Below are 72089 nucleotides of genomic sequence, written 5' to 3' on the forward strand. Positions count from 1 at the left end.
TGAACCTCTGTTGGGAGGGGTGAGTCATTACCCAGGAGTGTGGGAGAGTGGGGTGAGGGCTCCACTGTCACTTGGTATGCTAAGAGGCAGCTTCCATTGGTTACTCTGGTGGGTGGGGTGGTCACTCTGGAAGGTGGAGTTGGATAGGGGTTCAACACATAAAAGCTGACTTTTCCATAAAGTCCTTGTATCAGTTTTTCCTTGCTGTACCCAATATACTTGTATACTGTGATCTATATTCTGGACTCTGTAATACATCACATTGAGCCTGAATTGTCTTACCTCCAGTCACTTGTACGGGAGGTTACATTTTCCTACAGGTGTTTAAAATGTAATGACCTGATGCCATGTCACCTAGTTTACTTTTGATTTTGGCAGTCCTGTACTCTGCAAGTTCGAGGCTGTATCTGTTGTTCAAACAGAGCAATGTTTAATGTTGAAACTGACTGATAACTGGGATCAAATGCAATGTCAAACGGACAGATTCATATCCCATGTGAGTTTATTATATGTGAAAGCGTGAAAAATATGTGTGTGGTCCGATTTCTTTAGTGTTAAATACTGCACACTACATATTATGTCATGTTTTAGCTCTTAGTCCATGTCTGGTGGCAGGGTTTGCAGGTATTTTTGAACCAATCACGCCACAGAAGACATCGCTTGCATCGCCTTTCTTACTCAAAAGAAATACTCATAACAATGTCGTGACACATCCCAGGGGCTGCAGGCGTCTAGTGTCGGGCTGAGAGCTGAGGCCGAGCCCAGTCCGCGCAGCCGCAATGGAGTACGCCAGCGCCCTGTCGCCGCGCTCTCTGCTCAGGTAGGCTGCGGCTGCGGCTGCTTGAACCGCAACCAGGAGGAATAAAACACCGTGTGCGTCTGTGACACTGTGTTATTGTGATCAAATGACAAAACTACACAGATCCCCGGGACCCGTGACAAACCTGTTAGTCTGTTGTGTTGTGTGTGCATGACGCCGGTCAACAGAGCGAGAGAGGTGACGTATGTACACACAGTGTGCGGTGTAGAGACATGGATACTTTGTAAACATACATAACGTGGAAATGCTGTGTTTGGTGTATGTTAATGTATGATATGTCAGTACAGTTGTGTATATTGTAGGCTGCTTTATATTATTGCCCACCGCTGTGCTTTATTTGCACTGCATGCTTTGGCAAAACAGATCAAACCTTGTAATGTCAATATTAAAGCTCTTTTTGAATTTGAATTGAATTGAGAGTCTCAGTCACACGATTATCGCTGCGTTTAACATTTCTTATTATTTATAATCTTAAATATTGCACACATATTGTCTGCGAAATCAAAAACCTTTTGTTTTGATGGTTATGGTTCTAAACATATATATATATATATATGATGTGTGTATGTCTCTCTGTGTGTGTGTGTGTGTGTGTGTGTATATATATATATATATATAATGTATGTATGTGTGTGTGTGTGTATATATATAATGTATGTATGTATGTGTGTGTGTATTTATAATGTATCCACTTGTGATTTGACAAGACATTTTAGATATCGATGGATATCGTTATGATTTAAAAAGTTGCGTATTACAAATGCTCAGTAAAATAACACAATATTAGGTATAATAGTGTTTTACATAAAACACTATTTAAAGTACTTTACTTTCTGTACAAAGTAAGGTCTCTGTAAGGTCTCTAGCTATTAGAAAAAAATGTTTGCTTTAAATAACTTTTGGCTTTAATCTTATCAAATTGACACTTCATTTAATTTCATTTTCTGTGAATACCTGTATAACCTACTTGCTATTGTAGCAGTACAACCTACATGGATTTAAGAGGCTTTCTATTTTTGTAGGGTAAAGGGTAAAGGCAACTTGTAACAATGAAAAATTGGATTTACCAATGTTTATGGGTATCAGATCACATGCACGGTATCAACCATTTAATTAAATATGGTCTCCTTTAAAATTATAATAATTCAGGTTTTGTGGAAGATGCTGTTTGTGTAATCACAGTTGCTTGCACTGTCTGATTGAATACACAGAAAGACTCACCTACATGATTCACAAATTATGGTTTCCATTCTTGTATGATCTGGGGACAGTGCTTATCAGTTTGAATCCCTGTTTTCTCATTTTTCACTTTTGGCATTCCAATCACTGTATATACATTTGACAATCCATAATCTCAAAAAGTAAATCATCAAACAAATCAACAATACTGTGGTTGACAGCAGGGCCTGTCCTCTGTCCCCTGTGGTGAAGAATGGTCTGTGATTGAGTAGATCAACTGGTTTTCAGCCATGAGGTTCTTTGCAATGGAAATATACCACCACTGGAGTTAGGCTACATATTTTGCACGTCTCATTATAACACCCTTATCATGTACAGTGGGTGAGCACTAACAGCTGACAATCTGTTGTGTATCATGATAGATTAAATGTCAACTTTGAAATTCTATCTGTAGAGTTACTTTCTACATGTAGCCACCTTTCCAATGTCTCTAAATTTTCTAAATTAGATACTGATTATCTAGGAATGGTTCCTTTCTCTATGTCATATATTTATATGATGACTTATCAAGATTTGAAGGTCACAACATTTTTAAAGAGCTGATTTATCCTATTGATGTTTATCCTTTTTATACTTGCCATTAAAACGTCTGGTTCTGTGCGGAACAAGTCCTGAAAGTTCTAAAATACCCATAATGCTCCACAATGCACCCACTTGTTGCTTTTTTGCACCTAGTTCTTTCATGCTTGTAACCATAGATGATCAATTAGACACATAGAATCTTGTTTTTAAGGTCTTTAACAGTTGATCATTTTACGTACTTTTACATATTTAGGTCCATCATTTGTATTCTAGAGAGAAGTATTCAGTTCATCCAGTTAATCAGCTACTGCGACTAAATGAGTAGCCTAATTGGGAACTTGCTGAGATCCAGAAAAGCAAGACTAGGAATTCAGTTTCAGACCTGTCTGCCCTGTTGAGTCTGATGCAAAACATGTTATTGAAAGGATAGAAACACCTTGATGAATGTTGAAAGATGTGCAAATGAACTTGTATTGATCTATTTCCATGTTTATAAAGTGACAACCTTGGAATGAGTTCTGCGAGATCTTCCAAATCTTCAAATGAATGAATGAGATCGAAATGCATTGTAAGAGTGTCTACGATGTCATGGTGACAATTGGTTAGAGTGACTCTGCGGTTACTAAGGGGATGTTAATGAGGTTTATACTCGGCAGTTGAGTCACCTAGGGCAGTGGTTCTCAACCCTTGTCCTGGAGGACCCCTTACCCTGCTGGTTTTTGTTCCAAGCAAGCTCTCAATCCCTTAATTTAACCTTAATTGAATAAATAATTTGCTTATATTTTACTTTTTAAACTGTATACCTGATAAAATGTTGGTTCCTTAATAAGATACGTTCCTTATACAATTTTAAACTTAATTTAAAAGCCTTGCACAAATTTTTGTGGATGCCACATTTGCAATCCTTTCCAGAGTTCCTGAATCCTGTATAGAAAAATTAAAACAGAAGCCTGATGTGATGTTACAGATTACAGAAAGATATTAGGGCCACTAGATGCTACCCACTGAGATCCTTTGCAATCCGGTAAAGTGATAGTATGCAATGAAAAGTAAGATTAAAGTTAAATTAATATTATTGATTTAATTCCCACTTTAAAAACATGAACATTAATAGGCAGCTCGTACTTTTCATACTGAAGAACTTCTGATTACTTCAGTCCTGTAACAATGATAGTAAACAATTGCTGAACAGCCTGTACTATTACTACTGAAAAACCCGATTCCTTTGAAATTAGCTAATTAAACCATAATTGCTCAGCTTGTACTTTTAATGTAAAAATCTTCTGATTAGTGGTTAGTGTGACATGACCAAAGGACAGTGCAACTATAGTTTACTATCTTCAACGTTTTATACATTTCATGAACCCAATGAAAATGTAATACACATGTCTGATAAAATGTCTGATAAATGATGATTTCTGTCTGGACTGTCTCTGTCTGTCTGTGCCCACTTGTTTGTTGTTAACGGCTGCTTGTGTGGAATTGCAGGTCTGTGTCATCGGTCAGCTCCTCGCTCAGCAAACGTGTGCTCTTTCAGCATGAAGCCAGGCCCCGGCCATTCAGGGTCTGCTCCCACGACCGGCTCAGACGCACCGGAGTGGTGGCCACGACGCTGGATGATCTCCTCGCTAAGGTACCGTCCGTAGCAGTGCGACCAGCCCCTCAGCCCCTCCTGCGTCCACCTGGGGTCAAAAGCTAAGAGCAGAACAGCACCCATGCGAGGGCTCTGACCATATTCTCCCCTCTCTGGCCCAGCACTTCTCATTGACACTCTCCCTGTGCTCTCCCTAGGGACACCAGGGGTCCCACATTTAGGCACATTGTCATCCTATTTTTGTTCAAAGCACCCTATTAACACACGATGTCTCCAGTGAGAGCTGGGTTTGAGCACAAATCAGCAGGACTGGGTCGTAAAGCATGTAACGTGTTGAATAACCATTAAATACTGCAGCTTTTCCCTAAAGGAAACATTGATTTCAGAGTGTTATGGTACTGTATGCAACACCCTTTCACTCGAACACTTAAAGGAGAAGTTGTTTAATGTAACCGGCCATTGATCTTTAACTGCGCCTAGTTCATATATTTATATATCATTTATTTATTTTTAACCTCCGAAATTAATTGCAAATACCTAATCTTGTCTAGTAATGAGTGTGCTGGTGGCTTAGGGTGGGAAAAACGTGCTTCGGGGGATCATGGTCATTGCGTGTTGCCTTGTTTCCAGGCTGCCAACGCGCTCCGGTTGACGTCTGCCACGTTGTCTCTGGTTGTGGACGAAGATGGGACTATGGTTGAGAGTGAGGATTTCTTCCAGTCCCTGGAGACCAACATGCAGTTAATGCTGCTGGAGGATGGGCAAAGATGGACGCCAGTCAAGGTGACTAAGGATTTACCAGAGTCTCCTTTATTAATGTTAGGAAGCATATTAGAAAGCATTATTGTCCTTTTCTTTGTGTGTGTATTATTATTATTATTATTAGCAGTAGAATTATTAAGGTTGTATTCCTGTCAAAATAACTATAATGCCTAATAAAGCCAGCAGGGGGCAATACAATGCAACCTTTAGATTAGGGCTTCTATTGGTGCGCTGAGTTTCCATGGGAAGAATAAGGGAAGCCCAAGTGAAACAAATGTGCCGTTCTGCTTTCCAATTCAAATTGTGAAAAATATAAAACTTGCAGAATATAGTTTACTGAAGATTATGTGCAATTATGTAAAAAGCTTTTGCATCTTCTGCAAGGAATGTAAGATGTGTGCCAATAATCATGAATGCATAGCTGGTCTGTGTGCATAAAAGCAAAATTTATTTAATTGGCTGAGAAGTGTTGGTCATTGTTGTGGAAGGATGAAACAAAAATGTCACATATATAGTTTGTGCCGATAAAAGGAGCTTATGTCACGTCGTCCCCACAGCGAAACATGAAGGCAAATCTATTTTGCTTTGGGGGCTTTTTTTAAGCCCTTTCTAGAACTGGGGGACTGATGTATTCCCCAAAAATTCCAGGATGTTTTGGCCAGTAACCTGGTGCCCTCTGTGACAGAGCTCAAGCTTGGACACGAACAGAATTTCCAGCACAGTCCTGATCTGAAATACACATCAAGATCTCAGACACAGAGATACGAAAGCACAACATCAAGCGTTTGTGATGGAGCGTCATAATCTGTAGACATCGATTCCAGTAGATGTGATGAGATGTTGATGAACTTGTTTAAAGGCAACAGGAGGTGCCTCCAACATGTTTCAAAGAACTGATTAGCACTGATTGCTGTGGTCTGAACAAAGTTGAACATCATGTATTTGTGCATGTTTTTTTGACAGATATACTAATGATGCATACACTATTGACTGTCATATATTTTTTTATTATTTGTTTGTATTACAAATATTGTAAACACTTGCATTTACCTGCTAAATCAACTCTCAGTTCCACTTCATTCACAGCCTAAATTTGGAGACTTGTACATTTATACTGCATTCCATGCTGGTTTTCCTCACAGGACATATCTGACCGAAGATGGTCCAAGAAAAGTGGAATTGCCAAATTCACCTTTGACCTGTATAAGCTGAATCCTAAGGATTTCATTGGATGTCTTACCGTTAAAGCCACGTTTTATGAGATGTACTCCATGTCGTATGACTTTAAATGTACAGGAGCAAAGAGTGTGCTGAAGTAAGTATTTTACTCTGGTGTGTTATTATATCCATTGCAATGAGACCAATGGAAAAGTTAACTTTTGTCACTGTGTCTGTGCAGTGCAAAGTGATGTACACTACTTAAAATGTCTCTCTTTAAAAGTAAAGCATAGATTAGTTTGGATTTTTTTTGGAGCTACAATATTATTACTTTTATTTTTGAAGGGTTTTGCATCAATTTAATCTCTGTACTTCACTGAAATCATTTGCCACATTGTGAAATTGTGCATCTGAATCAGCTGGGGTTTGTGACCAACTTTAACCCCATATCCCCAAAGTGGAAAGATCTACTACCACTGCCTTGGTCTTGCATTCTACCCTGTTGTTTACAGCACCAAACTGTTCTAGATTTAAATTGGCCGGTTGCCGATCATGTCCGTAGTCTGTTTACTGTATAAGGTGTTATGCATCGAACTGTGTCCTTTATAATCAGATAGATTTGAAACCCTGTTCATCTCTGATTGTATGAACATTGTCATTCATTTACTTCCTCATAACCTGATTGGTAGCACGTGTGGATAGTACTGAATTGAATTACCATTTACTCTGCTTTGATTTTCAGAAAAGTGCTCCACTACTTCTCCTGTCTGGCCCAGGTGACGGGCCACTTCCTCCTGTACACCTCCTCCTATGTGCTGCAGTGTATCGGAGAAGAGGAGCAGACGGCCCCAGAGTAGCTTCCAGCTGTATTATCAATAGTTGTTCTCCGTGGACAGTTAGTTGCTCACAGAAGCAGTTGCTTGCAGTGACTCGCAGAAGTCCTGTTCAGTACTGGCTCAATGAATGTACTCACCCTGTTGCCTCTGTAGTGAAAAGCGGACTTCATCTAATTTGCTTTGTGAATAAATGTGCTTTCAGGTTGGCCACAATGTTAAAAAAAAAAAAAAAAGTTTGTAATGTGCCTCAGATTTAAATAATAATAATAATCATAAAATATGATCTGAAGACCACTGCATGCAGGCTAACACTTATTCTCCATAAGGAAAACTGCTCCTGCCCAGGAGAACTGTGATTATTCTTTGCTTGCTTTATGATGGCACAGACCGCACACACAAGTTGCACAAACGAATCAGAGCAGTGAACAGTTCTATAGGATAAGTGCTGCATATCTGAAACTTGGGAGTGCCGTGGATGTGATTTTTGCTCGTTCTTTGGGTGAAATTTGTTCCCCTCTTGAAGACTGACACATGTACATGTTCATATATCAGGAACCAACTGAGCTGCAGAATGTGGAATAAAACACACAAATGCACACTTCAACAATGGAAAACAGCTGCTGGTTTTAACCCACTGTCTGTCAGTGCAAGTTCATTTTCCCTAGCACTGAATCGGGATGGGGAAACAGCCTACGGGTTACATAATCAAAGTGAGAAATTGCTAATGGAGGTATGTGGCTTTGATCCACTGGATTCAGTATACACTCCTGACAAAATATGGCACCTCTCGAGTAAGCTAAGTGCAGTTCTCACTGAGTCACAGAGAAACCACCTCACTTAAAGGATCAAAGGGCCACTGCTCCCTTGATGGCTGGTTTAAAGAAACGGATTTAGAGATTAAGCACGTTTTTCCGAGTTAAGATTAAGCGTACACGCTGTCGTGCTCATTTGAGTTTCTCTAGCAGCAGGAGAATGTGTAGAAATGAGAGCCGGGACCACGGTCACTGTAGCGACTGCTCTCCGTACTGCAGCTTCAGTGGTTGTGAAGGGGGACCAACCAAGATGGAAGAAATTACACATCAAAGAAATGTGGTACAGTAGCACGCTGTAATAAGACAATGTGTGTTACGGTTGCCGCACTAGAGCAAATGATAGTTTTCTGCAACATACACAATATGGTACAGTATACTGTAGTAACGTATTTGTGCACTTAGTCCACTGTGTGTGAAAGCAGCAACATCTTGGAAATAGTCTCCCTGCCTCTGCAGATTTACCAGTAGATGACACTAAAGAGCACAAAACCCGACGAACAATTTCTCAGACATGAAGTCAGGGCTTCCAGAGGCCTCCTGTTGCTGCCCGCTATAGTTTTAGTTGTGCAATATTTATCATTAATCATCATCATCATGTTAAAGATAATTGAAATACTAGGTAAACATAACCTCTGCCTTTGTTACAGTCAGTGTTTAAGGGTGTATTCGTCTTGCCTTGCATTGTTGTGGGGTGATGATGAGGTGGAGCATTTTATTGCATTTTAAGTTTTCAATTTTTTTTTGAACTATTAATTCTGCTTCTTCAAATACTATGCGAGGTCTTTCCCCGAAATCACACGAAACAAACAAAATCATCCTTGCAGAGCAGAGCGTCTTCGTGGGGGTGCCGTACATACTAATCTCGCTGCTGCTGCTATTTGCAGCCCCTGCAGTCAGACAGTGGGGTTTGTCTGCGCTGTTACAGTCCTGACCCTCACATTCCCTGCATGTGTCGGGCAGTGTGTCACCATCGCAGACCATAGCCTTATCAGATCGGCCAAATGGAGAGCGAGAGAAACAAGATTAAAAGGAACAAAAAGTTGGCACCTCATTGTGATAAAAAAACAAAACATTGTAACATTGTATCGCCAAGTTAAACACAACCGTTTATTAAGGACCTCTGTTTTTGGGACATAAGTCAGACCCCCAATTTGTTTGTTTGCTTGATTTTGTTAAATCCCTATGAAAAGCACAGATTTCAGCTGAAATTATCATCAGGTGTGATGCTAAACTTAAAACGGTCATCATATGTTTCCTTAACAACCCTTAACATCTTTGTTTTCCTAACAAGTTCACAAGATGTGATGTGAGAGGGCTAATGCTAATTTAGAATCCTATATAACTTCTTAAGAAGCGGGAACTGGTTTTCTAAAGTCTGTATGAAGGAAACAATTCTCTTAAAGGGATCAATTAGCCTTAAGTGATTAGGAATTAATTGTGGAAGTGTTGTTGATTAAATACAGTTACATTTTCTTATAATCAGCCAAAACAACAGATTCATATTACTTTCTTTCACAAATTATATATTCAGGTGTATTCACTCTTCCCAGGAGCCCCCAATGGCCTATCAATGAGGATTTCTGGAAGTTAAAACTGATGGAAAGTAGCAGATTGTGAGGGGTGGGAGAGGTTATTTACTTTGTGTTGTTGCTGAGGAGGAAAAAGGCAGCTGTCAGAGCTGGTTGGAATGCCCTCCCCCCATCCCCCTCCTGCCAAAGGGTGTGCCGATTTTGAGTCTGATTTATTGTAACAAATAGAAATAAAGAACATTGATGCACTAAGTTTCATCGCGTTTCATCGCAGCCAAACCAGTGTACCACTGCAACAACAACAGTAAATATGAACACCATCCCCAGGCTTTGATGGAGCTGTTTTTCTGGACTGTATTATTGTTGCATAAGGCTCCTCCACTAAATTAAATCAACAAAACCACAATATTTTGATGACAGGTTCTCTTTATCTGCCCTCACATGTGCATATATTTTGCAGACAGGAAGCAGCACTAGTAGAAAAGGAAATTGATGTTATTCCACATCCCTTAGTTCAGAACTGTTTAACACAGTTTCCTCAGCAACTTTCCAAACAAAGAAACAGAGCCCTAGACTCAGTCTCAACATTTGCTTAAAGATTGTGATGAAACCTGCTCTTTTCTCATAGGGAGTTCCTTCACTGCAGTCACATCTCAAGGCGTCTTTTACTGTAAAAACTTGCTACAACTATTTAAGAACATAAGAAAGTTTACAAACAAGACCCATCTTGCTCGTTTGGTGTCCATTAATAACTAAGTGATCCAAGGATCCTATCCAATCTATTTTTGAATGTTCCCAAATTCCCAAACCACATCACTGGGGAGTTTGTTCCAGATTGTGATGCCTCTCTGTGTAAAGAAGTGTCTCCTGTTTTCTGTCTTGAATGCCTTGAAGCCCAATTTCCATTTGTGTCCCCGGGTGCGTGTGTCCCTGCTGATCTGGAAAAGCTCCTCTGGTTTGATGGGGTCGATGCTTTTCATGATTTTGAAGACTTGAATCAAGTCCCCATGTGTTAGATGTCAACAGTCAAAATCTGTATGAATTTGATATGGAAAAAAAGCAATTACACACACACACACACACACACACACAATTTTTAAGGTTCGGGAATATGAAAATACATATCTTTGTCTATTCAGTCCTCAAGCAAAAATATGTAATTTTTCTAGCCTTAAAATACATCTTTATTTTATTTTATTTATATGTTTTTTGGAAAGGGGAGACAGTTATATTCGCATCCGCCAAACAAAAGTATTGCTTCTCCTTTCGCAGCAGGATACAGTGACTTTTTCACACACACACACAATTACAGGGTTCATATGCAGACTCTAGAAGAATTGTATATATAACTTAATTGCACCCTTTGGATAACCTGCAGGAAACAGGGAAAATCAGGAAAGGAGGATCAAGTGGGAGTGCTGTGGGACACTTGTGATTGTCCAGCTGCCCGGTCACTCACACAGGGAGGGGAGGGAGGAGGGATGGGAAGGCTTTCCAGCAGCATTTCATACATTCAGAGCTTCACCGGGGTGCACTGAGCAGCTGGAGAGAGGCAGCACACAGCCAACCATGAGGGAAATAGTTCACATACAGGCTGGCCAGTGCGGCAACCAAATCGGAACAAAGGTACTTTTAATGAAAAAGTCTTTCATGGGCTTACAGCTTACATTTGTATTGTATTTGTTGTTTTCATTTTCTTTTTTGCCTGCGTACGTGAACGTTATATTGTTATATGTGTTCGTGTTATAGAGGATTTCTTGTGCGATGCGCAATTAGAATACCTTTTCTGTCTTTTTTGAAACTTTTTCTTTTTTCTGGTAAATCTACTGAATGCCTATATTTTCCCATCTTGTTTTGCTGGTCTCTGTCAACATTATTACTGGATAGTAATCGTGACTGAATTGTGTTAAGGTTGTTAATATGTGGGGCTCATAGGGAGGGGCAGGAACTGAGTCTGTTTGAAGCATTCAGAGAATCCTCCAGCTGCTCGGCGTTCTTGTGGCGCAGAGTCCCGCAGTTCTGCGCGGCTGCACCAATGGGATCGCTGGGTTTCTGTAGATCCGCGCAGCACTGCGGGAATCTGCGCCACAAGAACGCACCCAAAAAGTCCCGACTGAGTGTGGTTTTCTGGTTCTGCGCAGTTCTGGGAAGTGATCAGCGACGAGCACGGCATCGATCCGGCAGGAAACTATGTCGGTGATTCACAGCTGCAGCTGGAAAGAATAAACGTCTACTACAATGAGGCATCCTGTGAGTTTCATGAGTCAGTGTGAATCAAACCACCTTTCACTTCGATACCAATGTGTGTGTGTGTGTGTAGCTTGTGTTATTTCCTATTTTGATCTGGTCTCTTTAGAAAGGCACATCTATATACATATTTTTAAGATCTATGTGTTGAGGGTTTGTATGTCTGCAAAATTAATCTGAACAGTGGTATATTTCAGTATCCATCTCCATCTTCTTCAAAACTTTATAACCACCATTATAATTAGTAGTATTAGAAGACTTCCCCTTCCCTCACTGATGGAAAGCACCCTTTATCCATACTACATCTTCCACGTTTGTGCCCCCAGCCCAGAAGTATGTTCCCCGAGCCGTGCTGATTGACCTGGAGCCGGGGACGATGGACAGCGTCCGGTCTGGACCGTTCGGACAGCTCTTCAGACCCGACAACTTCATTTTCGGTGAGCTTGCTCGCAGACTGCGCAGAAGGAAACATTTCAGGGTGTTCATGTGGATGGGATTGGCGTTTTTCTGAAAACATCTGTTCCTACACTCACTCAGTCTGGACCGGTGCAGCCCTGCCAAACGCTCCAGTGTTTATACAACAAGCCTGTGAAATATCATCACCGTTCTTACGGTTGCCTAACAACAGGGTCCTAGTCATGTGAAAAGCCTGCAAGGGACTTAAAGATGATGTATTTCGTAGCTTGAAGTGTACGTGCTGTCTGTTTAGTTTGAGCTCAGTTTGCAAGATGAAAATAAATGGTGTTTTGGAAGAGCAATAGCGAAAATATTTAGTAAATGTGTTTTCTGGAACATGAGCTGAGGCCTACTGGGATAAAGTGGCGCAGACAGTGCAGAGTAGTTTGATGACTCCCTTGGTGGATAACAGATTAATCCAATATGAATAATGCTGGTGGGTTGAATTTGGTTTCACATGTTTTTGTGTGTGTGTGTGTGTGTGTGTGTGTGTGTGTGTGTGTGTTACAGGGCAAACAGGTGCGGGGAACAACTGGGCAAAAGGCCACTACACAGAGGGGGCGGAGCTTGTGGATTCAGTGCTGGATGTGGTGAGGAAAGAATGCGAACACTGCGACTGCCTGCAGGGCTTCCAGCTCACCCACTCGCTGGGCGGGGGCACGGGCTCGGGCATGGGCACGCTGCTCATCAGCAAGATCCGCGAGGAGTACCCCGACCGCATCATGAATACCTTCAGCGTCATGCCCTCGCCCAAGGTGTCAGACACGGTGGTGGAGCCCTACAATGCCACCCTGTCGGTGCACCAGCTGGTGGAGAACACGGACGAGACCTACTGCATCGACAATGAGGCGCTGTATGACATCTGCTTCCGCACACTGAAGCTCACCACCCCCACCTACGGTGACCTCAACCACCTGGTGTCCGCCACCATGAGTGGGGTCACCACCTCGCTGCGCTTCCCTGGCCAGCTCAACGCCGATCTCCGCAAGCTGGCTGTTAACATGGTCCCCTTCCCCCGGCTGCACTTCTTCATGCCAGGCTTTGCCCCCCTGACCGCCCGGGGCAGCCAGCAGTACCGCGCCCTCACGGTGCCTGAGCTCACCCAGCAGATGTTCGATGCCAAGAACATGATGGCCGCCTGCGACCCGCGCCACGGCCGCTACCTGACGGTGGCCACGGTCTTCCGCGGACCCATGTCCATGAAGGAGGTGGACGAGCAGATGCTGGCCATCCAGAACAAGAACAGCAGCTACTTTGTGGAGTGGATCCCCAACAACGTCAAGGTGGCGGTCTGCGACATCGCGCCCCGCGGCCTGAAGATGTCTTCCACCTTCATCGGCAACAGCACGGCCATCCAGGAGCTGTTCAAGCGCATCTCGGAGCAGTTCTCGGCCATGTTCCGGAGAAAGGCCTTCCTGCACTGGTTCACCGGAGAGGGTATGGATGAGATGGAGTTCACGGAGGCCGAGAGCAACATGAATGACCTGGTCTCTGAGTACCAGCAGTACCAGGAGGCCACCGCTAACGACGGGGAAGAGACATTCGAAGACGAGGAGGAGGAGCTCAATGAATAATTGCCAAAGACTCACATTTGTTTATTTTGTGGTTTCCACCCCCCCCCTTTAAAAAAATAACAATAAGGTGCAGTTGACATTCAGTCTACAATGTTTTCTCTTCTTGTTGTGTTTGTAGAGCATAAAGAGTTGAGAGTTGTAGCAGCACGGCGATTGTGCAGTGTTTGCCTGTCGCAATAACGAGACACAGCTAGAATAAACTTAAGCTGACGATTTACATCCTAAAGTCTCTGTGTGTTTATAAGGGCATTCACACTAGCAGGTTCTATACTTGAACTGGATCAATGGAGGCTGACACAAATTGTCCATATGATCTCTAAGATTTGTGTTGTATTTATTTCCCACTATAGATGTGAGATTTGGAATATGTCATACTAAAAATTAGCCAATGCACGGTCAGGAATACAAATGAGGTCAAATTGTTTGCTAGACTATGTAAGGCGTTTTCACATTGTCATTTTCAACCCGAGACGTTCATGTGAATTGTAACCCGTGTATTGTAGCGCCAGGCCAATGTGAATGCAAGAAGGGCTGAAATCGGTTATAGATGGTGTAGTGTGAAAACTGCTATAGTTTTGTAACAGTCTCTATGTTCTTAAGGTAACCCACACTATCCTCCCCTACAATGTCTTAATTGGTCAATTTAGGCTTTTTACACCACTGCGCTCAAAGCCTGCTGTTGAGATCTCTTTTAAAACGGGGATGTAGGATCAATGTTCTGCACATTCTGAACACACAGCTCTGGAATGAATCCATCCTTTCCTCTTCCTTTCTTTATTCTGCTTTCCCCCTTTTGGTTAAACCACAGCAATAATTCACACCCACATACATTGTAATGTGTAAGGTTTTGGTCTCCTCATGCAGTCACACCTCCTCCTTCCAACACTGAGTTTTGCTACAGCTGAGGAGTTAAATTCTGGACTTTCCAAGGACTTCAGAAACCCCCTTTATTTTGCGTATCCATTCAGCTGAGCTGCAGTGTTATCGTGGATCTAAGGCCTCAGGTTGAAGGCGAGTGGTCAGTGGGCTTGTCCTGGCCCTTACAGGCACATGGCTGCAGCCAAATTCACTGATTCAATGTACAAGTCGGCCATCCTTAGACCCCTTGAAGTCGGCCCACCCTGATTTAAAAATGTCTTTAGCTCTGATAAATAAACTGACTTGCGAACCTCTGTAGTTAGATTGTAGATTTGACCCATTATCATGACTAGGACCTGACAGATACATCGGAGCACCGATATTATCAGCTGATATAGGCCTTTTACAGAAATATCTGTATCACCACATATTCCACTGATAATACACCAATATATTTTCTCAAACTATTGGCTAAATTCTTTTTCAAATTACCATAAAATCCTTCATTTTTACTTAAAAGTTATTTAAATCGCTTTTCAAAATTCACAATAGGAATTAAAATAAAGAAAAACAGTAAATGTTTGCTGAAGATGCTGACTGGATATCCAAATGACAAGCATGCTCAGATCTCATAAAACATCTAAAGAAAATGAGTAAAAAACGCATCTATCTGACAATGTTGGATAAAAACGAAACTATACATAATATTTATAAAACTATTTCAAATCCTACATCGTGTTTTGGCTGCGATTCAAATTGCAATACATTTAACATATGTATTAAATAAGTTACACTTTCGAAGGCATTTTTAAATACATTTTTACATACAGGCAGTACTGAGCACTGAGGACTTCTTGTGAACCCGAGAGAACCTGATGCGTGTAAAATGCTAATATAATCTAGACCAGCATTGAACACGATCATAGTATTTGCTCTAATGTATAGAACATGCACATTTCTCTATTTATGTGTGAAATTGCTCATATACCTTGGTCTTTGTTCTAATGTATAGAACATGTATATTTTTCCTTTATTCTTCCTTATTCTAATTTATTTTTGAATGTTTGATTTGTGGTTATTTAATGTTAATTATGTAAAATGTAAAAATCCTGCCTTCGGTGCATGTGTGACAATTTCTCTCTGACAAGCAGGGGTTTGAGGGATCCTGTTTTGGTGGATATATTGGTGGATATAATCGGTAAATCAGGAAATTTAGCTTCCCAATTATTGGTATTGGACCCAAAAAACCTGTATCAGTCGGGCTCTAGTTGACTCCATATGAGGGTGAAATCCACTACGACCAAGCAGGGTCGATTTGTATGCGCTAAAACAGCAGTCAGTGTTACGCTTATGGAACCTTATTAGTTTTGCAGGAAGTACAATTATAAATCAGGGATGTCTGCAAGGACCAATGTAGGAGATCGTAACATTGTCCTGAGCTGTAAGGTTGAAAAGGCCGATACGGGGATTGCAGGTCACATATAAGTCCTCCGATTATATTTGAGTTTTTCTTCATTGCAAATGGCTTTGCACATTCCCTCTGCCCCCTGCCTGAAAAGCCCTGCATTCCACCATAAGGAACAAAATCCCCCTCGTCATTGACAACAGCTGCTAGGATTCAACTGCTATACACTGGCCCAGTGGTCCGAGTGCTCCTCACGTCAGAGCACATTATATATTGATTTTGTTGAAAAAGTCTGCTTGTAAAACATATACACATTCCAAGGCCCAGGAATACAAGAATCATGTATAATGACACAATGAGATGTCGCAGACCAATGTCCAAATGAAACCACCTCCAAACAAGTCCTTTTTAAATATATATTTGTCCTCTTTTACAGCGCTTTGAAAAAACATTGACACGGTGAACAGAAGTACATTTACAGTGTATTTTACATTACCCTTCGTGGACGTCCACTTGCAAAAAAACAGACAAACAGAAATAAAATGCAAACGAATTCCAATCCATATAGATTTGTTTGTTTTAGATCAATCACAAAAGAATAGAAAAAAAAAATAGATCACATCCCTAAAATCCCTAAAATGATTAACATCAAGTCACTCTGCCAATTCTGCCCAAATAGTGAGTTTGCTTTGCGTACCGTAAGAAAAGACAGGTGGGAGAAAGTTTTGTACAAATAAGACTGGTCTTCTTAGTTCAGTGCCAACATTTAGGCTGCAGCCGAGAGCCTGACAGCTGGTGCGTTAAGAGCCTGTGGTATGAGCAGTTGCTGTGGATTGGAAGCCGACTGTCAGCTGAAAATGGCCCACAGCGTGCTTGAGTATTTGGGACAGCCCCTGGGGGATACAGGGCTCTTTGTTGCAATAAAACAAACAAAATTAATACTGGGTGGCACCAGTGACACCAGTGTTGGGTGCTCTTGTAAAACCTCTTCTTCGCCCAGCACCTTTATAATTCCCAGCGTCCCACACCACCTCCGCTTAAGTGCGAAAAACTAAAGTTCCCTGAAGGAGGTGAGGGCCCCCTAGCCCCTGCAGTTTTCTGGGGTTCGCTTGAAGAAATCTATGATCACACTTTGCAATGGGGCAAAGGTTTACAAGCAAGGATACTGCCAGAGTATAATGCCAGATCAATACTGCGTGTTCAATGTGAGGTGCTATACATTTTTTTCCCCCTTTTCTTTTTCCACCCCCTACAGAACATGAAAACTATTTCCTTTGGGATGTAGCCCCTCCCACTCCTCAGAAGAGCTGGCACATAAAGCAACACACCATCAATAATTACCAATGTGAAAGCACACAAGACAGCTTGATGGCACACTATGTGATGCACTTTAAATTAATTAAAATCTTCCCGTTGCTTACATCCGCTTGTTTGTTAGATTTTGCTTTATTCTGTTGCGGTCGACATTCCTCTCCACTTCACAGAAGCAGAATCAAGTGTGAGATTGCAAAGATCTTCTCAAATGTTTTTTTTCCCCCTCTTTACGTTCCTTGTCTGGATAGATGAACAGTGATCAGACAGCAAGAAATGGTAGCCTATGTTTCCTGCTCCTTTTTCAAAAGCACCTTGCCACAAGTAAGAGCCAGAGTTCTGGACCTGGATTCTCTAGGTTGAACCCGGGAGAGAGAAGTAGCACCTCTCAGAAGGGCATTCCTCCCGTAATCTGCCTGGCAATCTGTTCGTCCGTGCTCTCTTCCTTGTCCTTCGCTCTGTCTCTGTTCCAGTCTTTCAGCCCCTCTGGGAGAGTGGTGTCCTCATCCAGACCGCCAGTCCCTTCCACAAACTCTTCGTATGTCGACTTCTCTGCAAAGGGTCTGGGGCCTAGCAGCTCCACCATGTCATGCTTGTCAATCACCTCTTTTTCCAACAGCTGTAGTGCAACCTGAAATTAAATTCTATGTGAGTATAGGTTTCTTTTTTTTTTTTTTAATAAAACATTTTTGGCTCCACAGTCCTGTTCCGAGAACTGTTTTTATCCCAAAAGTGTTTTCCAAACCGTTCATATTGATATAGCTACACAGATCTCCACTGCACCCTTCAGAAAGGTTTCACCAGTTCATCTCCAAGTCTCACCTTTTCAACCTCGGCTTTCTTCTCCGACAGGAGCTTATGCGTGCGCTCATAGGCCTCGTTGATGAGGCAGCGCACCTCGGAGTCAATGAGCCAGGCGGTGGCCTCGCTGTAGGGCTTCTCCAGCACCATCTCCCCTTGCCGGGGGATGTCGAAGGACACCTGGCCCACCTTCTCATTCATCCCAAACTGGACAATCTGCAGGAACAGGGGGGAGTGGGAGCCGTGAGATGGCTTCGAGAAAAACAAATGACCTTCCAGATTAAAGGCCTAAAATAAACCCCTGATCTAATTTTCAAAAACAAAAAACAGAATACATGAAACCCTGATGTCAGTGCTTATCCTCCATGTTCATCATTACAATGTGTGGTTATTGTGTCTTTAGCACACATAAAACAAACATCCCAACCTAAGACAGCCACTGGGAGCTCAGGACTGACAAGAAACTCTCATCCAAGGCACAAAAACAGAGAACAATCAGAGGAGAAACAGCACCATATTTACAAAGATGCAGTTTGGCCCTCCATGTTTTTATTTATTCATTAAAGGCCAACATTTCCCATGTCTCCATTTTCTGTATCGCTGTACACAGACTGAAGCACGCAGACAGAGAGGACATGACAGCCCTGCTGAGCAGGAGGGAGTGTGCAGACCTGTGCATAGGCACTCTGGGTGACCTTGCGCAGGTCGTCTTGGGCCCCCGTGGTGATCCGCCCAAAGAAGATCTCCTCCGCCACTCTCCCTCCCAGCATCATGCACATGCGGTCCAGCAGCTGCTCCTTGGTGTACAGGTACTGCTCTTTGGGCAGATACTGGGCGTAACCCAAGCCCTTCCCTCGGGGGATGATGGAAACCTGCCAATACAAATCAGACTCCTCAGCCTTCGGCCATGCACTGTGGGGTCGGCTTCTGCTTTAAGAAACGCAGAATGTTTAAAGACGGCTGATTATGACTTTATGACTTTAATTTAATTGTTTTATTTTATTTTAAAACAATATATCATAAGTGAGCAATAATTTGAATACTTTAAAATTGAATCACTAAATCAATAAATTCCAAATTCTAGTAAGGAAACATTTAGAATATCAGTCCATTGTTTCTCTTAATATCTGACAGCCATGCATCTCACGGGAGCCATTCCAGTACCTTTAACAGAGGGTCGGCGTGCTCCAAGAACCAGCCGGCGATGGCGTGTCCTGCCTCATGGTAGGCCACAGTCTTCTTCTCCTCAGGCTGCAGGACCTGGGTCTTCTTCTCCAGACCTGGCAACCCATAAAAAAATTACAATATTATAATATGTTATAAATAACAATAATCTCAGCAAAAAAACAGGGACAGGAACATCAAATGGTTCTTGTTCGTTCCTCACTCAAGTGCTTATTGGTGACTATAATAATACAAAACAAAACATTCAGAATGCTTTTGTTTATTTATTTTTTGGTTTAAGCTATTTTATTTCCTCAATTTAGATTGAAGGCCAGTTCAGTGTATGAGAGATGTGTCTGTACAACATATTTTGAAAAGATCACCCCAAGTCTTCTCAATTCTGCAACTGAGGTGCATAACAGCGAACACGAACACGAGATCTCGAGTGTAAAAGGTCAGTGGTGTAGACCAGGAACCGAAAGGCACGCACCTCCTATGACACGCTCGATGGCCTGCTCAAAGTGCTTCTGGTTGATTGCATCCGAGAGATGCCTTGCAGCGATGAGCGCCGCTTCGTTACAGATGTTAGCGATGTCTGCGCCTGTCAGAGAGGGGGAAAAACACACTGATTAGCACAAAGTACATATAAAGAAAACTTTCACAATGCTAGAAGAATATAAGCATTTCCTAACGCAATGTTGCACCAGAAATGGGTGTACTGTCATACTGATGCTTTCAACTCTGAGATTGCAGATGGTAATGATGGCGCAGGGGTCCCACAACCAAATGATTAAAGGCCACAGTATCTACTGGCTTTCATTCTAACTGGAGCTCACAGTAAGATAATCTATTGGTTTGGATCCAGCAGACAAAGGCAAAGGCTGGTGATGACACTGACACTGACACACATACACACAGAGGAGAAAATGCATGGCATAGACCTATACAATGGGACCAAACCCCCCAAGAATGATTCCAGATTTCTCCTCACCCTCACCTGAGAAACCTGGAGTTAAGGCTGCCATTTTCCGGGCGAGGCCTTCCTTGTCCAGGGTTGGTTCCAGCTTTAGGGGCCGGAGATGAACTTTGAAAATGGAAGCCCTGCCTTTGATATCAGGATGCCCTGATGGAAGGAAAAAAAAAATTGTGGCAACCTATAGCATTTATATCTGTAAGATTATTTATTTATCAGCTTTTACAATCCAGGATGTAAAACCTTATGTATTGTTTACCTATCTAGCTCATATACACTTGTGTAAATTTTTTATTTGTAAAATGGATTATGCCTTGAACTGCACTGTATTATTGCACTTTGGGCTTCTGCTAAGAAATAAATATTATTATTATTTAAAAAAAAATTAAGATGCATTTGTCCAAATGCACTATACTGTTAGCACATTGCTTATTTTCCATCTGGTTGTTGCTGTTAAGCAAAACCAAGCTCAATAAACTAAAGATAGAAATGAATACAAAGCTAAATGAACACTCCAAGGCATTTCTGAGCTCTCTGATAAAAAAACAAAAACAAAAACTGCTTGTGCTGTTTCTGTCTCTATACAGACATATTCAAAGGTAGACGTGCTAAAAAAATAAATGAATGCATCCAGCCTGTGTGTGGAGACACCTATTGTTAAATTGGGCACAACACGCAAGAACAGGAATGGAAAACCTGGGAGGATTATTCATAGGTGCATAAAAAAAAGTTTTCTATAGCTGCAGCTGTGGAATACAGAGCCCATAACAGCAGGGAACAGCAGGACACTAAACTTTGCTGCTGGGTATTCACTTCTTTCCCCCAACAAAGGAGACATTTAAATGAGAAGGTAAAGGGACAAAAAGCTAAACCTGGCAGCCTTAGAACTTCAAGCCTGGAGGAGATCCACTGAAGCCATAAAAACATCTACCTCATTGCTTGACTTTATAACTGCAGCTTCAAACAAGTATGGGCTACGCAACAAAATACCATTTATAATCCCAATGAGCAGAACAAAACAACACTGAATATCATCACTGCCAAGAGCCTTCAATTGTTACTATATATATATATATGGAAAAAAATAAAAGACCACAGCAAAATTATCAGTTTCTCTGGTTTGGGTGAAATTAACATTTTTGTTTTATTCTATAAACTACGGACATTTCTCTCAAATTGCAAATAAAAATATGAATGGAATGGAATGGCTGCCATACATGGAGAGATGCTGATTTAAGAAATTTGCAGTGGTCTCAATTTTTTCCAGAGCTTTATATATAGTCTGTTTCAGCATTTCCCCCCTTTTAAATACTGTGTGTGTACTAAAGAGCAATGCAATTCATATGCACTATGTTATGGCACTTGAAATAATCAAGCGTAAACCGAAAGTATGTTGAAATTTATGGATTTGTACGCTTTGTGGATAGCAATAAAACACCATCATTCAGTGTGCTTACATGAGGTAACATTTTTTGAAAATATAATATATTCAGTAAACCGATTAAAAAACAACAACATTCTCATCCTTTTGTCAATCCATTTAAAGTTTCTGAGATACACAGAAAGAAAGAAATAACATAAGTAATGCTTTAAACTATTAAAACAAACAGTACTACTACACTTTTTACCAATATATATCTGTCTGTCAAAGCGTCCAGGTCTCATCAGTGCAGGATCCAGGATGTCTGGCCTGTTTGTTCCAGCCAGCACTACCACATTTGTTGTGGTGTTAAATCCTGCAGAGAAAAGAGTGGTTTATAGCGACAACAAGACTGATTAGTAATTAAGCTCGGAACAGGGTGAAGTCAGCAAAATCAGGAAACAGAAGGGATTGCATCAAAGCCCCAATAATAAAACCTCAGCTCTTATATGTTTCACTACAGTGCCTAAAATCAATGGAAAATTATTAAAACCTGGACCCAGAGCTACTCCTTCATAGATGGTCTAATCAAGTTGTAGGGGAAACTTGCAAATGTTTCAAGTGCTTCAACTGAAATTTGTATTCATAAATTGTCAGTTACAGAGGTAAGAATTAGTCAGACAGCTGAGAATATATAAAGGAGATCCTTTCCTGGGATTGAAAGAGCGGAGCTGACGTTTCTGTGTCTCAAGCTGCTCTCCTGATGGTTTCCATGACTGAGAATTTGTTCAGTTGAGAAAAGTTGAATGGCAGCACAAGCTAAAACTGCAGCATTTCAGGATAAAACTAAGGCATGTGTTCATCCTACACTGTCAATCAGGGGTGTCCAGCGTGGGTCCCACAGAGGACCAGTCCTGAAGATACTGGAGCTCTCTTACATCAGTTTATAAAGACTGAAATCTTACCAAAATCATTTAAGCAGTCATTTTATTTTTTAAAGTCAAGATCTTTTGGATAAAACTTCTGAAGAACCTTCAGCCCTGAAAAAACATAGTTGCCTGAACAGAACTTGCCGCATTAATTCATAACCACCATGTTTTTCCCAGTCTTTTGAAAAACTGTTGATTTAGGGCGAATTTTAAAACTAACTGGATGTGGGGGTCTCCTGGACCAGGGTTGGCAGGACTGGCCTAATGTTTGCCAACAGGAATCTAGTCAGTGTAGCAAGAGGACAGTGGTTAGTGGTTTCCAGTAGCAGTATAAAATCGAGCCCCTCTGGAATGGCCTGGAATCCTGGGCTACTGGTGTGTTTTTTGTAAATAGAATTCTGCAGCCTGCATTCCAGAATATCAATGTGGAACAAGAATTAGGCAAAGCTGCATATATGCCTACGAGGACCTGTCTATATAGTCTGTGCAGAGTTATGCAGGCAAGCAAGACTCAAACTAATTGTTCTGAACCAGATAAAAGGAGATCGCAAATTCATCAAATTAAGTCATATGTTTCCATGTTTTTTCTATCACAGGAAATCTCAGAAAATTATTGTTGAATCACAGTCCTAAAATGGAGTATGATAAATTCATTTCATACCATCATCTGCAGTTACTTAAAGAGCCTCTTTGGCTGTGTTGTAAAGCATAGGGCCTTGATGGATGGGTGAATCACTTGCAAGGAAGTTAGCTTTAACTGTGGCGTACGCTTAGTCAAGAAGTGTGCATCAGTTGGGGAGGGGAATTGGAAACACTCCCTCTGTACTACAGTGCTGCACCCCTCCCACAAGATGCCACCTGAACACTGAAATTGTTGTGTTTTGCATTTATTTTAAAGATAGAGTTGTTCGATCATTTCTGAAATGAAAGTGCTTTTTAAAAAATTACCCTTATCTTTAAACATACGTCATGGTTAACGTTTATGTAAAAACTTATTTTAATGTAGTCCTGCACAAGCCTAATGGCATCGCACCCTTAATGGGAGTCTCACTCACCGTCCATCTCCACCAGCAGCTGGTTCAGGGTGTTCTCCTGCTCGCTCTGGCCTCCGAAGTTCCCCCGGCCCCTCTTTCGGCCCACGGCGTCGATCTCGTCGATAAACAGGATACACGGAGCGTTCTTGCGTGCCATAACAAACAGGTCGCGCACCTAAGATGGGGAAAATCACCTTTTAGGAGAACTCGGGCACTTCTGTTGAGCTCTGAAAAGTCCTGAGGTTGCTGGTGCGCAACTTTTTGAGCAGGCCAATCCAGAATCTAAATCCCTCTGAAGTCTGTATTGGTGTAGAGCAGTCCTCAGCCCTGGTCCTGGGGGCCTGCAGTCCTGCTTCAGCTCAGCTCACCTCTCAGTTACTTAACTGAACCCATGAACTGAAGCAATAATTTGGTTAAATCAGAGCTTTTTAATTATTTCAAACAGCTGGGGGGGCAGTATAGATGAGGCTCTTTCATTCTCAAAATGTCAAATTGAGCAAATTAAAAGTTCAGGTTTCAATGAAGGACCTGGGAGCTCGGACGGAACAAAACCCAGCAGGACAGTGGGGCCCCAGCAGCAGCAGCAGCAGCAGGGCTCAGAGACACTGGTATATAGGATAGGTAAGCAGTATTCACCTGCGATAGATGTGCACTGGGGAAACCCAGGACCACTGGAGAGTGTACTCTTCCACTGAGGCATCAAATAAACAAACAATCCACCAGCTTCCTTTAATGTCCATGTCAACCCTACGAATTATGCTTGTGAGCACTCACTAAGCTGGGTCTATTCCTGGCCATTGTTGGGCCTGCTGTACCACAGTTCTCTCTATGGCCGAGGCCTTTGTGTCACCCCCTATCAGCCATTCCAATCGCAGTGTGCTGACTGGGCAAGTTCTCAATTAGCCAGCTAAACAGTTGCTCTCTCTGTGATAGCTCTTAAATGGTTGGCTGCCTTTCTGATGCCAGTGCAAGAGCTTTGCTGTTGAAGTGAAACATTTCTATAGCCAATGCCATACATGATGTGCTCTTTCAAGTTGGAAATCAGAAACTTGTAGAATAAGAAATAATACAATTACATCACCGGAGTCCCTCTCTCTGCGATTCCAAGCCTGGAGGAGATCCACTGAAGCCATAAAAACATCTACCTCTTTGCTTGACTTTATAACTGCAGCTTCAAACAAGTATGGGCTACGCAACACAATACCATTTAAAATCCCAATGAGCAGAACAAAACAACATCGAATATCATCACTGCCAAGAGCCTTCAATTGTTACTATATATATATATATATATATATATATATATATATATATATACACAGCTCTGGAAAAAAATAAAAGACCACAGCAAAATTATCAGTTTCTCTGGTTTGGGTAAAATTAACATTTTTGTTTTATTCTATAAACTACGGACATTTCTCTCAAATTCCAAATAAAAATATGAATGGAATGGAATGGCTGCCATACATGGAGAGATGCTGATTTAAGAAATTTGCAGTGGTCTCAATTTTTTCCAGAGCTTTATATATAGTCTGTTTCAGCATTTCCCCCCTTTTACATACTGTGTGTGTGTACTAAAGAGCAATGCAATTCATATGCACTGTTATGGCACTTGAAATAATCAAGCCTAAACCGAAAGTATGCTGAAATTTATGGATTTGTACGCTTTGTGGATAGCAATAAAACACCATCATTCAGTGTGCTTACATGAGGTAACGTTTTTTGAAAACGAATATATTCAGTAAACCGATTAAAAACAACAACATTCTCATCCTTTTGTCAATCCATTTGAAGTATCTGAGATACACAGAAAGAAAGAAATAACATCAAATTCCTCTCAGTGCACTTGTGCAGATACAGTACAGGACATTACAAGAAAATATTAAGGTCAGACACATTCTGAAAAGTGCTTACATGACAAAGAAAAGCTGTAATGTGGACCGCCAACGTAAATTGTTTAAGGCACAATTTCCCAAAATGTTCAGAATATTCCAGTATGGTTTCAAGAAACCGTTTTCATGCCTTTGAATTTCAAACACTGCAATCCTAATGCTCATATAAACCAGGTCTGTGAGCATGCCTTTTAAAGAAACCCTTCTACCTACAAATATTTTCAATTGCAGAAGCTATAATAGGTTTAATGTCAGAGGTTAGAAATTAGACAAAGTAGCCTATAACACAAAACGTTACCTGTGCCCATACAAGTGTGTTGCTCGTGATATATTTAAGTTGTGTGTTAGAGGTTCTATAAATTAGTCAAATGAAGTGTCTGCTAGGGACCTGCTTACCCGTGCTGGCCCCACACCCACAAACATCTCCAAGAACTCCGAGCCATTCACTGTAATGAAAGGCACGTCGGCCTCTCCGGCTGTAGCTTTGGCCAGGAGTGTCTTCCCGGTGCCTGGGGGTCCTGTGAGAATAGCACCCTGCAGAAAGGAGCAGAAGGAATGATTAACGCACGCCTGGGCTATGTTAATGGGCCGTCAAGCTCTCCATTCTTCAGGGCAGCGTAAAGGCTTGGGAGCCCCAAGTGGTGTACAGGAAACCTGGAAGTGAGGCCAATATTTGGCATTATGGTTTCTCTATTCTCTGGTCACCTTCGGGATCTTGGCCCCCAGGTCCTGATACTGCTTTGGGTTCTTCAGGAAGTTGACGAACTCCATGATCTCCATCTTGGCCTCCTCGCAGCCGGCTACATCCTTGAACTTGATGTCGATCTCGTCCCTCAGGACTTTGGCCGTGGTCTCCCCCACGCTGAAGAGGCCTCCCATGCCCCGGCCGGTGCGACCCCCCCCGGCTGGACCCCTCCGCAGAGTGTACAGCAAGAAGCCAATGATCAGTACAGTGGGCAGCATGCTCAACAGGAAGGAGCTGAAGGACAGAGAGAGGGAGAGAGACTTTAATCACCTTTTTTTCTACAAATGAAAAAAGGAATGCAGACATACATACATGGAAAATTAACGGTTTTGGCAAAACTACCATCATCCTTCAAATGTATCACTTCCCCCACCTAGCCCGTAAGTAAAGAAACCTCACTAAAAGCCCAAGAAATACAAAAATAATCAAGCATCTTTATAACTATGAGCTTGGGATAAAAGACCATTGGCAGGGGCTCTGTGGGTCCTGCTGCATTAACATGGTATTGTCCTCTATTTATGAGGATCAACTGTGGCCTCTGTAGGGTCCTCTGGGAGCACAATCAGAGAGCCCTGACCCAGAGTGGCGATCTGGATGGCCTGTATAGAGACAAACTACTGCAGACCCTATTAGAATGAGAATTACAATGTTAGAATTAGAAACCGGAGAAGACAGTACACTCACAGCTCACTGATGCACAGCATTTGCATAACAGTGTTCCTACGAGGTCAGAATACCCAGACTATCATTTCCAAGCCACTGCATTCCTAGTCACTGCAACGGGCTGGTTAAAGCACACTCCGGAGACATTCCCTGAATACTTACAGTGCAGGATCAGTTTTCAAGTTTTTTGGGGGTTATTCACCCCCAACAGAGCAATAAAACTCAGCTGAAGTTTGATATTCTAATATTTCAAACCTAGCAATGGCTGTGGGTCATGGAGTAGTGCTGTTAACTGAACTGAAAATCTGGTGAACCTGGGGAAAAAAATTAAATCAATCCTGTTATAAAATAAAACATAAAAAAAAAAAAAAAAATGGTTTCACAAAAGCAGCTCCACGTAGGTATTCTAATGTGCATTTGTGAGACTGCCCTGCTTGGAGACTACCCCAGCAGGCCGATTAGAAAAAACAACTTATTCAACACATTTTTGTATTAGCTGTACAAAGCAAAAACCTCCCTCAGCCCCCTCTCCCCTCGGCTGTGACCTTATAAAGACCCAAGTGTGCAAAACAACTCTTGAGAAGCTCCCAGGCTTCCACATGAAACGCAGATCCCGATGAGTGGCTCTGGTTTCCTCCCATTTTTGTACTAAGAATTCATAAACACAACAACACACCAAACAACTGCCTTTGAAAACCAATGCGTTGAGTGTAACTCTTTGCTGTGCTGACACCCAGGGGGGCGGGGGGCTGAGAGGATCCGAGCAAGTCTTGAATTCTCTCCAAGACCTTACAGAACTACCCTTATAAGGGAGTGACTGGTCCAGTAAAGCGTCCATTGGAAAGACTACGCTTCAGCTGCATGGTAGATTTTCCATGAGGTTATTGCACCCTCTGGTGGGACCCTGATCAATAACGCCAAGCACTACAAAACCTTGGGGACCAGTTTTTCCAAAACTCCTCTCTCCGCAGCAGTGCAAAGATGATACCATTTTAAGCACACATGCAGATATGGAGAATTTGTTTTACTGATGGTGCCTGTGCAGTGACTTGAAGTTCTGTTTGAGAAATTATCAGATTTTAGGCTTTTTTGGTTCTATGTGGGATGCAGAAAAGATTGGTATTCTGCATATACTGATATAGATATACACAGACACACACACGGTTTAAATATGTAAAATGGCTAAAATAATGTAATTATTAATAAAAATGGCTGCTTGATGCAAGAATTATTACTTTGAAAGGAAAATGTAAATATACATTAAAAAGTCATTTAGCAGGGCATGTCTCCTTAAGGTTGTGTCATCATCATCATTCCTCAATAGAACAAAACATTTCCTTGTCACATCAGGACCACCCACAATCTACCTGCTGTGAACCCCCTCTTCAGCCTGAATCTGCACTCCTCAACACCTTCTCTAAATCAGCACTGGCCGACCTCGGTCCTGGAGGGCTGCATGGCCTTACGATATTTTTTTGTCTTTCTTTCTCCAGATCATTAAAACTGTTTAACTGAGCCAGTTGTACTTAATTAGTCTTGCATGTCCCCATGTCTGAGGTGTCCAGTGAGTGATGATTTAGAGGAGTGGGGTCCAAACACGGTCCTGGGTCCCGTTTTCATACCTGGTTGAACTAATTCAGGCTAATCAGACGTTATCTGGATTCAGTTAATCTGATAATTTAAGTCAGGCTCCGTTCCTTGAAGTCAAATAGAGGCTAAACGTATCTCGTTAACTGGATTCTGACATTAGAAATCCGGGTACGTGCGTGTGCTTGTGCTGCCTCACAAGGGAGGATTACGGAGCACTGAAACAATGATCTGCACCGAAGATTACGTCAAAACAGAGAGCAACTTTCGTCAGCCTGACTAGCAATGGAAAGTTGTGAGGAATATAAAGACATTTTCACAGATAAATGCAACAGTGCTGCTGCCAAGTCCAGAGAGGAAGCATTGTAACATTTAAATCTGCATGTTTGAAGTAATGAACTGTAACATGGACAGAGTTTGCTGCATCAGAATGGTTAGCTCTCTACTGTTTTGTCATATTTTGCCTGTTATTTTTTAAAATATATAATACTTTAGTATTATGTTGTACTAATTAATCTGTCTCATATAATTGGTTTATTCACCTAGCCAAATTAACAGGAAATTATCCCATCATAGTGACCTATGAGATTAACACTGTTAGATCACTTCAAAAAAATAATATTTAAGCAATGACACCTGACAAATAAGATTATTTCCTACACCTTCCTCAAATATCTGAGTTTTTATGCACAGGTCTGACTAATTTAAAGTTGGCCTGCACTGGAGCAAGTTTAAGGTTAAGGATGTGTTGCTATGGTAATTTACTAAGTTGGACTTCAAGCTTTCTTCGAGGAACAGAAACAGACAGACTTCTGTCAACTTATCCTGAAAGTTATCTAGGAACAGATAACTCATTGATCAAAGCTGATTGCTTAAGAAAGTGCTGTGGACTTGAGAGATCTAGGACCTACAGAACTTTTTGGAGCGTTAAGTGCATGTGGCCAATTGTGTTACTACGTAGATGAGACCTGGGCTGAACAAAATCCAGAAGGCCTCTGGACCTGAACATGGCATCAGCCAAATAACTTAACTACAGAAGGGCACCACAATGGCCTCTGGTGCCATGCCAGTGCTGACAAAGGCTTACCCATCACTCTCCGCAGTGTAGACCACTGGTAGCCGGTTCTCCCCTTCGATGCCCATCTCTAGCTGGATGGTCTCCAGGTTTCTCTCGAAGGTGTCCACACTGCCAATGTTGAACCAGACGTATTGCTATAGTAAAAGGGTGTGGGGGAAGCACAGACAAACAAATCTAAACACACCTTCCTGTAACAGAGTGGCATGAAAGAACATAGACCAAAAATCTAAAACAGCTACTCACTCCATCAACCGGCATTTTCCCAGGAGAAAAAATCACTCTCACATATCGCTTGTTGATCACTTCTAGTCTGTCTACCTGGGGGGGAGCAAAACAAATTTTTTTTAAAATATTTGATCAGGTATGTAGCATGCGTCAGAACTAAACAGTTGCTTCAGACACCTCAGAGCGCCTTGCTCCCCCACAGCCTCACCAAACAACCGACAAACCCACAATTTATGCACCACAACACCAAACACAAAAGGAAAATTCACAAACACAGCAGTATCTGGTAGCCTTGTGCACTAGAGAAGACTGGATGCAGACAGCCACACAGATAACTGATATCAGTACGCTGTGCACTGCATTATGGGTACATCCACAAATCATTTAGCAGGAATCTGCTGCACTTAATTTTAAGAAGCATTAATTAACTATCAAGTAATAAATATATTAATGTACACATACAAATTGTTTTAATATAATATATACCCTGTACATTGCATGTTTTGGTTCCAGTTATATTATTGTGACTCAAAGCTGGTGTGTAACAATTCTTTAGGCTTGAACAGTTAGTGAAGTTAAGAGTAACTGCTAACAGGTAGCATTAATACAACCTTTCTTAATGGAGGGATATCTCTGTATCCCAGAGTAGCATGACCTTACAGCAGCTATGCAGTACTTACAACCCCTTTGGTGAGATAGCTGTTGATGAAGTCCTTCCATGTGACCTCCCTACCCGAATTCCGGAAGAAAAAGTAGTAGGCAACAGCTGCCCAAAAGGCTGCCCCTGCCATGAGATACAGGCGGAAATCCCGATCATCCCAGGGGACGTCTCCCTGAGAGGAGGGGGGGGGACAGAAAAAAAAAAAAATCAAAGGCTTAAATTGATTGGTAGATCATGTACCTGTCAAGCTCTGACACCTCCTGACACATGAACTACACATCTCATCTCCCCAATTGCTCAGTATATTGAAATGACCTACTTTATCTAGCTTGCGGTTGCATCTAAGTAAACTGATCACATCAACACAAATTTCACTCGAGGACTCTGCACTTTAAACATTACCTGGCATTATTAAGCATTCACAGGAAAAGATAGTGTTGATACTTCATGAATTGGCTTTCAGTCAATTTCAGAGGATGAAAACACATTCAATTGACAAGCAGAGGTCATTCACTTAGGGAGAGATCAAGACCTAAGGCCCTAATCATAGTGAACTGATTATTGATATATCCCGCAGTAATACAGTGATATTGGGTGCAGCATTAGGGTGATCGCTCCTCACTCACCTTCTGCATGCGAGTCCACCAGTTTGGCTCCTCCTTCCTGCCTCCTCTCTTCCCCCCTCCTCCTCCTCCTCCTCCTTCACCTCCTCCGTCACTAGTCCCAGAGGTTTTCTTGGCATTGGCAGGCTTGGCTTCTGAAAGTACACAGAGAAAACCATTCAGTACCAGCCAAATATTTCAACAGCTAATGCACCAAACTGCAATGCAACTTGTTGGCCTGTCTTTGTTACAATTTTTTTTTTTTTTTAAATGAACGTAGGCAGATTAGCAGCAGAATAAAACAAAAACAACTTCAAAGCAATCATGAATTCTAGGGAATGATCAATAACGTTCTTCTTTGGAGTGTGAATACTGAAGAAAGTGCAATTGTTGTGTGGGAGGTACACTGGGAGCAAAGTGGAGTATTATTATGGGCCATCAAAACCTGACTAATGCATGTCTGAGTTTGTGCAGCGTCTACTATGTGAACATCCTGTCACTCTAACTCCTTGAAAATTCACCTTTTCTGACGACACCAATTTTACCTTCAGAAATTATACTGAACTATATTCAATTAATACACAAACAGATGACAAATATATCTTAATAGTATAATATTTTAGTCAGATGTGTCCAGGACAGTGTGTCATGGAAAAACAATGTACACAGATGTTATATGAGGCTTGTGTGAGGCAAGAAGAACATATTTAAAAGCATACATTAAGAAATTATCAGGTAGGTAAAATGAATTGAAAGCAAATTGCCAAAACATCCCATCTTGTTAATGACAATTAGGACATTGTATTTGTAGCTGATGCAAGAGTTTTCCCTATTCTAAAAGAAAGGGAATGTTTTTCTTTAGAAGAGAAAAAAATATGCAGAAATATAACAACTGTGTTATTGTTAGAGAATAATGGGAGAACAACATACAGTACTTCTGCACAATCCCCTCTATGAATTATTTACTGTTCCCAAGCAACCAGCATAATAGAATAACATGTAGCATCCAAGATAAAACGTATGACTAAGATGTATGGTCCTAATTCTGCAGAAAATATTGTTCCTTTTGATTTCAGGACACACTGAATATGGTCTCTAGGCAATGCTGGTTCTGGTTCACAATGAAAGTTTGAACTGCATCTTTCCTTGGAAAACTGTGAGATTATCTGGATGAATTTCACCCTCCTCTGCAGACACCGAAATGTTTTGTGAGACAGAAAATGCAGAGTAAATCATCAAACTTAAGTTTTGCAAACAAATCATGTGAAAATCTAAAATTTAGACAATTATTGGGTTACATAATTTAACAAAGCTTCTTTTCGGAACAAAAACCAGCCGAGGCTGCGGTCCTCCAGGACCTAGGTTTATCACCTCTGGACTCAGATATTGGAATGATAACACATGAACGAATACACCATTACCCAGTTGCATGACACCTGTGGATCACTCTAATATTCTCAAGTCTGGATCCCCAAACCGGTCCTGGAATACCCCCTGCCCTGCTGTTTCTTGTTCCAACTGAGCTCTTAAATACTGAATTGAACCATATATTGCATTGCTAGTTCAATTAAGGAACTAATTAAGCAATTAAGGTCTCAGTTAGAACAAAAACAATCCCTCAGTACAAGCAGACCGCATTACTCACCAGCACTAAAACAGACAACTGCATTGGTCTTAGCCTGTTCATTTATTCCTAAATATTTAAAACCGCAGTAGCATCTGCAAGGCTGACTTCTGTCCTGGATACCAAATTACTTCTTGATGTAATAAACTCAGTGTGATGAAAAGCGGAAGGTAATTATCATTGTTTCCGTTCAAATCTGCTTTGTCTACATGGAGCAGTTGTGACTGAACTATGTGTATAAATGTAAAATGATGGTCTAAATTCAGAGCGGAGGAAGACCTGCCTCTCTGAAGGCCGTCATCATAAAAAAAAAAAAAACCCTGTTGATTCCTGCTTCTACAGCACTCCAACAGAAAATCTAAACTGTCATACCTTTAGATCCATTGGCAACTCCAGTCGATTCATTGTTTTTTTTGGGACCTTTGCCATTAGGAAAATACTTCTCAAATCCTGGGATGATAAAAAAAAAAAAACAGTTAACACAGAATCCCTGCCCTGTTTAAGACACTTGTCTTACATTTGAGTTTATTTAATTGCAAACAGTTTGTGTAGGGAGTATACCGGAAGTACGCTATCGTTTTCACAGAAGGTGTTCCAATTCATTCCTCTCTAGATTGTCAAATATAACAGTGCAGTGATAAAGAGAGATAACAAATCTGTTTCTGGGGCTTATCAAGATAACAGTTAACTATTATTACTGAAGAGTATCCCAAAGCTTCCTCTCAAATCCTCAGAAAAATTCTGGTGACAGCCCTCCCACCCTTGTAAACCTCCCCCTACACAATGACTGTGCTCAATGTCAATGACTTACCTTTTGGTGGCCGGGAGCAGAGTCTCCTATAAACGCCAATGACATCAGCCAGTAATGCTCTCCTATCCACTGCTACATGATTGTTTGCTTGTACTGAGACCTTCAAAGAAACCCTGAGATAAGCATCGCAAAAGTACATGAAAACATACTCTGGAGGTACAACCTTGCCACTGTAAGAAGACGGCCACCTGTACTGCCTATACCAAAGCTTCTGTGAATTTAATATTTGAAAAAAAACTTTTTCCCAGGTGTCGCCTCAGGAGATAAGCTTGTGTGCAGAGGATAACACACCAGAGGTAATAAGAGCTGACTGCTCCTTAGCCCTCCTGCTACACAACCTGTTTCTCTGGGTGTCTATACAGATGCACCTCTGGGGTGGGAATGAGATTCAGGCTCCAAACACAATGGAAAACTGGAACTGAATGTGGCCAGACTGATTTCAATCAACGAGGTGTGCAGTGAGATGCTACTGTAATGGGGGCTTGGTTATGAATCACCAGTCAACAGGTTTGTAATATTTGTGGTATGGGCCGGTTATAACGATCAATGCGCACTATGGTGTGGAATAAATTCACTCGATCGAGATCAAGGATTTATTTTTTAATGGATTACAATGTCGGACTTTGTGGCATTGGTGAAGGGCAATAAGACAAGGGGTGTAACCACGCTGTTTGGGGTGAGTTTGATCAACTACTGCAGAGCCAGCGACACGCAGCGCGAAAACCAGTACAAACATCAGTGCAGCAGGCTGACTGCATCAGCATGAACAGAGAAAAGTATATAAACTATTATTGCTAGAAAAATACGATTCCGATTATTCTCGTTATAACTGGTTGATGTAGGGGATGGATGCTGCACAGGTGTGTATGCTTTACACTGTATTGCGTTGAAAGGGAAAAGTGCGTAGTCGCTTCACAGCCTCAAATGCTCTAGTATTTAAGTATAAATGTAACTGTGTGTTACCTAACAATGACACAAGTCGGACTTTGCTACCTGTGCAAGACGACCTGTTTCTTATTTAATTGCATTAATTGCAGCAGATTAAAAATAATAATAATAATGAGTGGGAGGGAGAAGGGGCAGTAAGGTTCATGTGCTTCTACACCATAGCCTTAAACAAACAACATTGCCCGACATAGTGTGCAGGAACTTACCGGTCTGGCTCTGGCGTTGTTGGGACACAGCCAGCTTTTAAATACACTCCTACAGCCCCTAGACAGGAGCAGATAGCGGTGGACCATCCTGTCGATTGCGGTTATAATTCTCCGATATTAAAACGTGTGAAATACGAATCTGTACGAAGCGCTGGCCCTGCGTTGCTCCGCCATTGTGACCGTGTCAGTGAACGTCCTTGCGTCACATCAACAACACGCACGTGCGGACGTTCTCTCTGCGCTGTTACGCCGTTCTGGAAGTGTCAGTGTACGTCATTGCGTCACACCCGCAGCACAAACGAGGGGCGTTTAAGTGACTGAGTTGCAGTTCCCAATGCAAGGTACTTGACTCGGCATAAGTGGGTGAACACGCTGTTGTACACTAACACGAAACAAACAAAAAAACATTGGATGACTCATTCCTACAATCCGGTGCCTTTTGTGTCCCCATGATTTAGTGCTACATATCTTATGTAAATTTGGAAAAACACTCATTTTAAATGACTAATTTTAAATGCACTGTTAAACTCCATCTTCTATAAACAGTCAATGATATGTACCTCAGGGTGAATTAAATGCATAATAAATACTTTGTTTTCAGTTCATCCTAGATTAATTGGTATGTCCCCAACCATTTTCAATCACATTCAGTTAGAAATATAATTTACAAAATCCAAAATATTTCAAACGTTTTAATAATAATTTACTAACTACACATCTAATTCTAATCAAATACAATTTATTGGGATTACTGCATTTTAAATTATTTAAATTAGCACATTTTCTTGTGTCCCTTAATTTCTTTCTCAAGTGATCGCCATGTGCTAGCATGTTCTTCACCACAGGAGGAGTAAAGGCCATCTTTAGCTAAAAATGTCCACCCTGTTATCATTTTGTCACAGGGTGGACATGCAGACATGTAGAGAACTGAGTCAAGTTAATTACTGCTATCAATATTTGTTAGAATTCATCATTATACGTTTTAAATAGTTGTTAAAACAGAATGCATGCATTTTACAGAGAGTTAATGCTGCAGAAAGGCAAAGGAGGTACAGGGCACGCCGGGATGCTGACCCTGAAAGAAGGCAGCTTTATCTTGAAAGTGAGCGAGAAAAATTGAGAAAAGACAGAGAGGAATGGAAAAAGAAAACTATATCAGAGTGCAGTGAGAGAGAGAGAGAGAGGCGAGCCAAAAGGAAAAAATTGAGAGAGTCAAGGAAGAAATCCAGGGCCAACGCCAGTGTCAGGGTATCTTTTTAGTGCATGACCACTCCTCCTCCTAGTCCAGAAGATATCCTGCAGCCAGGGCACTCAAGGTTAGAAGTTTAGTTCTGTTAAGTTTAGTTCTACCAAGAAACCCTTTCATAACATTCCAAGTAAGCCCATGGTTTGTTACATAGAAACAGAGAGAAACAGACACTGATACATTTCCCAGCACTGATTACACGTTATTACGTACATAGAAATGATCCATCTCTGCTTCCAGGTGACAAACTGGTGTTTACCTAGGATGGTAAGAAGATATTGGGGAAACTGCATCAGTAACTACTACCAGGAACATTGTTATTACAGAGTTATAATGTAAAGTAATGTAATGTAATGTCTAATACCTGTGAATTTACATAGTAAACACCATGCAAGTGCATTGTAACTTCTTTAGATATGGTACATTCTTCTTAAGTTTGTGGCTTGTGTTATTACAAAACAATATAAGGATCAAAAAACAAAACACTTAATTCCATGTAACAATATGCATTACCCACAAGGGTAACATGGTAAGTATGTAACATACATACACAGTTTATATAAATTGTGACCTTTTAAATTGTAATTGTTTAATTGTTAAATTGTTTTGGCTGACTGACTGATAGATTTATTGATTGACACATTGCTTACTGTATTTTAGGCAACGTAATGAAGGTTGGAGAACTTCAATACACAGGAGGAATAAACTCTGCAAAGAAATGGAGAAGCTTAAGGCCTCTTACGAGAAAGAAAAATGGAAAAAGGAAAAGTATAAGAAGAGGTGTCAGCTCATGCTATAAACAAAATCTCCTCGCTCTAAAGTTAACTCAATGCCGAGAAATCATTCAGTTAGTCTGGCTATTTGAAGAAACCTGCTGTTGCATGCATCTATGACAGAAGAAATTAGGAATAAATATAAAAACACCACAAATGAAAAAGAAAGGCAGATCATTGCAAAAATTATAACTGGAAAATAATGAAGAAGTACCGGCTGCAAAGATTTGCCCAAGAAAATAGATGAAGAACCATGTTCCTTCATGAGAAAGAAGGGAAAAAGATATACTGCTGTGAACAAAGTGAAAGCCTTCTTCATAAGGGATGACGTGAGCCGAATGACAATATGACGAAAACAAACAGTTACACGAAACAAGAAAAAGATGCAAAAACACAGTGATCGCAGAAAAAAAAAAATCTCTTATTCCTTTTTCTGTTCCCTTCGGCCATTTTGGGTTGTGGTCCCCACTGAGGCTGATTGAGAAACCTGCCAATGTAAAATTCATGAAAACTGGCAATTCGTGGCCAATACCCTGTACATACAGTGAGGGAAAAAAGTATTTGATCCTCTGCTGATTTTGTACGTTTGCCAACTGACAAAGAAATGATGAGTCTATAATTTTAATAGTAGGTGTATTTTAACAGTGAGAGACAGAATAACAACAAAAAAATCCAGAAAAACGCATTTCAGAAAAGTTATACATTGATTTGCATGTTAATGAGGGAAATAAGTATTTGACCCCTTCGACTTAGTACTTAGGTCAGATGTTTCTTGTAGTTGGCCACCAGGTTTGCACACATCTCAGGAGGGATTTTGTCCCACTCCTCTTTGCAGATCCTCTCCAAGTCATTAAGGTTTCGAGGCTGACGTTTGGCAACTCGAACCTTCAGCTCCCTCCACAGATTTTCTATGGGATTAAGGTCTGGAGACTGACTAGGCCACTCCAGGACCTTAATGTGCTTCTTCTTGAGCCACTCCTTTGTTGCCTTGGCTGTGTGTTTTGGGTCATTGTCATGCTGGAATACCATCCATGACCCATTTTCAATGCCCTGGCTGAGGGAAGGAGGTTCTCACCCAAGATTTGACGGTACATGGCCCCGTCCATCGTCCCTTTGATGCGGTGCAGTTGTCCTGTCCCCTTAGCAGAAAAACACCCCCAAAGCATAATGTTTCCACCTCCATGTTTGACGGTGGGGATGGTGTTCTTCGGGTCATTCCTCCTCCTCCAAACACGGCGTGTTGATGCCAAAGAGCTTGATTTTGGTCTCATCTGACCACAACACTTTCACCCAGTTCTCCTCTGAATCATTCAGATGTTCATTGGCAAACTTCAGACGGGCCTGTACATGTGCTTTCTTGAGCAGGGGGACCTTGCGGGCGCTGCAGGATTTCAGTCCTTCACGGCGTAGTGTGTTACCAATTGTTTTCTTGGTGACTATGGTCCCAGCTGCCTTGAGATCATTAACAAGATCCTCCCATGTAGTTCTGGGCTGATTCCTCACCGTTCTCATGATCATTGAAACTCCACGAGGTGAGATCTTGCATGGAGCCCCAGACTGAGGAAGACTGACAGTTATTTTGTGTTTCTTCCATTTCCGAATAATCGCACCAACTGTTGTCACCTTCTCACCAAGCTGCTTGGCGATGGTCTTGTAGCCCATTCCAGCCTTGTGTAGATCTACAATCTAGTCCATGACATCCTTGGACAGCTCTTTGGTCTTGGCCATGGTGGAGAGTTTGGAATCTGATTGATTAATTGCTTCTGTGGACAGGTGTCTTTTATACAGGTAACGAGCTGAGATTAGAAGCACTCCCTTTAAGAGAGTCTCAGCTCGTTACCTGTATAAAAGACATCTGGGAGCCAGAAATCTTGCTGATTGATAGAGGATCAAATACTTATTTCCCTCATTAACATGCAAATCAATTTATAACTTTTTTGAAATGCGTTTTTCTGGAATTTTTTGTTGTTATTCTGTCTCTCACTGTTAAAATACACCTACCATTACAATTATAGACTGATCATTTCTTTGTCAGTGGGCAAACGTACAAAATCAGCAGGGGATCAAATACTTTTTTCCCTCATTGTAAATGGGCTGTTGGCTAAAAAAAAAAACGGAGGAAATTGTTGATGCAACAATGTGCAACCCAAAATCAAAACTGTGCATACAGTGAGTGTAAGAGTGCATTTACACAACACATGCCATGTTGAAACCCCCTTCAAATACAGAGATAGCCCTTACCCAGTGGTCATTGGAAGACAAACCCGAAGAGGTCCACCATCACTGTAAGGACAACAGTGATGACAACAGAGGCTGCACTCGTGAGTCAGTTCCATAACCATCTGTTCCACTTTAGGGGACACATTTTTAACATTCGATGGCAAGATGGGGCTTACAGGCAAGTGAGGGAAAATCTGGGAAGCAGTGAATGCTTGATTCATGTAGATTGTAGTGAAAATTACACTTGTAAATATTCATAAGAAATTCAGTCTGTCCATTTTGGTGGATCGCATCAACAGGCAACCCTACACACTGGGGTACTATACACTGCAGCAGAACAGTCTCCAGTCCAGTCCATCTCATCTTCCAGAAGGCATGACCCTCCAGCTATCTGGGCCCACCTTGACCTTATTCTAGACATGGTTAAGGAGAAGTATCCACTTATCAACAGTCTTCATCTCTTCAGCGATGGTCCTGCTAGGCAATACAAACAAATGGGTAACTTCTTCCTCCTCTCCAAAGAGCCATACAAGAAAGGCTTCAAAGGCATTAGTTGGCATTTCTTTGAGGCCAGCCACTGCAAGGGTGCCCCCGATGGTGTTGGTGGGACACTGAAAAGGTCAGCTGACAAGTTAGTCTGGCTTGGAGAAGATATCCCTGATGCAGAAGCCATGTTCCAGAAGCTGAAGGGGTTAGATTAATCTGTAAAACTGTTCTTTGTTTGGGAGAATTGAGAGTTGAGAGAAAGGTGGAGGAAATGCTGGAAGCACCTCCTTTAGTAGCAGTGAAGGGGAGATTGAAGATGCATGAAGTAATCAGCTAGTCTCAAGGCCAGATCAAATATAGGGACATAAATTCCCTTTGTAAAGCAGCTGAAGGTGTTTTCGATTGTCCATGTTATAACCTTCAAGAGACAATCATGGGAGAAGAAAGAAGCACTACAACTGTCAAAGAAAAGACAGCTGTCGCTGACCCAACTCCATGGTGGTCAGAAGTAATAGACACATTGGACAGTGGTGCATAATAACCTAAGACAGGGATGGTGAACCTTTTTTGAATGGAGTGCCCAAAGTCTGGTTTGTATACTTTGCTAAGTGCCAAAGGGTGCCACTGATAAATTAGGGATATTAAAATTTATACAGGAGCTAAACGTCAATTTTTTAAACCAATATGTATATTTATTTTGTTGTTGTAATTAAGTTATTAAGCAAACATGCCAACAAAACAAAACACAATACAGAAAATTATAAAAATTATACACAGATAGAACCATAACCACCCAACCACCACCTGCATCCTCTGCCAACCTCCCCCCACTTTGAACCCCTCCTTATCCCACTGTGGTCTGGAGAGCAAGTGCAGCTCCAGTCTGCTAATGGGAGTCTATGCTGCAGACTATGAAGCTGAATGAAGAGAGGCACATATTCTTCCCAAATAAATATTATAAATAGGCAGGTTCCATTTTTGCTTAGAGATAATTGTCAATTTATATATATATATATATATATATATATATATATATATATATATATATATACACTCACCTAAAGGATTATTAGGAACACCTGTTCAATTTCTCATTAATGCCATTATCTAACCAACCAATCACATGGCAGTTGCTTCAATGCATTTAGGGGTGTGGTCCTGGTCAAGACAATCTCCTGAACTCCAAACTGAATGTCTGAATGGGAAAGAAAGGTGATTTAAGCAATTTTGAGCGTGGCATGGTTGTTGGTGCCAGACGGGCCGGTCTGAGTATTTCACAATCTGCTCAGTTACTGGGATTTTCACGCACAACCATTTCTAGGGTTTACAAAGAATGGTGTGAAAAGGGAAAAACATCCAGTATGCGGCAGTCCTGTGGGGGCGAAAATGCCTTGTTGATGCTAGAGGTCAGAGGAGAATGGGCCGACTGATTCAAGCTGATAGAAGAGCAACTTTGACTGAAATAACCACTCGTTACAACCGAGGTATGCAGCAAAGCATTTGTGAAGCCACAACACGTACAACCTTGAGGCGGATGGGCTACAACAGCAGAAGACCCCACCGGGTACCACTCATCTCCACTACAAATAGGAAAAAGAGGCTACAATTTGCACAAGCTCACCAAAATTGGACAGTTGAAGACTGGAAAAATGTTGCCTGGTCTGATGAGTCTCGATTTCTGTTGAGACATTCAGATGGTAGAGTCAGAATTTGGCGTAAACAGAATGAGAACATGGATCCATCATGCCTTGTTACCACTGTGCAGGCTGGTGGTGGTGGTGTAATGGTGTGGGGGATGTTTTCTTGGCACACTTTAGGCCCCTTAGTGCCAATTGGGCATCGTTTAAATGCCACGGCCTACCTGAGCATTGTTTCTGACCATGTCCATCCCTTTATGACCACCATGTACCCATCCTCTGATGGCTACTTCCAGCAGGATAATGCACCATGTCACAAAGGTCGAATCATTTCAAATTGGTTTCTTGAACATGACAATGAGTTCACTGTACTAAACTGGCCCCCACAGTCACCAGATCTCAACCCAATAGAGCATCTTTGGGATGTGGTGGAACAGGAGCTTCGTGCCCTGGATGTGCATCCCACAAATCTCCATCAACTGCAAGATGCTATCCTATCAATATGGGCCAACATTTCTAAAGAATGCTTTCAGCACCTTGTTGAATCAATGCCACGTAGAATTAAGGCAGTTCTGAAGGCGAAAGGGGGTCAAACACAGTATTAGTATGGTGTTCCTAATAATCCTTTAGGTGAGTGTATATATATATATACACAAAGCAATAGTACTAGCACTTCACTAGCTCGATCATTTTTGGAATGTGTCCCTTTTTATTTTGGACAATGGGAATCTTTAATCCTCATTCAAATGAAATCAATCAATCTTAATTGTATATAGTGAAACACCATGTCACAGCATTTCACAACATTAAAGAATTAAAAATAAGTGCATCACACAATGAATACATCATTTAAATGTTGCAGTATTGCTACAGTGCAGTAGAATGCATGAATCACATTTAATCACGCATTAAGTTTGAGGATTATAATAATAAAGTACATTTAAAAAAACCATTAAAATCACAATCTACCCCACAGTCCCACAGGTTCTCCCATTGCCCTGCCGTTACACACAAGAAGTAGAAGTTTGTTAATTTGCCTGCATTAGTAACCCTTCATATTGTTTTGTTTGCACTTGCACTCAATCATTACCAATGCACCTTTTTTCAGCGTATATTTACTTAATATCTCCTGCTTTTACATTTTGTAAAATAACAAAAACTGGCAGATTAATATACACTGTGTGGCACTTATGTTTTAAGAAAAAAATAATGCAGTGGTATCAATCTACCGTGAGAATGCACAAATGTACTCTACAAAGGCATATTTATTTATTTATTTTTGAGAATTTACAGCTTTCTTTTGCCAACTTTATGAAGTTTTTTAAATTGTCGGAGTGTTACATACGAATGATTGTGGCCACTTCTCCATTTGATACAGGATATGCTTTCCCCCGCGTGTTCAACAAACCCAGACTTACAGTGTCTGTCATCTTGCTCCTGCTCCCACAGCGCCCCCCGCAGCATTAACTCATCACAACACTAACATCTCATCCGTGAAGTGCAGATCTGCGCAGCTCCACCAATGCGAGCGGAGGATTCTGCAATTCTGCGCATACCTGCGAAAATCTGCGCACAAGAACCCGACCAAAACATGAATATTCAGACAATAACGTGGGGCAACTCAATGACTTGGGGGCGGTGCCCTCACGGACAAATACACTGACTGGTTTTCTATAGTGCCAATCAGGTTAGACAACTGAGGGGCGGGCTTGCAAAAAAAAAAAAAAAAAAAGTCGCTCACTTGTCGTGCCCACCTACACGGCTCTGCGTGCCACAGGTTTACCATCCCTGACTTATGACAATGAGCCATACCCGGGAGTCATACTGCAAACTGAGGAGAACAATGTGAAAGTGAAATGCATGCACAGAAATGGAATTAAAAAATTCTTCTGGCCAAGCCCAGGTGATGACATTAACAGATTCTATGCCTTATCCCAGAGCCACAAGTATTAAACAAAAGGTCTGTCCAGGTCGAAAGATGAGTCTGGAGGTTCACAGAGGAGCACATAGCTAAAGAGTGATGCACAACAAGGACTTGGAAGACTATACTGAGCGCTGTGCAACTGTTGGAACTGTTAAGATTAATTAAATTAAATTAAATTAAACATGCTATAAAGGAGTCCTTATGATCACTATGTTTTAAGGTTGATAGATAATTGATTGTATTGATTGAATTAATAAAATTGGATGGTACTATTAATATTAATGAAATTAAATGTATTAAATCAAAGTTATAGGGGTCTCTATATTTTCATGTTTGATCAATGTTCCTGTTAGCATTTTTTGTGTTAATAAATGCCTTTCTTTGATAAAATATTTGATCAGTTATTACTGTGATGTCCACCCTGTTACTGCTGTCCACCCTGTTACCCTTCAATCCACCCTGTTACATATTACATATTTAATTACAATTGAACAATATCACTAAATATACTTTCTCTGCACATTAACATAAACCTTTGAAGTATCAGTCAACAACACATTCTAAAAAATGTAACCACATTCTAATTATATTTATGGTTATTACAGAAAAATAGGATACAAATGGCTTGGCGTTATCATATAGAATGTGTTTTCCTACATAATAATTGTTTAAAGTAACTTTGATGAGCTTAAATTAGTATGGTTTAGTAGGGGGACACTCGATTTCATAGAAAATGTGAACATGGTCATAAACATGCATTAAAAACATTTCTAATAGTTATACATATGTCCCGTAACTGGGATACTTAATGTGTGAATAATTTGCCCATACCTATTAGGATTTAATGGCCTGAGCTGGACCACTATGTAATTCTGATAGTTAAACATATCCTATTTTTGATAAAAAGATAAAAAAATGGGAAATTCTTAACTTTTTTTAGGACAAAGTTACAAAGTCAAAAGGCACTGGATTGTAGGAATGCCTCGGATAGACAAGTTGAATAAGAATAAATAATAAAGATGTAAGACCTCAGAGGTGATTACAGTAATATTTCGAATCGGGTTAAAAGAGACGATTACACTAATCTGGAACCCCCAATACAATGTATAGGCCTACTATACTATTTTTACATAGGTAGTTTCAGCAACGGTAATTAGTTTTACTTTAAAACATTGGTAGTAAAAATAAACAAATTAAAGTTATTTGTATAAACAGGCATTGTGTGGATCAAAATGCATTCTTCAAAACAATTAGTTTAACTGCTTATATGTATACTGTTATACTTACATTATGTTTAACTGCTTAAGGTTATAAATATTTTTTATAGAGGCATGTCAAATTAATTTAAAGTGGTCTGTTATTCGTTTCATAACACATTTAAACACATTTAAAGAACGATTTCCCCTATAAAACTTTGCAATTAGGCTTAAACTAAAGGTTGAAACATTAATTTACATCCACGCAAACCAACGTGACTAGTATAGAAGCGACACCACACTGCCCCCTGTTGGTTAAATTAATATTTCCCATGGAAATTGTTACTAAAACAAACCAAAGCAAAAGTGGTTTTAAGTAATTAGTCTGCATGTGAAAACATGCAGAGTATTGTTCTCTTACAAAAGCTTTATTATTATTATTATTATTATTATTATTATTATTATTATTATTATTACATTAGTCCGGACTGCTATTCCTCCTACAGTTCTTAACCTATACATACCAAACTTCACACACTTATTCGTCCTGATACTGTTCAGGTTGCTTGTGCTCATCTAATCTAGTCTGATCTGTTGGCAACAGTACAATACTCACTGGGGCTAAAGCTACATTGCAATTCTAAAAGATTTTTTAGTGTTTCATGTATTTGCCAGGTGTCGTGGTGGGGACCCAGTTATCTGTCTGGGGATTTTACTGGAGCATTTTACTGGACCACACTCAAGGGTACTACAGCAGAGCCCAGGTTACAGATCCAAAGGGCAGACCACTAGTGTACACTGCTGCCCATCTGTGTGTTACACCAGTGCAGCCAAAACCCAATCCTCAACGGTGCCTATCCAACAGATTTTACAGGTAACCATTAATGATCAATTTCTGAACTCCTGGAACCATGTCAATGTGATCGGTTAAGCAGGTGATTTGTGAAATGAAGTTATGTAACTACCCTTTTCAGCCCTCAATGACCAGAATTCCCTTAACTGAACAAGTTAATTGCTTAATGTGGTCCCAATAATGTGGTCCCAATCTTCTGAAATTAGTAATTTAGAGTGACTGACAAAATCGAGTTTGGGCATCACGGCACTACACTGTCAGCAGAGCTCAGCACTGTGTCATCTTCTTGGTCTACTGCTACCCAGTCGATTTCACCATCACCATTCCTCATTTTGGTTTAGCTTTGCCTTAATTGAAGTTAATCTTAACTGTAGTTTGCCTTAATTGAAGTCAATTCAGTTCACCTGCTGATTTGGTGAAAGTAAATAGGTTGTACAAAGGTGATTTATTCAAGGACTAGCAGTAATTCTGTTCCAAGAGGAGCCAGGTAGAGCAAATTAGGTGTGAATTGGTGGCAGTTATAAAAAAGCTACTTAAAGCAGCTGTTGAGAAAGACCTGTGCTGTTTCTCAGTGACAAAGTTAAGCGGTTGACTAGGGAACAGGAACCAAGAGACTGAACTATAACATTTAGAAGCATGTGGCCACTACAGTGTCAGGTTTGCAGAATGATTGCCTTCCTGGATGAACTCATCCAAGCTGATTTAATTTGTGATTGTTGTCGGCATGTTGAAATCCAAGGTCCATGATCTTGAGGCTCAGCTTGATCTGCGCTGTATTAGTGATATGGAAGATTTAGTCAATCAGCCCATGAGAGAGATGTTGTGCACACTAAAACCTAGGAGAGTTGAGACCTTAGAGCAGGAAAGTGTACAGAATAGCTGGGTTACAATAAATCGTAACCACAGAAAAGGGCGTGCACAACCCCTAGAGACATCCCAAGAACTATAAATGCCCAACAGGTTCCAACTGCTAGACACCGAGTTGGACAGTGACAGCTCAGAGGGTGATGGGAGGGCAGTTGAGCACCAGAGCACCATGGTGCCCACTCCCCCCCAGAACAGGGAGGTAGTTACAGTAGGTGACTCGATTCTTAGAGGCATAGCTCACAGTGTGCTCTAGTGATAAGGAGACCCGCATGGTATCTTGCCTGCCTGGTGCTCAGGTGGCAGATCTCCCTAAACTAGTAGATGGGCTACTGGCCAAAGCCAGGGGAAATCCACTGATCATGGTCCACATTGGAACCAATGACATAGGAAATTTAAAGAGTTAGGAAAGAAACTAAGGAACAGAACCTCCATGGTAGTTTTCTCCAAAATAATTCCGGTACCATGTGCATGGCCAGGGAGAGAGAGAGAAAACAAAATACAAAGAATATGTTGAACTGCAAAAAGATCTTAAGACAGGGATCAGGAAAGCAAAGAGGGAAATAGAAAGAAATATAGCATTTGGAGCTAAAACTAATGCAAAGAGCTTATTTCAATACTACAACAGCAAAAGGTCAATAAAGGAGGAAGTGAAACAGATAAAGGGCAAAAATTGAAGTATCTTGGAAAATGAACAAGTTGTTGCAAATGTTCTAAATGAGTATTTCAAAGAGGTTTTTACAAAAGAAAAAACAGGTTGCCACAGGTTAATAATCAGTCCAGTCAAACCCTAAGAGAGATCAGGATAAATGAGGAGGATGTACTAAAGGGACAGAAAAGCAGAAAAAAAACATGGTATATTTGCAACAGTGCTTAAAGAAATGAGGGAAATTATTTATAGGCCGCTAACTAAACTATTCCAAATGACACTTGAACAGGGGCTGTGCCAACTGACTGGAAGACAGCAAATGTCATACCAATCCACAAGGAAGGGGACAAAACTGAGCCAGGAAATTACAGACCAATCAGTCTCACCTGCATCACCTGTAAAATGTTGGAAACATGATTAGATGGAAAATAGAGGAGCATCTTAATGAAAACCATATTCTTGGAGATAGTCAACATGGGTTTAGACGAGGCAGATCATGTCTTACTAATGTATTAGAAGTTTTTGAACATGCAACTGCAGCTGTAGATCATGTGAAAGCATATGATATGATATACTTATATTTTCAAAAAGCTTTTGATAAGGTACCACACCAAAGACTGATCCTCAAATTGGAAGCTGTAGGCATTCAGGGTAATGTAAGTAGATGGATTATGAACTGGTTGATGTATAGGAAACAGAGGGTGTCGATTAGAGGAGTCGCTTCTAACTGGAGTGAGGTTGTTAGTGGAGTTCCACAGGGATCAGTACTAGGGCCTTTGCTTCTTCTAATCTATATTAATGATCTGGACTTGGATATTATTCAGTTGTGGGCCGACACCTGGCAAATTCATTGTGGACAAGTGCAAGGTATTGCATGCAGGTAACAAAAATGTCCACTATAATTACACTATGGGAGGAATAGAACTAGATGAAGTAACGCATGAGAAAGACCTAGGAGTCTATGTGAACTCCTCACATTCTCCATCCAAACAATGTGGGGAAGCAATAAAATAGGCAAACAATGTTAGGGTATATTGTCAAAAGTGTAGAATTTAAAACATGGGCAGTAATGTTCAGACTGTACAATGCACTAGTTAGACCTCATCTGGATACTGTGGACAGTTCTGGGCTGCACACTTCAAGAAAGATATCGCTGCTCTAGAGGCAGTTCAGAGGAGAGCAACCAGACTTATTCGGGTTTAGGGAGAACGCGATCTTACAACAGCACACAAAAAAGTGTGCACTATACAACAACAAGGGTTCAGATTTGCTACGAATCAATTAGTTTTTTTAAGAAACACAAAAAAGACTAGTCATGGACAGTATTACAGAGTGTGGGAGAGTATGCAGCTGCAAACATAGATGATGTGATCATTTATAGCACCACTTTGGGAGGACCATTTGGGACATTTGTCGGACGTCTTTACTCGCATCAAACTAGCAGGTTTGGTTGTGAATGTGAAAAAAAGCTAAGTGGCTAAGAATGAAGTCCAATATCTTGGATATGTTCTGGGAAAAGAAACCATCATGCCACAAACAGGAAAAATTGTTTATTACATAAATAATAAAAACCAAACAAAAAATATATATTGCACAATATGCCGGCTGTGAGCAGAGTGACTGAGTTGCAATGCAGGCTGCCTAAAAACCTACACTAGTATGGAGGGTGATCAGTGCCAAAATTAAGATGAACGTGATTATGATTATGAAGATGATTATGAACATGAAGATGATTATGAAGATGATTATTAACACAATTATGAAGATGAACATGAAGATGATTATGAACATGAACATGATTATGAAGATGATTATGTGCACTGGATAGGACAATAAGCGCACTGGCAAACGCCCACTAGCTCTGATTGACAGAGTTCAATGTTTTGTCAAGAAATACAAGAGACGCTATGAAATGTAGAAGTGCACTGAGAAATGTAAATAGCAAAGAGGCAAACATAAAACAGCTGCTGAAAAAATAAAGCAGGGGCTGTGAGATTTGCAGGGGCTGTGAGATTTGCAGGGGCTGTGAGGTTTAGAAGTGCTGAAAAAATAAAGCAGCTGCTGCAGTATTTTCAGAAGCAATTACGGAAAGGGAGGCACATTGTGAAATATATTCGACTGATGCCATTGGACAGCAAGCCAGTCACGTGGGCCGAGCAGCTTCTCAGAAGAGACAACAGAATCTGAGAAACGGCGCCAACTGCGCAGAGCGCGAAGTGTCGTATTAATATCGCTGTGTCTTCTGCTCTCTGTCCACTTGTGACATATTAAGAGTTATAGGGCTGTCCTAACATGTATTAGAAATTAATGAAAGTTTATTAACAGAAAACAGAAAACATCCGTTAACAATTCCATCAGAAGGAGCAGTTTACTGATTTAATAGACAAGAGCATGAGCTAATTTGGGAAATGCAAAATTAGAGAGACGGCTTTAACAAATATGAATAACTCCAAAAAACTAAGAAACAATAATAAACAACACATTCATATAAGATAGTATTTTTATTTTGGGGGCGGCGCGGTGGCGCTGGTTCGGGTCTCGGCTCGGTGTCTGTCTGCGCGGTTTCCCGGGTCTCCCGCTTCTTCCCACCATCCGCCAGGTTGACTGGCAGAGCTGAACTGCTCGGCAATGGGCTGCGTCCCGTCCTGGTGTGTTCCTGCCGATCCCCCATGCCCGCCGGGATCGGCTCCGGCTCCCCCGCGACCCTGACCAGGATAAGCGGCTTCGAAAATGGATGGATTTGTATTTTATTAAGGACTTTTGCATTGTCTCTCTAACTTATCTTAATTCTACATGCGTTTTATACTGAATGTACTTTTCTGCTTTAAAACCATGTACTGTCTGTAGTGTTTTGTACAAAACCTGTTGGGAACCTTAACCTTTGTGTATTGTCTACAAATAAACCATTTACAAATGTGCCTGCACAATATATATTATAAAGCAAACAATATATATATATATATATACACTCACCTAAAGGATTATTAGGAACACCATACTAATACTGTGTTTGACCCCCTTTCGCCTTCAGAACTGCCTTAATTCTACGTGGCATTGATTCAACAAGGTGCTGAAAGCATTCTTTAGAAATGTTGGCCCATATTGATAGGATAGCATCTTGCAGTTGATGGAGATTTGTGGGATGCACATCCAGGGCACCAAGCTCCCGTTCCACCACATCCCAAAGATGCTCTATTGGGTTGAGATCTGGTGACTGTGGGGGCCAGTTTAGTACAGTGAACTCATTGTCATGTTCAAGAAACCAATTTGAAATGATTCGACCTTTGTGACATGGTGCATTATCCTGCTGGAAGTAGCCATCAGAGGATGGGTACATGGTGGTCATAAAGGGATGGACATGGTCAGAAACAATGCTCAGGTAGGCCGTGGCATTTAAACGATGCCCAATTGGCACTAAGGGGCCTAAAGTGTGCCAAGAAAACATCCCCCACACCATTACACCACCACCACCAGCCTGCACAGTGGTAACAAGGCATGATGGATCCATGTTCTCATTCTGTTTATGCCAAATTCTGACTCTACCATTTGAATGTCTCAACAGAAATCGAGACTCATCAGACCAGGCAACATTTTTCCAGTCTTCAACTGTCCAATTTTGGTGAGCTTGTGCAAATTGTAGCCTCTTTTTCCTATTTGTAGTGGAGATGAGTGGTACCCGGTGGGGTCTTCTGCTGTTGTAGCCCATCCGCCTCAAGGTTGTACGTGTTGTGGCTTCACAAATGCTTTGCTGCATACCTCGGTTGTAACGAGTGGTTATTTCAGTCAAAGTTGCTCTTCTATCAGCTTGAATCAGTCGGCCCATTCTCCTCTGACCTCTAGCATCAACAAGGCATTTTCGCCCACAGGACTGCCGCATACTGGATGTTTTTCCCTTTTCACACCATTCTTTGTAAACCCTAGAAATGGTTGTGCGTGAAAATCCCAGTAACTGAGCAGATTGTGAAATACTCAGACCGGCTCGTCTGGCTCCAACAACCATGCCACGCTCAAAATTGCTTAAATCACCTTTCTTTCCCATTCAGACATTCAGTTTGGAGTTCAGGAGATTGTCTTGACCAGGACCACACCCCTAAATGCATTGAAGCAACTGCCATGTGATTGGTTGGTTAGATAATTGCATTAATGAGAAATTGAACAGGTGTTCCTAATAATCCTTTAGGTGAGTGTATATATACACTCACCTAAAGGATTATTAGGAACACCATACTAATACTGTGTTTGACCCCCTTTCGCCTTCAGAACTGCCTTAATTCTACGTGGCATTGATTCAACAAGGTGCTGAAAGCATTCTTTAGAAATGTTGGCCCATATTGATAGGATAGCATCTTGCAGTTGATGGAGATTTGTGGGATGCACATCCAGGGCACCAAGCTCCCGTTCCACCACATCCCAAAGATGCTCTATTGGGTTGAGATCTGGTGACTGTGGGGGCCAGTTTAGTACAGTGAACTCATTGTCATGTTCAAGAAACCAATATGAAATGATTCGACCTTTGTGACATGGTGCATTATCCTGCTGGATGTAGCCATCAGAGGATGGGTACATGGTGGTCATAAAGGGATGGACATGGTCAGAAACAATGCTCAGGTAGGCCGTGGCATTTAAACGATGCCCAATTGGCACTAAGGGGCCTAAAGTGTGCCAAGAAAACATCCCCCACACCATTACACCACCACCACCAGCCTGCACAGTGGTAACAAGGCATGATGGATCCATGTTCTCATTCTGTTTACGCCAAATTCTGACTCTACCATCTGAATGTCTCAACAGAAATCGAGACTCATCAGACCAGGCAACATTTTTCCAGTCTTCAACTGTCCAATTTTGGTGAGCTTGTGCAAATTGTAGCCTCTTTCTCCTATTTGTAGTGGAGATGAGTGGTACCCGGTGGGGTCTTCTGCTGTTGTAGCCCATCCGCCTCAAGGTTGTACATGTTGTGGCTTCACAAATGCTTTGCTGCATACCTCGGTTGTAACGAGTGGTTATTTCAGTCAAAGTTGCTCTTCTATCAGCTTGAATCAGTCGGCCCATTCTCCTCTGACCTCTAGCATCAACAAGGCATTTTCGCCCACAGGACTGCCGCATACTGGATGCTTTTCCCTTTTCACACCATTCTTTGTAAACCCTAGAAATGGTTGTGCGAGAAAATCCCAGTAACTGAGCAGATTGTGAAATACTCAGACCGGCCCGTCTGGCACCAACAACCATGCCACGCTCAAAATTGCTTAAATCACCTTTCTTTCCCATTCAGACATTCAGTTTGGAGTTCAGGAGATTGTCTTGACCAGGACCACACCCCTAAATGCATTGAAGCAACTGCCATGTGATTAGTTGGTTAGATAATTGCATTAATGAGAAATTGAACAGGTGTTCCTAATAATCCTTTAGGTGAGTGTATATGTATATATATATATATATATATATATATATATATATAATACACATTAACCCATTTACACAGAAAAGTATATTTAATTGATATAAACAGCAACATCTTTTATTATTATTATTATTATTATTATTATTATTATTATTATTATTATTAATGAATGTTATTCTATCTTTTGGAATTGCTCTCAAATTAGCCCGACACACTTATGCGTGACCAGATATTGTAATTTACATTGGATCAGGACTACTTTACTTTTTAAACGTAAAATCTTTCAAAAACAGTTAACAGAAAATAAAGCTTCTACAGTAGCATCATTAATAACTGTAACAGAAAAAACACCAACCAAGTACATACTCACTCTAAAAATGTTTGATTCTTCAGCGGTTCTATCGACCCTTTGGGTTCTTCGTGGGTTAAAGGGTTCGTTTAAGAAGCGTGAGCTCCGTGGCAACACAAGGGAGCATTTAAGAGCCTTTTCATCATGATAGCGATTGATTTAACACACATTCAACGTGCTTTAAGGATCCTGGTTTGCAGGGAACCTTGGTAAAGGGCTCTAATAAGAACCTTAAGGATCCTCCACAGTATCAACCCTGGAATCCAAAAAGGTTCTTATTACAACCTTCACTTCTTACAGATTACATATAGGCTGAGTACTGTAATTGTATATGGAAATATACATGTTTAGTTAAATTAGTGATACCATAAACGTTCATTAATTTCTAATACATGTTAGGACAGCCCTATAACTCTTAATATGTCACAAGTGGACAGAGAGCAGAAGACACAGCGATATTAATACGACACTTCACGCTCTGCGCAGTTGGCGCCGTTTCTCAGATTCTGTTGTCTCTTCTGAGAAGCTGCTCGGCCCACGTGACTGGCTTGCTGTCCAATGGCGTCAGTCGAATATATTTCACAATGTGCCTCCCTTTCCGTAATTGCTTCTGAAAATACTGCAGCAGCTGCTTTATTTTTTCAGCACTTCTAAACCTCACAGCCCCTGCTTTATTTTTTCAGAAGTTGCACTTCAGGGCCACCGTACAAACAGGAAATAAATATATACATGTTGAAACTAATGAATGAATGAATAAATAAATGTTGAAATAAATAAACAACTAAATAGATTAATAAATAAATAGATAGGCCTAAATGTCCATGTATTTGTTTAATCATGTATTTATTTTCTCTGTGTATTTCTTTTAAATTTCGGTTTGGATAGTCCTCCATACTGTGAAACCGTGTAACTCCATGAAATAATATATATATATATATATATACCTCAAAAACATCATCCATACATTATAATCCGTGTGCCTTAACCACCATATTGCAGCGATGTCAAGAATGCGGGAGAACGGGGTTCGAGTCCCCGTCGCGGCCAGAACCACGAGTCGGTACGTTATGAATATAGCATACCTAAATATAGCTCCAAAATACATTATATAAAGCCTAAAATTCATGCCATACACTAAAATGTAGGACTTAATTCAACCCCTCCCTTTATCTATAGATACCGTGTGAGCGAGTAGATGCGTCTCTGTACGTTTTCCAGAATAAAAACAAACAAAATACAATATGGAAACTATTAAGTTTTAACTTCAATTAAAACACATCTGTCCGCCATTGCTCTGCGTTTGACTTCCGACCACTTTCTATGGCACCACGTTCTACACCAATATGCAACCAAAAAATATATTTAATATATGGTAAAACTACGTGCTTTTTATATATATATATTAAAGAAGAAAAAGTATGTTTTAAATGAAAGTAAGAGCTGACAAAAAAAAAAAAACCCAACAACTCTGAAATGTGCTAATATTTACCTTAGAACAGTGGTTCTCAACCATAGACCTGCGGACCCCCATTTGAATGAGAGAGAACCCCTGAAAACTCTGTGCTGAATGGGGTCATATATACATTGAAATTCATGCTAGTAATTCATCCCAGAATAATCAATTCTGGAATCTATTCTATTTTTTTAATCATATGCATTGGACTTCAGCACTATATTGATCGCAACTCTTGAAATCGATATTAATATTTTTAGTAATTGATAAAAAGCAGACACAATGAGAGTGCAAAAAGCTTTAATTAATGGAAGCTTTCTAGTGCCAAAATACAAACCAATACATACGTTACAATTCCAAAAATACTGGGGTATTGCATTACAGGATTTAACCGATTCGTTGCGTCATAATGAAATACTATTCACACGTTAAACTATACCAGCATAATTCAGTCACTACCATTGCGCTCAATGTAAAACATTCAAGACAAGAAATATTGGTAAAGAATTCTTGCCTTCTTAGCAAAGTGATTTGTTTATATATATGTATTTTATTAAGTGTTGATAAAATGAAACATTCACCCATTCATACTCTTTAACATTATTTTTATAGATTTCAGTTTTAATTATTGTATCTGATATGCAAAAAAAAGGTATAGCTGTAGCTTTATGAGTTTCTAACTGAATTCATCTGCTTATTATTATTGACTGTATGTGTGTAATAAACGGAGTTTTATTTAAGTTTACGTAATTGTTTAATTGGTTTGCAGTCAATCACATAATCCAACAATAATACAATCTTAATAAAGTCTTGCATGTAGCCCCAGAATAGTTTTAATAGTTATTTTGATATTACACATTTATATGTGTATATTTGTATTTTCTTAATGATACAATATTATCATTACTAATACTATTACAATACTACCAATACTAATGATGCCAACAATAATAATATCAAGACTACTAATAGTGTTATAACCAGATGGCTTGTTGATTCAGTGGCTGTGTCAATACTCACCATTGCTGTATTGTCTTCGGGTCTGTATCTGTACGGCTGTATCTGGTGTCAGCAGGTATTCTGTAGAGTGGGAACCAACACAGGGTTATGATTAGTGGAGTCAGAGGGAGGAAAAGACTTGTCCTGCCTCTCTCTCTGTCTGACAGCCCCTCCCTCCTTCCATCTGTCTCTCTCTGTGGATCTCACTCACGGGCGAGGGTATTAATATTGCCTCCTGTGCATGTTCCTGTCCTTAGTCATTTCCACTCCACTCCCAATCTCACTCTCTCCCTTTTATGGTCTATATCACTCCCTCTCTCTCTGTCTCACTCTCTTTTATTATTAATAGTATTATTATATTTCTTATCCGGGCAACAACAACCTATCTCTCTCTCTCTCTGTTTCTCTCTCTCACCCTCTGTCTCTCGGTGAATCAGTTAGTTAGCCCATGTATCAGTCAGTCAGTGTATCTCTTAATCAGTCTTAATTTGAAGGGACTGGGTCAGAGAGTTAAACTCAGCTGAAGCACAATTACGCACAGACAAGACTGGGACAGACAAGGATAGGACAGAGATGTGCAGACACACGAACATAGACATATGCACAGAAAGGCAAGACACAGTCAAACTCAGGCATAGACAGACAAAGAGAGAGAGAGACTAAAACAAGAGGACACGTAGGTATACAAACAACAGACACACAGACAGAGACGCACAGAGACCAGAATGAGACACAGACATACAAAGATTGTTGCATGTATTTGTGCCTTGTATAATAAAGAAGCAGACCCTTGTGTATCAAGGCGCTTCCTTAAACAATGGACAGGATGCCATGCTATCTTTCAGAAGCATTAACGAGAAGCTCAACACTATAGGAACATGGTATGTTTGGAACATAAAGTAACTTAATATGCAGCGAGATCCTATTTGACCAGACAATACTTGATCTCGTGCGATAGACAGAAAAACAAATAGAGCACCAGAGAGAGGAGTGAACAGATAAACAGCCAGAAAGACAGAGTGAAAGACCTACAGAGAGGATTTTATTTGAGTTCTGTGTTATCAGGCTAATTTATGAAACAATGAGCAGTGAGGTTCACTTAATCACTTTATTACTTAATTGCTTGTATTGACTATTTATTGCTTTTCTTTTTGTCTCATTCACTTGTTATTTTCATTTGTATCATTATTACTTATTATCATTAAGGTGTGCATTTTATTTTACTCTGTGTTTCAATAATTCTTTAATTGTTCACTTGTATATTTTCCTTTGAGTGTCACCCGCTCCCCACACTCTACAGGTTAACACACCTGCTCCCCGACACTCTGAGAGAGGTTAAGCCCTACAAAAAGCACAAGCACTAGCTTAGCGCTGGACGCAGAGAGATACCACAGCAGAGACCAGAATACTGAAGACATGGCTAATCGGTGCTGGAACTGAGCAAGGGAGTTCTTTGAAGGACTGAAGGACTGCCTAGATCAGACCATCCCTTTAAACTGAGCAGCTGGGCAAGGAGGAAACTGGTGAGGGATGTAACTTTGAAGGTAATGACAGCTTTGAAAGAACTAGAGTTCAATGGCTGAGATGAATGAAAAAATGTGAATCAGTCAACAATATCCAGAACACTTCACAAAAACTAGCCTGTATTGTACACCTAATCTTACTCTTCAGTTTGAGCATTAAAGTGTTGGATACAATAATGTTTATGAATCATTTTGTAACTTCACAAAATGGGACAGCATAGGAAGGGTCTAAACACGTTTGCAAGACATTGTATACAAGTGAGTGAGTGAGACGGGAGATTGTGGTTGTGGTTTACAATTAAAATAGTCTGTGAATATGTGCCACGGGAGGTAGTGTCAGGAGAGGAGCGTGATTGGCCTTAATCACTTGATTATTTATTTATTGATTGTTGTGGTTTTCACTTGATTAATGTGTGCACTTTAATATTTCATGTTTTTTCTTCATTATATTCACTTTATTATTTAACTTTGTTTTTGTGTTCCTTCACTATTATTCCTTTAATTGTTTTTACATTAGTTTATGGTTTCACATGTATTTGTATTAGGTTATTGCAAAACACACCCTACACTTTTTGCTGTTTTCCCTCGCTGCCCTCTGGTGGCCACTCCCAGATCCGCAACCTGAAAAAAGGAAAGTAGAGACCTTATTATTTCAATCTGCACAATAATAACTACTTCTGTTAACGGACATTACTTACTTCGATTTCCTAGGGATTCCTGGTCGGTCGGTGTGGTGCCGGTCTTGCCTGGCCCAAACGGCTACCTGCCTTGGAGGGGCCATAGATTAAGCACGTCCTGCAGCAGGCATCTCACCAGGGGCGATTAGTGAATTTTGAAAATGGGGGGGGGCCATAAGGGGGCAATGAGTATTACAGAGGGGCCGACATGTGCTAGAGGGGTCCAGGGGCATGCTCCCCCAGGCAGGCTTTTTTTGGTAAAATGGCTTTTAAAAACTCAATTTGTAAACTAAGATTGAAGCAAATTACAAGGATAAACTGGACATTTAATAAAAATCCAGCAAAAATGTACCACCATGTTTGGTACCATATTCTAGTGACAAAATTATTTTGAAATTGACATTAACACAATAGACAACACTGATACCTTATTGCCATTCACACAATACAATATAGACAAATTCTCCACCCGCCTCACCCTCAAAAGTGCTTTGATATGGACACATCCCTGAGCATTTGTTCAGTGCAAGAGGGAGTGGTATTAGAGAACTAAATAGGGTCCCCTTAATATGCAAAAATAAAGAAAATGCCTGATTGGACAGAATGGGTACACATCCCCCCAAAATCACTGGAATGCATCTTTAACACTATACTTTAAGAAGCCCTTTTCAACCCATTAGCTAAAGCTACTGATACACTGATAATTAGTCGAGATAACCAGAGCTAGCTAGGTTTACCATATCTGAACTTCCAATTAAGAGGACAATTCAAAAGGTGGGGGTTGCAGTGGGGTGCTGGAGTTGTAAACTAAGAGTTATGACCTCAAAAAAATCTCATCTCATCTCAACCTAACTTTTCCTTTTGTAAACTGTTAACACCCCAATGAAATAAAACCTTCCTGATTGGTTGTTGAAGTCTTTACAGTCAGACTTGGCCAGAGACAAAGAGAGAAAAATAAGAACAAGAGGACACATGTAGGTACACAAACACAGATAGAGAATGCATAGAGAACCAGAATGAGACCAAGACAGACAGACGTATTGGTAGCACTGCAAGGTAAGAGAAAGAAAAGTGTGTTTTGTCTGGTGTGTCATTTAAATTCTCTTTTCTAGGTGCTCAGTGGATGAAAGGCAAGACAAGTGATTCTCCCTTCAGTGGATGTGGGGTGGAGGGAGCTAGATACAAGGGCACTGAGGGTCGGCTGGCTATCTCAGGGGTTACTCTAAATTCTTATTCCAAATAATACTTAGCTTCGTTTGCTAGACTTCCTCACAGCAACACTTAGCAACCCAACACTTCTGGACCTCGCAGCTCTCCATCCCGTCTTTTCCAAAGCTCTCTCGCACTGTCCACCTGAGTCTCCAGCTCACTCAGACTCCTCGCTCTGTTTGTGCTGTTGCTCTCCTCTCCTTAGTCGAAGTGCAGTATAAACTTATCAAAATGTATCGCTGAAGTCACAGATGCTTTGATGAACCGATTCTGAAACTTGAAAGTAAATGTATTTTTCATTTGGTTCAACATGACACAATACATTCACTTTCCCATTTCAGACAGAAATCAAGTAAAGACCCAACATGAGTTCTACAATATGGGATTAATGGACTACAACAAAACATACAAGTAATAGTTTATTGGGTGGTGTTACGTCTTCACTTCCATCCATTGCAAATCTGAGCGCATGCCTCATTTAAATATGGTGTTTCTTTGCAAATTAGCTGAATTCATTACAGCTGCACTGATTTCAGTAAGAAGCATACAGGCAGTCCCAGGGGAAACAGGTGATTGGCTCATTGTAAACTGAATAAGCCAAACATGTGGCAATAATAATGAAATAATAAAGCAATTAGTGAAACACAAACTATATAGTGAAAATTGATAAATGTATAAACAATAATACATGAAGTGCAAAAAAGGAATAATGAATTTAGAAAATAAACCAGGGAATAAATAGAAAGAAATTTAAAAAACATCATCCTGATAATGAGCTGTCACACCATCTGTGACACTCGTTCCTTGGCTTTGTGGGATACTATCATCATTTTACTCCTGCCTTTGACAAAAAAGCTGCTCCTTTACACAAATTGCTGATGGGTGCTGCACACACAAAGAAGAATGCCCCACTAGCTTGGACTCCCCAATGTCTGGAGGCTTTTGAGGGTGGGCTAGTTAGTGCACCCATTTTAGCCTATGCAGACTTTTCTCAGCCTTTTGTCTTATATACAGATGCCAGCCTGGATAGTCTAGGAGCAGTCCTGTCACAAGTTCAGGAAGGAGAGGAGCACATTTTTGCCTACACAAGCCACAGCTTGTACCCTCCCAATAGGAATGATAAAAACGACAGCTCCAACTGCTAGTCCAAAAATGGTCTACGGACTATGGTCTTTCTCTGGGGAGCTTCCTTCGTGGTGTACACTGACAACAATCCCCTAGTCCATCTAAGTACGGCTCGGCTGGGGGAAGTTGAGCAGAGGTGGATGAGTCAATTATCCAACCATGATTTTGAAATCAGATATTGTCCGGGCCTAAACAACCAGAACACCAACATTTTGTCTCGGTTGCCGGGAGAAGTGCTGTATGAGGGGTTTGACCAAGTGCAGGCTGTGGCAGCAGTGAACAGGACAGTGCTGACAAGGGCAGAGGAGTGAGAGGATTTCCCCTGGGTCCAGTGGCAACAAGAGGACTGGGCAATACAGCAGGTAAGGGAGTGGGTGGTCGCTAGGAGGCGACCCTCCCCTGCTGTCCAGCAGTCATTGGCCACCGAGACCAAACAGATCCTGCAGGAGTGGCCAGAGCTGAGTTTACCAGGGCCTCCTGGTTTGGGGAAAGTCATCTCTCAGCAAAGGAACAGCCCACATCATCGTTCCATGGAGCCTCAGGAAGGAGCTATGGATATGATACCATGAGGCGGCCAGTCATGTAAGTAGCCTCTGGACTCTATCCATCTTGTGGAAGTGCACCCAGTGCTCCTGGGCAAACATGCTACGCCTGGGCCATCCCAGTTCGTAATTCAAACACCGCAGCTACAGTAATAGCCCTAAGGAATGCTGTAATTCAGTTGCTTGGGTGCCCAGAATGTTCCTTAGTGATTGGGGAGCCAGCTTTGAGTCCCAGTGAAAGGCAACTGTGCATGTGAGTGTATGAACCAGACCTTGCTCTCCTTGTTGTGGACTATAGGGGACCGGGAACCACATAGCTGACCCAATAAGCTTCCAGAACTGTTGCATGCCTGCAATAATGTAATGCATGAGAGTACTGGCTTCTCACCCTTCTTCCTTAAGTTCGTCAGGCAAGCCATGCTCCTGGTGGACATGGCCACGAGGGCCTTACTATCAGAGGTGACCCAGATCAGGAGGAGGAGACCTATCTGTAGAGTGACAGGGATAGTTTTCTGGGAAAAAGGGGCCGGTTCCTATAGGTTGGTTGTTGACAGCTTTGACCTGGAGTTGAGGCTCGCAAGGGAGAAGAGGGAGTCCAAGTCGTCTGACTGTAGCACGGTGGATAAAGTTCCCGCCGAACTGGAATCCAACAAGGCAGAAGCAAAGATGCTCTGAGAATACCACGTGACCTTAACTCGTATTAAACTTTGAGAGAGTCAGAAGTTGTTATAATTTGGTGTTCACTGTGGGGTCTGGGGAAACACAGGGATGGACTGGACAAGCCTCACTAAAATGACCTGCATGGCCACAGTAGAGACAGAGGCACTGTTGTATGCATCGCTGTCTCTCTTCCGCCAAGCTACATACGTTCTAGTTCGGGTAGGGAACTGGGTGTGTGATGAGGAGTGTTCTGTTGGGGTGAACAGTCGGGAATGGAGCATGTCTTCCTGGTCTTAATGAGATTATCCATGCAGACTGCAAGCTGGATAAACTGATCCAAACCAAGGGCCTCATCCCTACTGGCCAGTTCAGATTGTATGTCCAAATGAAGACCCCATCTGAAGACCATAATTAAGGCTCGTTCATTCCATTTACTGTTGGCGGCTAGTGTTCGGAATTGGAGAGTGTAATCCGCTGCCGAGGAAGAGCCTTGTCGGAGAACGAGCAGCTGCTCCCCCACATCTCTGCCCTCTGCAGGGTGATTAAACAGGTTAGCAGGTGTAACAAAAATACAGATAATGTAATAACATTTTCTTACTGATAACGTAACGTATTACTTAATTGAAACCCGTATGTTTGAAATTATTTTTTAGGATACTGTAACATAAAATTCAAAAGTCAACACAAAGCTGTAGGTGTACTAGCATTAACATCACATTAGGCTTAAGCAACACTGAATGCCTCTACAACCACAGCTGACACGGGGCAAGAAAGAATCTGTAAACGTGGCTTTTTATTATTTATAGATAATTTGCCTGCTTGTGGACTTAAATTCTCCGTTCAGAGTCGTGCTGAAGTTCAGCAGTAGTCAATGTATGGGGCTCATTGCAATTGTTTTAAGGTGACTCAAAGGACAGGGCTGTGAACAAAGTCTTAGTGTTGGCCCAGATTATCTTCATCATTCAAGAGCTGTTTTGCAAATGAGAGAACAATATGACTCAGAAAGATTTTGACTGCTGGAAATTGAACTGCCATCTCCTACTGTCAAGGCAAACTTTCACAGTTGGTGGAGACAGAAGCAGAAGAGTGAGATGAAGGAGAGGTCAGTGTGAGGAGAAAGTGATAGAAATGGAAGAGTGGCAAGAGGGAGGTAGAAAACAAGAAGAGACCGAGACAGAGGAGATGAAATCCCCAATGAATGGCACCAGATTAACTCCTTACTTTACAATTACCCATTTATACAGCAGGGGTTTTACTGCAGCAATCTAGGTAAAGTCCCTTGGCCTAGGGTACTACAGTAATGTCCCCCACCTGGGATTGAGCCTACCACCCTGCACACTGGAGTCCAGAGGCCTAACCACTACTCCACACTTCTGCCTGTGGGAATGTGTAATGCACTAATATGAAGCATATTCCTCTATGAAAGATACACACCATCAGTACCTGGTACAGAAAAACATTTGTAAACGTAATTACAATGTGTATCTTGATAATTATCAATATTGTAATTCAATGTAATTCCTTTGGAAGTGTACTGTAATTTAAAGTGGTGCACGGTTCCATGGTAATAAAAGATAACCTGAATGTAGTTACATTGTGTGTCATGGTGATTAATATAAATCAATGTAATTAAATGCCAGCAAGTGATTTTGAAAAGCTGCACTGTTCCCTGGTAATAATACCACATTGGGTGCTAGTCAATTCCTGTTTGATCTGATCACATGTATACTTATCTTTTGGGGATCTGACATTGCACTTCAATAGTAAGAACGGTAGCCTATTTGTTTTAAATGCTTGTTTTTTATGTAAATTTCAGTACTGGATGGCATAAGGACATAAAGTAATCCACAGACACAGTTTTAGTTCAGTTAGTTCATTTCGCAATGGTATCGCCCAAAACAACAAGAGCTTGTGAGTTTTACAGACAATTATCTACAATATTTGTGTTGAAAGCATTGCAAGTCGATATGAAGCTCCTTTAATAAAGCTTATCTGGTGCCTCCTAAGGCAAAGCACATTCAAGAAGGAACTATACAGATGTATAGTGTGAAAGTTAGGATTCATGTTGTAGTGTGGTTCCACCAAGGAAACATGGAATACAACATGGTGCACAATTGAGCAAACGAGATGCAGGAATCTAGAACACAGTTAATGTATTGATTTATTTTTTGCTTGCAGCTGCAGAGTATGAAATAAAAATGGGTAAAACCATATTTGAACTGAGAGATGGATTTGAGAATGTGACCCAGCTGAATACGTCACATTTCACCCCGTCACCAGCTGGAACCAGGGAAGAACTGGCATTTCCACTGGATGAAATGGATACAATGACCAACACCATTGTGTACATGGCCATCTGTGCTCTGTATGATTCTGGACTGAAGTCAGAAATGTCCAACATAGCTGAAGTACTAATAAGAGACTTGCTAATCCAATGGCTGTTGGAATAGCTGTGAGTGCTGTGGCTTTATGTGTGTGTTTATTTTTAGGTCTTGCTTCACTCATTATACACCACAGGAAACATGGGGAATAATAAGAATATAAGAAAGTGTACGAACATGAGCACGCCATTCAACCTATCGTGCTCATTTGGTCTCCATTAATAACAAAGTGATCCAAGGATCCTATCCAGTCTATTTTTGAAGGTTCACAAGTTTTCAGCTTCAACATCGCTGGGGAGTTTGTTCCAGATTGTGATGACTCTCTGTGTGAAGAAGTGTCTCCTGTTTTCTGTCTTGAATGCCTTGAAGCCCAATTTCCAATTGTGTCCCTGGGTCCATGTGTCCCTGTTCCCAGTTCCCAGATAATGTTTTAGAAAAGCTCAATGCATAAAAGGATGTAAGGAACAGAATGTGTATGCTCGCATTGCTGTTTCTAAATGCTCATATGCTATGCATTTAAAATAAAGGTAGCCTACTGCATTTGTATTCATGAATTTTCCAAAATAATACACTGTGTTGCAATGAACTAATGAAGAGGAAATAGTTTTCAATTCATAATTGGGAAAATGGTTTAGCTTTCATTTAGATACATATGTTTTTGTCATAATTGGCTATGGATTCATTGTTAGTGTTTATCGCACTGCATCATTACTAACTTTCTGTTGTCTGGGAACAAGGGTATAGTTTAAATTGTAAAATAACAGCTCACTATTCTGTCATGCACACAAATATACACCCATCACAGGCTTCCATGAGCATTCAGCATTCCCAATTATCACAAAATGAGCAGGATCCATCTCCGAAGAATAGAACTGTACAAATAGCGCCATCTGGTGATTGTCTTTATTTTTCTTGATAAGACTATAGCAAGCCGTTGTGACATTTAATCCATAAGTGCTGCTATCAAGAATACAATTGCTGATATCAAGAATACAATTCTATCAAGAATACAATTTCTGATATCCAAAATACAATTGTTTATATCAAAAATACCACATCATTCTTGATATCAGAAATTGTATTCTTGATATCAGAAATTGAATTCTTCATATCAAAAATCCATACTAATTATCGTCCGGTTCTATTTTTGACATGTAACTTCAACCCTTTACACTCTGCCCCATTATTTTCAGATCATTATAAATACATGTATCAAATACATTTATCAAAACATAAATAATAAAATAAATTAAAATATAGATACTAAAAACCAGGAACATTCAAACGATGTCTCACTCGCGTACGTAGGGTCTTCCTGGCTGCCATCGGCCATTTCTCACAGTGTACAGGACTGATCTGCATCTGCTCGAGTTTGTGTTTATACTCTGTCAGCCGATTAGCCCGTAAGGCTACAACTTGTTATTTAATTTTATATACGATAAATGCATATGGTACAAACTATCAAGGAAAAGAAAATAATACCTGCACACTTACTAATAGCTCAAAAAAATCATAAAAAGTATTTATTTAGCCCATGCTTCTCAGGTTTTTAACATGGTTGCATTTTTGATTTTTGATATCAAAAATGCAATCGGATGCTATTTAGTATGCATTTTTGATATCCAGAATTAAATTTGATATCCAAAATACAATTGTTGATATTTTATTTTTGATATCAGCAATTGTATTCTTGATATCACAAATGCATACTAATTAACATCCGGTTAAAGATTAAATGTCACAACAGCGTACCATGAATTGCTGATTATTAAGTGTGCGGGTATTCTTTTCTTTTGATTTGATACAGTGCATCCAGAAAGTATTCACAGCGCTTCACTTTTTCCACATTTTGTTATGTTACAGCCTTATTCCAAAATGGATTAAATTAATGATTTCCCTCAAAATTCTACAAACAATACCCCATAATGACAACATGAAAGAAGTTAGTTTGAAATCTTTGCAAATTTATTAAAAAAAAAAAAAAAAGCACATGTACATAAGTATTCACAGCCTTTGCTCAATACTTGGCACACCTATTTTTGGGCAGTTTCTCCCATTCTTCTTTGCAGGACCTCTCAAGCTCCATCAGGTTGGATGGGGAGCGTCGGTGCACAGCCATTTTCAGATCTCTCCAGAGATGTTCAATCGGGTTCAAGTCTGGGCTCTGGCTGGGCCACTCAAGGACATTCACAGAGTTGTCCTGTAGCCACTCCTTTGTTATCTTGGCTGTGTGCTTAGGGTTGTTGTCCTGTTGGAAGATGAACCTTCACCCCAGTCTGAGGTCCAGAGCGCTCTGGAGCAGGTTTTCATCAAGGATGTCTCTGTACATTGCTGCATTCATCTTTCCCTCGATCCTGACTAGTCTCCCAGTTCCTGCAGCTTAAAAACATCCCCACAGCATGATGCTGCCACCACCATGCTTCACTGTAGGGATGGTATTGGCCAGGTGATGAGTGGTGCTTTGTTTCCTCCAGACATGAGTTCAATCTTTGTTTCATCAGACCAGAGAATTTTGTTTCTCATGGTCTGAGAGTCCTTCAGGTGCCTTTTGGCAAACTCCAGACGGGCTGTCATGTGCCTTTTACTGAGGAGTGGCTTCCGTCTGGCCACTCTACCATACAGGCCTGATTGGTGGAGTGCTGGAGAGATGGTTGTTCTTCTAGAAGGTTCTCCCCTCTCCACAGAGACACGCTGGAGCTCTGTCAAAGTGACCATCGGGTTCTTGGTTACCTCCCTGACTTAGGCCCTTCTCCCCCGAACGCTCAGTTTGGCTGAGCGGGAAGTTCTAGGAAGAGTCCTGGTGGTTCCAAACTTCTTCCATTTATGGATGATGGAGGCCACTGTGCTCATTGGGACCTTCAATGCTGCAGAAATTTTTCTGTACCCTTCCCCAGATCTGTGCCTCGATACAATCCTGTCTCGGAGGTCTACAGACAATTCCTTGGACTTCATGGCTCGGTTTGTGCTCTGACATGCACTGTTAACTGTGGGACCTTATATAGACAGGTGTGTGCCTTTCCAAATCATGTCCAATCAACTGAATTTACCACAGGTAGACTCCAATCAAGTTGTAGAAACATCTCAAGGATGATCAGTGGAAACAGGATGCACCTGAGCTCAATTTTGAGTGTCATGGCAAAGGCTGTGAATACTTATGTACATGTGCTTTTTTTTTTTTTAAATAAATTTGCAAAGATTTCAAACAAACTTCTTTCACGTTGTCATTATGGGGTATTGTTTGTAGAATTTTGAGGAAAATAATGAATTTATTCAATTTTGGAATAAGGCTCTAACATCTCTGGGCTAGCGCCATGCAGGACCCCGGACAGCGATACTGCACCCAGAGCAGTTCAGCACCGGTGTCAGTCCACTAATCAGCCTCACCTGAGGAGCATCAAGAGGACCAGCTGCAGCTGGTAACCAGGAAAAACCCTCCTAGGAGTGAGAAGCAGGGACTGTGTGGCAGTCTGCAGTCGACACAATATTTGTATTCCTTGAACTGCACACTTGCTTTTCTGTGCTGGATCCTACCAGCTGATTTTATTGTCCTGTGATTCAGGAGAAGACTTTAATAGGAGGCTCACAGAACAGGTTCTCTCTCGACTCTACCAGGTGCTCCCTGCGTCTCGTCTTGAGTTAGTTTTCTCTCCTCCTTGTCCCTCATCCCTGACATTGATTGAAAACTGACTTTGCAGCATTAGCTGTTAATGTACAGTTCCCCACCTAGTTCAAACCAGTCACTTAGGGTGAAAGTGTCTGCTATGTGATTAATGTTTTGTTTCTTACAAGCATTTTTGTTTAAGGGTTGGAAAACCTCTGTTTCCTTTAGTTTCTAAAAACAAAATAGTGTGACAGTGATGCGAGAGGAGCTCCAATCTTCAGATGACTAAGAGATCTCTTAGGATTTATGAGTCAAGCCAACGTGTCTCTGGTTTAGTGTGTGCTGTGTAGTGCTATGCAGCGGCGTCATTAGGCCTGGGTGTCTGGGGCTATAGCCCCATATCTCAAAAATAATAATAATAAAAAAATATCCCCGGATCTATTCATCTGTCATTCCGATCATGCATTAAAACCCTTGAAAATAATTTGATATCATTGATCAACAACACAAGTATGTTTTGGGTCCTCTGTGTGCCATTCAAGCAGCAGATCTACTTCACATTACTTGGCACGGTGCATTTCGTGTGAGCCGAGAGAGAGAGCGTACCGGTTACAGGACTTGTCACTGTTGACATCAGGTGGTAGCTAATTCACTAATGCAAGACTTGAGTTGAAGGGCAGCTATGGATATAAGACACTTTTTCAAAAAGAAAAAGGATCATGAAGGCAAGGAGGCGCAGGCGAGGCTAGAGGAAGTGGAGGACGAGGGACGAGTTATCTCCTGTAGCTGTAGCAGCAGATGAGTCAGGACGTGCCACTGCCTCATCTAATGTTACAAGCTCAGGTTGGTGAAGAAGAGGGCTCTTTAGATAGCTAGCTAGTCTAGCTCAGTGGTTCTCAAGCATTTTTGTCACAAGGCACACCATTTATGAAAACAAGTATTTCCAAGACACACCTTTACAAATGACTATAGCTATGTAAATCATCATAAATAGGACTAATTCCAATGCACACCTGGCCAGCGATGGCACACAGTTTGAGAACCACTGGTATAGCTAGCCTGCACTCACTGTGATATTGTGGAACATGGGCTAAGCATAGAGAGAAAGTGGGATGACCTTACTTTGCCTTTGTAGAATCCAATTGATAAGTCTTCAAGCCATAATTTGTTTCCCCTGAAGCATATGTATGACTCATATGCATCTCGGCAACTGATTTGGCGATTGAAACACTCATTTTGTTTGTTTTGATTTCATGTTGTGAAAGCCAGCCTACGTACCTGACCGGAACCTTTTGGTACAGCACAGTGTCTCACATCTTATATTAATTTTACTCAGTGCATTTTGGGTCCTCTCAAACGGAGGCACTGCTCTAAGGCTGCTTGCTGCTAGAAAACTTGTGCGGTCTGTTTACCTCAGACTGCCTATGCCAGCTAACGATGTTGAATGTAGTGAGGTAGCCAGCTAGCTAGCCAGTTTGTTTCTAAGCATCAAGATGAAACCAGCAAAGAGACATAAGGTAGACATTATTATGTCTATTCCACACAATGTGAGTACTTATAGCTAAGCTAGATATTTATGATTTATTGAAACTATTCCAAGAACAATACCAGAAGTACGGCTAAAGAGTTGATGTCTGATTGACAATGTATAAGGCTAGCTTGCTAACGTTACTGCTGGCTGGAGATTTTTTCAGATCAGTTTTTTTTTTCCTTTTTCATCCAAAATCTTATTTAATCTTTTTTATTAATACTCATTAAAAAGTCTATCTAAAAGATAGTTAAACCTGTATTTGGGATTGGTGAACATCTAAACCATCTGTAAATTATTTTTGGGGAACATACTAGTGATATTAACTATTAAGTATGTTTTAAGTCTTAAATAATCTGAAATGTTGTAAAATAATGTCTATCTAATACTATTAGTTTCACTTTAAACTATATAAACCTAATATCTGCTCTTCTTTCCCTATTTTCCACGTGGAAAAATAATATTTTATTAGGCTTCCTTTTCTCATGAAGCAAAGTAACCATACTTCCATACATGTAAGATACTGATTTGAAAAGGCAGAGATAAACAGAAATACAATTTCAGATTATTATCATTATCATTATTGTTTTTATTTTAAATTAACTTTTTTATTTGCTAGGACTGTGCATCAGGTAGTCATTCTAATTAGGTGATTCTTCAGTGGCAGAATTTTATTCAGTGGTTGTACAGTCCTATAAAGAAGATCTAAGAAAATCACCAGATGGTGCTATTTGTAAACTATACCCTTGTTCCCAGATTACAGAAAGGTAGTAATGATACAGTGCGATAAAATTATCAAACAATCATTATTCATTATTGCGATACACAATGATTGCAGTAACGCTAACAATGAACCCATAGCAAACTGACAAAAACATACGTATCTAAATGAAAGCACCATTAAAACATATAAGTCCATGACCTTGTTAAACCCCAAACTAAACCATTTTATCAATTATGAATTGACAACTCTTTTCCCTTCAATAACATAGCAGCAAAGGGCACTATTTTGGAATACACATGAATTCAAATGCAGTAAGGCTGCCTTTCTTTTAAGTGCATAAGAGCATTTAGAAACCGCAATGATGAGAGCATACACATTCTGCTCCTTATACATCCTTTTATGCATTGAGCTTTTCTAAAACATTATCTGGGAACTGGGTATTCCCCACATTTCCTGTGGTGTATAATGAGTGAAGCAAGACCTAAAATTAAACACACCTAAAGCCACAGCACTCACAGCTATTCCAACAGCCATCTGATTAGCAAGTTGGTTTTCTGTACTGATGCTGATAACAGGAACTTGTGTAATTACTACCTGAGCTATGTTGGACATTTCTGACTTCAGTCCATAATCATCCAGAGCACAGATGGCCATGTACACAATGGTGTTGTTCGTTGTATCCATTTCTTCCAGTGGAAATGCCAGTTCTTCCCTGGTTCCAGCTGGTGACGGGGTGAAATGTGACGTATTCAGCTGGGTCACATTCTCAAATCCTTCTCTCAGTTCAAATATGGCTTTACCCTTTTTTATTACATACTCTGCAGCTGCAAGCAACAAAAAAAATCTTTACATTAACTGTGTTGTAGATTCCTGCACCTCATTTGCTCAATTGTGCACCATGTTGTATTCCATGTTTTCTTGGTGAAACCACACTACAACATAAACCCTAACCTTCACACTATACATCTGTATACACCGATCAGCCATAACATTATGACCACCTGCCTAATATTGTGTAGGTCCCCCTTTTGCTACCAAAACAGCCCTGACCCGTCGTGGCATGGACTCCACTAGACCTGTGAAGGTGTGCTGTGGTATCTGGCACCAAGACATTAGCAGCAGATCCTTTAAGTCTTGTAAGTTGCGAGGTGGGGCCTCCATGGATCGGACTTGTTTGTCCAGCACATCCTACAGATGCTCGATTGGATTGAAATCTGGGGAATTTGGAGGCCAAGTCAACACCTTGAACTCGTGATTCATCAGACCAGGCCACCTTCTCCATTGCTCCGTGGTCCAGTTCTGATGCTCACGTGCCCATTGTAGGCGCTTTCGGCAGTGGACAGGGGTCAGCATGGGCACCCTGACTGGTCTGCGGCTACGCAGCCTCATACGCAACAAACTGCGATGCACTGTGTGTTCTGACACCTTTCTATCAGAACCAGCATTAACTTTTTCAGCAATTTGAGCTACAGTAGCTCGTCTGTTGGATCGGACCACACGGTCCAGCCTTCGGTCCCCACGTGCATCAATGAGCCTTGGCTGCCCATGACCCTGTCGCCGGTTCACCGCTTTTCCTTCCTTGCACCACTTTTGATAGGTACTGACCACTGCAGACCGGGAACACCCCACAAGAGCTGCAGTTTTGGAGATGCTGTGACCCAGTTGTCTTGCCATCACAAATTGGCCCATGTCAGAGTCGCTCAGATCCTTACGCTTGCCCATTTTTCCTGCTTCTAACACATCAACTCTGAGCAAAAAATGTTCACTTGCTGCCTAATATATCCCACCCACGGACAGGTGCCATGATAACGAGATTATCAGTGTTATTCACTTCACCTGTCAGTGGTCATAATGTTATGGCTGATCGGTGTATGTGGTATCTGTGGATTCAGAACAGCTTCAGCTATGCATGTATTAGGTACTTATACTATAGCATATATTATATAAGTGGAAAATGTGCAATAAAGTACAAAAAGAAACAGAATTTGTTTTTTGTTTTTCAGCTGATCCAGTTTGGGCATCCACTTTGCCCAGATTGTAAGGTCAGCAGAATATGTAACAAGACCCCCTGGCATGCCAGGTGCCCCTCTGCCACTTCCTGGAGAGGCCCAGCTTTGCTCAGTGGCATGTCTGAGGGACCTGAATAACTGTAATGTCTTCTCACCCCACTGCGTGCTTAACTATTGTCTAAAAGCTGAAAATCTTGTAAAAAAATATTGTATGTTGCAAAATGTTAATAATATACAAACGGTGGTGTTATTGTTCTTCCATAATATATTGCCTTTATTTTCTTGGAGGTTAGCCCTGATATTATGATATTTTCTCCTCTAATAGTAAACATCGAATTAATCCTTGAAAATATGAGGAAAAAAACAAAAACCAACGCGTGCAATGAGCGTTAGTCCTTAATTCATTTTCAGCATTGCTAAATGTAATAAAATAATTTGTATGGGTGGTATTAACACAAATCAGTCTAAATGTAATCATAAGTATTTTAAATTTCACTTAAAAAAATATCCCTCTTCTAGTGTTGCAATAAACAAGCTGACATTTTACGACTTTACCAATTGTCTTCACCATATTATTGCACAATCTTTGATACATTTTCAGTATTAGTAGAATGGAGATTAAATTAAGATGATGAATACAACCTTTTAAAGAAGCTGAACAGTACATAAATGTGCAACAGGACAAAGACAACTTGGAAGCTAAGTTTATTAACAAAATTAAAGGTAAGACCATTATACTGTAATATTCAGTGTAGTTTGTACTCCTTGTTTATTTAATTTGACAGTGTTTGTGACATTTTTGCTCAAAGATTATATTTGTTCATTTAAACAGGACGTGGTGTGTTTGCAAAATCACACTTCCCAAAAGGAAGCTTTGTTCTGGAATACAGAGGTACTCTCATGAGCAGGGTGGAGGCTGAAAGAAAACTAAAGAAAGATGCATTCCTTTACAACACTTTCATGTACCACTTTAAAAGCAAGGAAAAGGATTTGTGGTGGCTACTATTTTTCATAAAGTTTTATTTTAATTGTTTGTGTTAGAGATTATAACAGTAATTATAATTTCACTCAATGTTTTTGCAGTATTGATGCATCAGCGGAAGATGAAACCTTTGGGCGTCTAGTTAATGACGATCCTATGCCAAATACCAAAATGAAGAAACTGGTAGTAAAAAACAGACCTCACCTTTGCTTATTTGCATTAAGAGACATTCTTCCAGGAGAAGAAATTACTTATGACTATGGGGGACATGACTTATATTGGTGGCACAATGCAAACCAAGGAATTGTAAGTCACCATTATTAAAACTGCACTTAATTGTAATAATTCAAGTTGCAAGTTCTCTCTAAAGAATGTTTGACTACATACACTAGATCCCTGGTGTGTTGTGATTATTAAACAAAAATAAACATCCTGATGAGTAACTAAGTGTTTATCAGTGCTCTGTTGTAAAGATACACTGCCTGAATGTTACTATTACTCCAGAGCTAGTTTACACAATCAGTATATTGCTGTGTGTGACACAGGCCTGGTATGTGAGGGCATGTGTCTTGGGAGGACACATTGCTTACTCAGTTAATACTGCATGCCTGTTTCTATTGAGGATGGGGATTCATACGCACTTCAATCCTCT

At 40.8% G+C, this 72089-nt stretch overlaps 3 protein-coding genes across 4 annotated transcripts; 2 read left to right on the plus strand and 1 right to left on the minus strand.

Annotated features, from left to right (window-relative positions):
* Positions 1-692: 692 nt before the first annotated feature.
* On the plus strand, positions 693-7538 carry cidea (cell death inducing DFFA like effector a). Of its 2 annotated transcripts, none has more exons than XM_066724129.1 (5): positions 693-820; positions 4070-4214; positions 4806-4958; positions 6080-6252; positions 6838-7538. In XM_066724129.1, the coding sequence occupies exons 1-5, from the start codon at positions 780-782 to the stop codon at positions 6950-6952; spliced, it is 627 nt and encodes a 208-aa protein (XP_066580226.1). In that variant the 5' UTR covers positions 693-779; the 3' UTR covers positions 6953-7538. The 2 variants fall into 2 exon arrangements, with proteins under 2 accessions (XP_066580226.1, XP_066580236.1); XM_066724139.1 differs by lacking the exon at positions 693-820 and adding an exon at positions 829-1002.
* Positions 7539-10763: 3225 nt separating this feature from the next.
* On the plus strand, positions 10764-13766 carry tubb6 (tubulin, beta 6 class V). Its single transcript, XM_066724150.1, has 4 exons — positions 10764-10898; positions 11414-11522; positions 11846-11956; positions 12486-13766. Exons 1-4 carry the CDS (start codon positions 10842-10844, stop codon positions 13547-13549), a joined length of 1341 nt encoding a protein of 446 aa, XP_066580247.1. The 5' UTR covers positions 10764-10841; the 3' UTR covers positions 13550-13766.
* A 2448-nt stretch (positions 13767-16214) lies between these two features.
* Positions 16215-34622, minus strand: LOC136771691 (mitochondrial inner membrane m-AAA protease component AFG3L2). Its single transcript, XM_066724163.1, has 17 exons — positions 34427-34622; positions 33273-33372; positions 32834-32911; positions 30862-30992; positions 30255-30407; positions 29593-29667; positions 29359-29483; positions 25982-26255; positions 25673-25810; positions 23406-23559; positions 21690-21797; positions 20086-20211; positions 19579-19689; positions 19089-19204; positions 18596-18796; positions 17946-18140; positions 16215-17754 (listed from the first exon to the last, which is right to left on the minus strand). The coding sequence occupies exons 1-17, from the start codon at positions 34511-34513 to the stop codon at positions 17512-17514; spliced, it is 2415 nt and encodes an 804-aa protein (XP_066580260.1). The 5' UTR covers positions 34514-34622; the 3' UTR covers positions 16215-17511.
* Between the last annotated feature and the right edge of the window lie 37467 nt (positions 34623-72089).

This window comes from Amia ocellicauda, chromosome 2 (assembly GCF_036373705.1).
Source record: "Amia ocellicauda isolate fAmiCal2 chromosome 2, fAmiCal2.hap1, whole genome shotgun sequence".
In the NCBI taxonomy this organism is placed as follows: Eukaryota; Metazoa; Chordata; class Actinopteri; order Amiiformes; family Amiidae; genus Amia; species Amia ocellicauda.

Bases quoted from the DNA above. Each gene is read 5' to 3' on its own strand.
- cidea (XM_066724129.1), top strand. From the start codon at position 780: ATGGAGTACGCCAGCGCCCTGTCGCCGCGCTCTCTGCTCAG. The intron at 821-4,069 runs GTAGGCTGCGGC...GTGGAATTGCAG, and splicing joins TCGCCGCGCTCTCTGCTCAG to GTCTGTGTCATCGGTCAGCT. The intron at 6,253-6,837 runs GTAAGTATTTTA...TTTGATTTTCAG, and splicing joins GGAGCAAAGAGTGTGCTGAA to AAAAGTGCTCCACTACTTCT.
- LOC136771691 (XM_066724163.1), bottom strand. From the start codon at position 34,513: ATGGTCCACCGCTATCTGCTCCTGTCTAGGGGCTGTAGGAGTGTATTT. The intron at 32,912-33,272 runs GTAAGTCATTGA...TTATCATCCCAG, and splicing joins CTGCTCCCGGCCACCAAAAG to GATTTGAGAAGTATTTTCCT. The intron at 21,798-23,405 runs GTGAGTGAGACT...TTTTCTCTGCAG, and splicing joins GCTGCTGGTGGAGATGGACG to GATTTAACACCACAACAAAT.
- tubb6 (XM_066724150.1), top strand. From the start codon at position 10,842: ATGAGGGAAATAGTTCACATACAGGCTGGCCAGTGCGGCAACCAAATC. The intron at 10,899-11,413 runs GTACTTTTAATG...GGTTCTGCGCAG, and splicing joins GCAACCAAATCGGAACAAAG to TTCTGGGAAGTGATCAGCGA. The intron at 11,957-12,485 runs GTGAGCTTGCTC...TGTGTGTTACAG, and splicing joins ACCCGACAACTTCATTTTCG to GGCAAACAGGTGCGGGGAAC.